General features: G+C 44.2%; 1 protein-coding gene across 1 annotated transcript; it reads right to left on the bottom strand.

Annotated features, from left to right (window-relative positions):
• Window positions 1-39,775: 39,775 nt before the first annotated feature.
• On the bottom strand, window positions 39,776-60,063 carry LOC116966241 (testis-specific gene 10 protein-like). The gene is made up of 9 exons (XM_033012386.1): window positions 59,877-60,063; window positions 57,796-57,899; window positions 55,784-55,897; window positions 49,377-49,515; window positions 49,182-49,238; window positions 47,540-47,655; window positions 46,831-46,948; window positions 39,900-40,005; window positions 39,776-39,794 (listed from the first exon to the last, which is right to left on the bottom strand). Exons 1-9 carry the CDS (start codon window positions 60,061-60,063, stop codon window positions 39,776-39,778), a joined length of 960 nt encoding a protein of 319 aa, XP_032868277.1.
• Window positions 60,064-72,089: the final 12,026 nt, after the last annotated feature.

Genomic DNA, 72,089 nt, shown 5'->3' with positions numbered 1-72,089 from the left:
TTAGTTATTCAAACAGATGCCAGTGCTCAAGGCTGGGGAGCGACTAACTCCATATCCAGCACAGGTGGTACATGGACTAACCTAGAGTCATCATTAATACTTACACTGGGCATTAACTATCTAGAGATGTTGGGCGCCTTTTATGGTTTAAAAGCATGTGTATCTAATATGCAGCACTTGCATGTTCGGTTACAAATTGATAAATACTACGGTGATGGCTTATATTAACCATATGGGTGGCATAAAATCATTATCATGCGACAAATTGGTCAACATGATTTGGCAATGGTGTGTCGAAAGACATATTTGGCTATCAGCTACTTACCTACCAGGTAAACTAAACACCCATGCCATGAGAAAATTAAACGCCTGGGTTGCAAGTTTGAACAGACCTTACCTGGAACTGGGATTGTCCAAACAAACCATCACCACCATGTCGGCATCCCTTCGAACATCCTCCAAGAGGCAGTACTTAACCAGCATCAAAAAAGGGGGAAGTACTGCCAGGAAACAGGGACAACATACGCAACAGCCACAGCCACCAACATACTGGAGTTCCTGGCCTATCTACACCACGATGTAGGGATCAGCTACAGTGCCATCAACACAGCGCAGAGTGCTCTTACTGCTTATCTCAAACCAGCGCCAGGACAACAGGCGATGGGATCCCATCCACTGGTGGTAAAACTGATGAGGGGCATACAATATAAAGCCCTAAGCCCAGGTATACCCATATTTGGGATATCAGTGTGGTCCTGACATATCTCAGGGAATGGCCACCAGCCAGATCCCTCGGCCTCGAGCAAGCTACACTAAAGACGCTCATGTTGATGGCACTTGTATCCGCTCAGAGGGTCCAGTCACTACACCTATTGCGACTGGACAACATGATCACAGCTCCAGACCAGATCTGTCGTTATCCAGCGACTGATCAAACAGAGCAGCCAGGAACACCTAATCCAGTCGTGGCTTACCCACCAGAACCACGGTTATGTGCCATGACCCACCTACTATCCTACATAGACACAACCAAAATATTCGAGGGAGATGAAAAGCCTTGTGGGTCAGTCACAAAAACCTTATGGTCGGGTGACGAGCCAAACCATTGCGAGATGGCTCAAGCAGGTGCTAGAAACTGCTGGGATAAACACTAACATGTACAAATTGTATTCCACCAGGGCAGCATCCATGTCGACGGCTAAAGAATGGACATGCCTATAGACCACATCCTGGCTACAGCAGGATGGTGTGGGGGGGGTGGGGGGGGGGAAGACCGTTCAGAAATTTTATAATAAGAGTAAAAGAGGCAAAACCTGGTTTATTTGCAGTAAAGATTTACGAACTGCAAATATTTAATTTAAGCCCAGGGGAGCAACTTAATTCTTTGTTGTTATTGTTTAAAAATACCATTGTGTTTTTCTACAAATAGACTCATCGGTTGATTACGATAACACTTCCTCCCTCAAGAACTTCGGCAGTGAGTGAAATGAAACTGTTACACGGTTTGAAATCACAGAGCTTTGAAATCTTCACGTAGTCACTCACGTGACTCCGAAGTAAAATAGTAAGATTAAACGAGAACTTACCAGTTTGAAGTTTGATCTGTATTTTATGAGGAGTTACGATGAGGGATTACGTGCCCTCCGCTCCCACCCTCATTATATGGATCAAACTAATAAATAGATGTCTCCTTATCTTTACTATGTTTACTTCAAATAACTGTGTCTATCTGTGATTCCACACCGCTGCTTGGAAGTATAACGCGCCTGCGCACTGAGCGGGTTCTTCACGTAATCCCTCATCGTAACTCCTCATAAAATACAGATCAAACTTCAAACTGGTAAGTTCTCGTTTAATCTTACTATTTTGGCTGCAGCCATCTTCTGCTTCAGTAAAGGGAAGCTGGTCGGTGATTGGCCGCAACGCATCTCGCAGACAATCAATCAATCAACCTGTATTGTCATCTTGCAAAGCAACAATTGTACAGTGCAAAATGAGAAGACGTTTCCCAGGGAATACCGGAGCACCGCACATAAACATTTCACACATAATAACAGTAAAAACAATCCAGTCCCTGTTGAAATAGTATAAATAGTTAAAAGCCGGTAAAACAGCAACATTAAAATACAGTAAAAATAGTCCTTAAAATGTCCAGGGCAGCTGATTTGAGTGGCCAGTGCCAGAGTTATTAAATTGTCAGTCCAAAAAAAGCCGCAGAATCAGGTGGAGTGACAGTTTAGCAGCCTCACAGCCTGTGGCAGGAAGCTGTTTAGCAGTCTGGTTGTCCGGGCTTTGATGCTACGGTATCTCTTGCCTGATGGCAGGAGACCCAGGTGTGTGTGGAGGGGGTGCAGTTTGTCCTTTGCTATGCTCAGTGCTTTTTTCAGGCAGCGGCTCAGGAACAGTTCTTGTACCGAGGGTAGGGAGGCGCCACTGATAGAAACATAGTCAATAGGTGCAGGAGTAGGCCATTCGGCCGTTCGAGCCTGCACCGCCATTCAATATGATCATGGCTGATCATCCAACTCAGTATCCCAGCCCTGCCTTCTCTCCACACCCCCTGTTCCCTTTAGCCACAAGGGCCACATCTAACTCCCTCTTAAATATAGGCAATGAACTGTGGCCTCAACTGTAGCGAGTCTGTACCCACAGACGTTTCCCGCACAGTAACACTAACAGACACATACGAGGGACAATTTAAACTTCTACCAAGCCAATTTACCCAATAACCTGCCAGACTTTGGAGTGTGGGAGGAAACGGAAGATCTCTGAGAAAACTCACGGGTAGAAGGTACAAACTCTGTACACACAGTACCCGGGTCTCTGGTGCTGTGAGGCAGTAACTCTACTGCTGCGCCAACTCGTATGTGAACTTTAAAAGGCAGGTTGCAACTATATAAAACTTTGACCAGACCGTGGTTGGTGTATTGTGTCATCCCTGCCAACATTTGAAAATAAAAAATCTTAGATTTTAAAAATCCGCCTTAGATCCTGGATTTTCAGGGCTTTTTAGTAGTTTTCTGATGTCACAATATATTCAGAGGTGTCAGGTTTTGTCGGAGCATTTCAATATTCTATTACCTGTAAATCAATATTTTGCTGAGGAAATCAGTTTTTTTACGTGGTCCCATTTTGATGAATAAAAATTAATTTTTAAATTTATTAAAGATAAGGATAAAGGTGCAGAAGAGATGTATTAGAATGTTGCCTGGGTTTCAGCAACTAAGTTACAGAGAAAGGTTGAACAAGATAGGTCTTTATTCTTTGGAGCGCAGAAGGTTAAGAGGGGACTTGATAGAGGTCTTTAAAATGATGAGAGGGATAAACAGAGTTGACGTGGACAAGCTTTTCCCATTGAGAGTAGGGAAGATTCAAACAAGAGGACATGATTTGAGAATTAAGGGACAGAAGTTTAGGGGTAACCTGAGGGGAAACTTCTTTACTCAGAAAGTGGTAGCTGTGTGGAATGAGCTTCCAGTGGAAGTGGTGGAGGCAGGTTCGATTTTATCATTTAAAAATAAATTGGATGGGTATATGGACGGGAAAGGAATGGAGGGTTATGGTCTGAGTGCAGGTAGATGGGACAAGGTGAGAGTAAATATATTCAGAGGTGCCAGATTTTGTCCGAGCATTTCAATATTCTAGTACCTGAAAATCAGTGTTTTGCTGAGGAAATCAGTGTTTTTACGTGGGGCCATTTTGCTGAATTAAAATTAATTTTAAAATGTTCTAAAGAATTTAAATGAATACAGCTTCAAAAAAGGTTTGCAAAAAATGTTACCTGAAATGTCTCTTTGCCGAGCACTGTGTGCAAACAGCAGAGAGACGGTGATTTTGGCTGCAGCCATCTTCTGCTTCAGTAAAGGGAAGCTTGTCGGCGATTGGTCGCAACGCATCTCGCAGACAATCAATCAATCAACTTGTATTGTCATCTTGCAAAGCAACAATTGTACAGTGCAAAATGAGAAGATGTTTCCCAGGGAATACCGGAGCATCGCACATAAACATTTCACACATAAATAACAGTAAAAACAATTAAGTCCCTGATAAAACAGTATATATAATTAAAAGCCGGTAAAACACCAACATTAAAATACCGTAAAAACAGTCCTTAAAATGTCCAGGGCAGCTGATTTGAGTGGCCAGTGCCAGAGTTATTAAATTGTCAGTACAAAAAAAAAGCCGCAGAATCAGGTGGAGTGACAGTTTAGCAGACTCACATCCTGTGGCAGGAAGCTGTTTAGTAGTCTGGTTGTCCGGGCTTTAATGCTACGGTATATCTTGCCTGATGGCAGTAGATCCAGGTGTGTGTGGAGGGGGTGCTGTCTGTCCTTTGCTATGCTCTGTGCTTTTTTCAGGCAGAGGCTCTGGAACAGTTCTTGTACCGATGGTAGGGAGACGCCAATGATAGAAACACAGAAAATAGGTGCAGAAGTAGGCCATTCGGTCCTTCGAGCCTGCACCGCCATCCAATATGATCATGGCTGATAATCCAACTCAGTATCCCATCCCTGCCTTCTCTCCATACCCCCTGATCCCTTTAGCCACAAGGGCCACATATAACTCCCTCTTAAATATAGCCAATGAACTGTGGCCTCAACTACCTTCTGTGGCAGAGAATTCCACAGATTAACAACTCTCTGTGTAAAAAATGATGTTCTCATCTCGGTCCTAAAATACTTCCCTTTTATCCTTAAACTATGACCCCCAATTTCTGGACTTCCCCAACATCGGGAATAATCTTCCTGCATCTAGCCTGTCCAACCCTTTAAGAATTTTGTAAGTTTCTATAAGATCCCCCCTCAATCTTCTAAATTCTAGCGAGTACAAGCCGAGTTATCCTGTCTTTCTTCATATGAAAGTCCTTCCATCCCAGGAATCAGTCTGGTGAACCTTGTCTATGGCAAGAATGTCTTTCCTCAGATTAGGAGACCAAAACCGTACGCAATACTCCAGGTGTGGTCTCACCAAGACCCTGTACAACTGCAGTAGAACCTCCCTGCTCTTATACACAAATCATGTTGCCATGAATGCTAACATACCACTGGCTTTCTTCACTGCCTGCTACACCTGCATTCCTACTTTCAATGACTGGTGTACCATGACACCCAGGTCTCGTTGCAACTTCCCTTTTCCTAATCGGCCACCATTCAGATAATAGTCTACTTTCCTGTTTTTGCCACCAAAGTGGATAATTTCACATTTATCCATATTATACTGCATGATCCTCTCTGCTCCCCTCACGACCCTCTTCAGAGCCTTCCTGTCTGAGCAGTTACAGTTGGAGTACCACGTGTTCATGCAGTACGTCAGTACAGACTCCACCGTGCCCCTGTAGAAATTCCTGAGGATGTTGGTGGGGAGTGAGACCTGTTTGAGTTCCTTCAGGTAGTGTAGACAGCGTCTGATTGGCCGCTGAGTGACCAATGCATTATGTGATTGGACACAATGCCCTTGGAGACAGCGGCTGATTGGACGGGAATATTAGGGAAAGCTGGTTGGTGATCGGACGCAACCCCCTTAGAGACAGCGGTCAATTGGCCATTTTCACCCTCATTACAAAATAGTACTGTTCCAATTTTTCACACTTTTAACTTAAAAATCGGATCAAATACGATACAATCGGACTCGTTGACAGGTATTAGTTTAAAACAGGCAAAAGCAGCAAAGTAGACTATTATCTAAATGGTGGCCGATTAGGTAAAGGGAAAATGCAACGAGACCTGGGTGTCATGGTACACCAGTCATTGAAAGTAGGCATGCAGGTGTAGCAGGCTGTGAAGAAAGCGAATGGCATGTTAGCATTCATAGCAAAATGATTTGAGTATAGGAGCAGGGCGGTTCTACTGCAGTTGTACAGGGTCTTGGTGAGACCACACCTGGAGTATTGCGTACAGTTTTGGTCTCCTAATCTGAGGAATGACATTTTTGACATCGAGGGAGTACAGAGAAGGTTCACCAGACTTATTCGTGGGATGTCAGGACTTTCATATGAAGAAAGATTGGATAGACTCGGCTTGTTCTCGCTAGAATTTAGGAGATTGAGCGGGGATCTTATAGAAACTTACAAAATTCTTAAGGGGTTGGACTGGCTAGATTTAGGAAGATTGATCCCGATGTTGGGGAAGTCCAGGACAAGCGGTCACAGTTTGAGGATAGAGGGGAAATCCTTTAGGACCGAGATGAGAAAAACATTTTCCACACAGAGAGTTGTGAATCTCTGGAATTCTCTGCCACAGAAGGTAGTTGAGGCCAGTTCATTGGCTATATTTAAGAGGGAGTTAGATGTGGCCCTTGTGGCTAAATGGATCAGGGGGGATGGAGAGAAGGCAGGTACGGGATACTGAGTTAGAAACACAGAAACATAGAAAATAGGTGTAGGAGTAGGCCATTCGGCCGTTTGAGCCTGCACCGCCATTCGATATGATCATGGCTGATCATCCAACTCAGTATTCCATCCCTGTCTTCTCTCCATACACCCCTGACCCCTTTAGCCACAAGGGCCACATCTAACTCCCTCTTAAATATAGCCAATGAACTGGCCTCAACTGCTTTCTGTGGCAGCGAATGTTTCTCATCTCGGTCCTAAAAGACTTCCCCCTTATCCTTAAACTGTGTGACCCCTTGTTCTGGACTTCCCCAACATCGGGAACAATCTTCCAGCATCTAGCCTGTCCAACCCCTTAAGAATTTTGTAATTTTCTATAAGCTCCACCCTCAATCTTCTAAATTCTAGCGAGTACAAGCCGAGTCTATCCAGTATTTCTTCATAAGAAAGTCCTGCCATCCCAGGAATCAGTCTGGTGAACCTTCTCTGTAGTCCCACTATGGCAACAATGTCATAGAATCAGTCTAATTAGGGTTGTGGCTTCCGTAAACTTGAGAAGCTTGACAGAGGAGCCAGTGGAGGTGCAGTCGTTGGTGTATAGAGAGTTGAGGAGAGGGGAGAGTACGCAGCCTTGCGGTGCTTCTATGCTGAGCGCTTGCTGGTCCGAGATGTGCTTTCCCAGCCTCACATGCTGCTTCCTGTCTGTCAGGAAGCTGGTGATCCACCGACGAGGGGTGCAGGCACAGTCAACTCGGAAAGTTTGGAGTGTAGTTGCTCTGGCACAATGGTGTTGAATGCAGAGCTGAAATAAAAACATTATTATCCTCGCATAGGTCCCCTGTCGGTCTTGGTGCTAGAGGATGAAGTGCAGGCCCATGTTGACTGCATCATCCACAGATCTATTGGCCCGATATGCAAACTGTAGAGGTTCAAGCAGGGGGATCGTGATATTGTTCAGCTTGGCCAGCACAAGATCTCCCCTTACCTTCATACGTTCCATGGAATACAGACCCAGCCTACCCAACCTCTCCCTACAGCTCACTTCCTCTAGTCCAGGCAACATCTCGGAAATATTTTCTGAACCCTTTCAAGTTTGACAATATATTTCTTATAATACGGTGCCCAGAACTGAACACATTATTCTAAATGCGGTCTCGCCATCTGATACAACTGCAACGTGACCTCCCAACTTCTAGACTCACTACTCTGACTGATGAAGGCCAAAGTGCCAAAAGCCTTTTTGATCACCTTATCTACCTGCGACTCGCCCTTCATAGAACCATGCACCTGTACTCCTAGATCCTTCTGGGTTTAAGAAGGAACTGCATCAGATGCTGGAAAATCGAAAGTAGACACAAATGCAGGAGAAACTCAGCGGGTGCAGCAGCATCTATGGTGCGAAGGAGATAGGCAATGTTTCGGGCCGAAACTCTTCTTCAGACTGAATAAGGATCTCGGTCCGAAACGTTGCCTATCTCCTTCGCTCCTTAGATGCTGCTGCATCCGCTGAGTTTCTCCAGCATTTTTGTCTACCTCCTAGATCCCTCTGCTCTACAACACTACCCAGAGGCCGACCATTCACTGTGTAGGCCCTGCCCGTGTTCGATGTCCCAAAACCTCACACTTCTCTGTATTAAATTCCATCAACTATTCCTCCGCCCACCTGGCCAAACGATCCAGATCCTGCTGCAATCTTTCACAAGCATCTTCACTGTCTGAAAAACCACTCACTTTTGTATCATCAACAAACTTGCTAATCTTGCTCTGTATGTTCTCATCCAGATCATTGATGTAGATGACAAACAGTAACGGGCCCAGCACTGAATCCTGAGGCACACCACTAGTCACAAGCATCCAGTCTGAGAAGCAACCTTACACCACCACTCTCTGCTTCCTTCCATGGAGCCAATTTGCTCTCCATTCAGCTGTCTCTCCTTGGATCCCATGCGATCTAACCTTCCAGAGCAGCCTGCCATGCGGCATCTTATCGAACGCGATACTGAAATCAATAGACAACAGGTGCAGGAGTAGAGGCCATTCGTCCCTTTGAGCCAGCACCGCCATTCAATGTGATCATGGCTGATCATCCCCAATCACTACCCCGTTCCTGCCTTCTCCCCATATCCCCTGACTCCGCTATTTTAAGAGTCCTATCTAGCACTCTCTTGAAAACATCCAGAAAACCGGCCTCCACCGCCCTCTGATGCAGAGAATTCTACAGACTCGTAGCCCTCTGTGAGAAAAAGTGTTTCCTCGTCTCTGTTCTAAATGGCCGACCCCTTATTCTTAAACTGTGTGGGTACTGGTTCTGGACTCCCCCAACATCGGGAACATGTTTCCTGCCTCCAGCGTGTCCAAACCCTTAACAATCTTATACGTTTCAATGAGATATCCTCTCATTCTTCTAAACACTAGAGTGTACAAGCCCAATTGCTCTATTCTCTCAGCCTATGATAGTCCCGCCATCCCGGGAATTAACCTGGTGAACCTACGTTGGGCTCCCTCAATATCAAGATTGTCCTTCCTCAAATTAGGGGATCAAAACTGCACACAATACTCCAGGCGTGGTCTCACCAGGGCCCTGTACAAATGTAGAAGGACCTCTTTGCTCCTATACTCAATTACTCTTGTTATGTAGGCCAACAGGCCAGAACTGCTCACGATACTCCAGGTGTGGTCTCCCTAGGGCCATGCACAACTGCAGAAGGACCTCTTTGCTCCTATGTTCGATTCCTCTTGTTATAAAGTTCATGTACACGACATCCACAGCTCTGCTTTCATCAACCTTTTTGCTCACGTCTTCGAAAAAATCAATCAGATTGGTGAGACACGACCTCCAACGTACAAAACCATGCTGACAGTCCATAATCAGCCCTTGCCCTCCCAAATGCCTGTAAATTCACCAAGACAAATTCATTGTATGTGATTACTTGGACAATGAACTCATTCATTCATTCATTCATTCATTCATTCATTCATTCATTCATTCATTCATTCATTCATTCATTCATTCATTCATTCATTCAATCATTCATTCATTCATTCATTCATTCATTCATTCATTCATATCCTATCCCACAGAATACTCTCCAGCAACTTACCAACTACAGATGTTAATCTTACCGGCCTATAGTCCCCCGCATGTTCCTTGCAACCCTTCTTGAAAATAGGCACAGCATTTGGAACCCAGTCCCAACGTGCTTCTTCTGACTGTCCAGGTAGACCCATTGTTTCAGCGTGTTCTTGCCCCCACTGAATTACTTTCCACATACCTGGATTCCATCCTATCCCTCTGATCCAATCCACGACAGCTCACACGCCCTTCGTCAATGTGTTTCCCACGGGCAAGTGGTATATTGCTGATTTCAGAAGAGGAAGGCCGAGGATGGATTAACCTGTCTTCATCCACGGTTCGATGGTGGAGAGAGTCAACAACGTTATGTTCCTTGCCGTGAATATGTCTGAAGATCTGTCGTGGACCCAACAAATTGATTGAATCATAAATAACGTCAACCGACTTGACTGTGTTGGAGTCGAGCAGAAAGGACATCGGTGTGGTGGTGAATGTTCTCCCGATCTTCTACAAGTCTAAGGTATATACCATATTGAAAGGTCGCCACAGGGCCTGGTTCGGCACTTCGAAAGCCCAGGAATGTAGGAGATTAAACAACGTGGTGGCCATCGACCTGCCCTATCCATCATCTATGTGTGTATGTTCTAACAAAGCGAATGGTATGTTAACATCGATAGCAAAAGGATTTGAGTATAAAATCAGGGAGGTTCTACTGCAGTTATACAGGGTCTTGGCGAGACCACACCTGGAGTATTGCGTACAGTTTTGGTCTCCTAATCTGAGGAAAGTCATTCTTGCCATAGAGGGAGTACAGAGAAGGTTCAACCGACTGATTCCTGCGATGGCAGGACTTTCATATGAAGAAAGACTGGATAGACTCGGCTTGTACTCGCTAGAATTTAGAAGATTCAGTGGGGATCTTATGGAAACATACAACATTCTTAAGCGGCTGTACAGGCTAAATGCAGGAAGATTGTTCCCGATGTTGCGGAAGTCCAGGACAAGGGGCCACACAGTTTAAGGATAAGGGGGAAGTATTTTAGGACCGAGATGAGAAAATCATATTTCACACAGAGAGTGGTGAATGTGTGGAATTCTCTGCCACAGAAGGTAGTTGAGGCCACTGTTCATTGACTATATTTAAGAGGGAGTTAGATGTGGCCCTTGTGACTAAAAGGATCAGGGGGTATGGATGGAGAGGAGGCAGGTACACGATACTGAGTTGGAAGATCAGCCATGATTATATTGAATGGCGGTGCAGGCTCGAAGGGACGTATGGCCTCTACTCCTGCACCTATGTTCTATGTTTATATGTTTCTATCTTTCAAGATGTCAGATTAAATGAATGAAGATTCCCGAAATGCACTCGTCAATGGAAACGAATAAACTGAACATTGCGATTTCAGGCGACTGCTCACGATTATCGAGATTGCGGAGAGATGGTGCGGATTCTACCAGGTCTGTAGATTGCTCCCTCCCCCGGCACTAACTGCCCACTAGACAGAACATATAGACTGGATATCATCACCCATGATGACTGGTGCCCGTTCCGTGAGGGAGGCACTTTGTGCGCGGACACAAAAGAGTTAACAGTAGATGTTTGTTCAGTGAGTGTGTGTGATTAACGTCAGTCTACACGGAGCTCGATTGTGTCACCCACCCTCTGGAGATTTCCCAGTTCCCAATATAAACCAGTCCTGTTGTTGCTGGGATATGAGAGTGTCGGTGAGATCATCCCGCCCGTCACCGACAGACATTGGGCAGCAGCTCCATCCACAGAGGGTGAAAACCCATTGGGAATCTGTGGACAATAAAGTGGGATGTTAGATGGATGTTTCGGAATCCGGGAATATTAGAGAGTGAAGTGAATGTCACCGAGTGTAATCGGGGAACAGTGAGAGAGTGCGTGCGGTGTTACATAAATGGATCGGTCTGTGAAAACGGTAGACTGGGAAGTTACCGCCATGGAGAAGGGAGTCTTCAATTACGCCGACTATATTTTTAATCCTTCGATCAGCTTAAGTATTCGAATCTACTTTGCTCTCAGGGTTATACAGCCTGTATTTTATCCCGTGCTAGCCCTTGTTGCTCTTCCAGGTAAGTCCCCGTCCAAATTCCCGCGCATCACCAGGTGAGAAACGGCAGTGACGGGATCCGGTATAAATGGCTGTAGCTCGGACAATCCAAAATGTACGTGTGTCTTGAAGAAATCTTCGACAGAGTAATGGGTAATGTGTTGATGCTGCCTGTCTGTGGGGATCAGCGGTTTATCACTATGAAGTTTCATATGAAGAAAGACTGGTGAGACCACACCTGGATTATTGCGTACAGTTTTGGTCTCCTAATCTGAGGAAAGACATTCTTGCCATAGAGTGAGTACAGAGAAGCTTCACCAGACTGATTCCTGGGAAGTCAGGACTTTCATATGACGCAAGACTGGATAGACTCGGCTTGTACTCGCTAGAATTTAAAAGATTGAGGGGGGATCTTATAGAAACCTACTAAATTCTTAAGGGGTTGGACAGGCTAGATGCAGGAAGATTGTTCCCGATGTTGGGGGAAGTCCAGGACAAGGGGTCACAGTTTAGCGATAAGGGGGAAATCTTTTAGGACAGAGATAAGAAGAAAAAAAAATTCACACACAGAGAGTGGGGAATCTGTGGAATTCTCTTCCTGCCACAGAAGGTAGTTGAGGCCAGTTCATTGGCTATATTTAAGAGGGAGTTAGATGTGGCCCTTGTGGCTAAAGGGATCAGGGGGTATAGAGAGAAGACAGTTACAGGATACTGAGTTGGATGATCAGCCATGATCATAATGAATGGAGGTGCAGGCTCGAAAGGCCGAATGGCCTCTACTGCACCTGTTGTTTATGTGCTTATGTTTCTTTTTTTTTTTTTTTTAATATATTTTTTTATTAAAGGTAATCAATTACAATGCTTCAAACAACTTTATATCAAATTAATTCAATTTGCATTAAGTAAAACACTAGTAATACTTATCTACTATTTTTTTAGAAATAATGATAGAGAAAGAATAGAACAGTTATAAATCATTAAGAGAGTGATTAAATAATAATTTGATTATATATAAGAAAGAAAAGAGAAACGAAAAAATAAATAAATAAATAAATAAAAATTTTGAGTGACCACAATATGTATTATTAATAACACTACTACAAGTGATAGTATCAATAAAGACATATATGTTAATTCCAATATAAAAATGAATTATTCTCACCAAATCCCGCAGGGTGCACGCCGAGCTGTGTTGCCAAGAACAGCTACTTCTCTAAATACTGTATATATGGAGACCATATCTGTTCAAAAGAATTATACTTGTCCAATAGGACAAATCTAATTATTTCCAGATGTAACGTCTCCATCATCTCTGTTGCCCACATTTTGGTTGTGGGGGATAATGTTCCCTTCCAAAATTTCAATATGATTTTTTTCCCAATTATCAAACAGTAATCAAAGAAATTTCTTTGATTTACTGTAAGTGATAGATGTAAATCCGGAATTCCAAATATTATTAGCTTTGGGTTAGGGTCCAATTTAACTTTGATGACTTCAGAAATAACTTTAAAAATTTCTGTCCAGTAATAATTCAATTTAGGACATGTAACGAAACTATGTATTAAATTTGCCTCTGCTTCCTTGCACTTATCACAAATAGCGGAGAGATTCGGAAAAATACTATTTAATTTAGTTTTCGAATAATGTAACCTATATAATACTTTAAATTGTATCAGTATATGTCTGGCGTTTAATGAACACCGGTGTATTCGTTGTAGACTTTCTTCCCAGTTTTCTTTTGTTATAGCCAATCCCATTTCATTTTCCCATGCTTGACGATATATTTCCGTTATTGGATTCTCCTTATCCAAAATGATGTTATATATATAGGCTATTAATTTTTCTGTATTTGGATATAAATTAAACAGTTCGTCTAACAATCCTGCTTCTTTATTTTTATAATCTTGTGTATTGGATTTAATATAATCTCTAATTTGTAAATACCTAAACAAATGTTGTGGAGACAATCCATAAATATCTTGTAACTCCTGGAATAAAAGAAATTTTCCTTTTCTATACAGGTGTTCTATCCTTGTAATTCCTAAATCATCCCATTGTTTAAACCCCCCATCTAATATAGCAGGTTTAAACGATGGATTATTCATAATTGGTAATCTAAATGAGAGATTATCCAAGTGTAGAGTCTTAACTATTTGTTTCCAAATACGTCTATTATTATATATTATTAGGTTGTCTTTATAATATTTTTTTTGTACTTCCGTTGGTGCAAAAATTATCGAACCTACATTGAAAGGTAGACAGTCTTCCTTTTCTATATTTAACCATGTCGGTTCATGATCCATATTTACCCACCAGAAATTCATATTCTTAATCTGAACAGCCCAAAAATAATATAAAAAGTTTGGAAGTGCTAATCCTCCATTTATCTTAGCTTTGCATAGATGTTTTTTATTTATTCTGTGATTTTTATAATCCCAAATAAAACTATTGACAATATTATCAATTTTAAAAAAAAAAGTTTTCGGAAGAAAAAAAGGAATAGCCTGAAACAAATATAACAACTGCGGTAGAAATACCATCTTTATGGCACTTATTCTACCAATCATGGATATAGGAAGTGTTTTCCAATATAAAATATTTTTTCTAAGTTTATCTAATAGTTGAGGATAGTTGGATTTTATTAATGAGTTATGAGTTTTAGTTACGTTAATCCCTAAATATTTAAGTTTGTATGTAACTACTTTTAATGGGTATTGTTGTAATGTATTTAGATTTATTCCTGTTATTGGCATAATCTCGCTTTTATCCCAATTAATCCTATACCCAGAAAATGCACCAAACTTAGTTATAATGTTTAGCAGGTTGGGAATACTAATTTCCGGTTTTGTAATATAAATCAAAACATCATCTGCATATAAAGAAATGTTATTAATTGTTGTATCAGTATTATAGCCATATATTTCAGGTTCAGATCTAATTTTTTCCGCCAATGGTTCTATCACCAATGCGAACAATAAGGGTGATAACGGACATCCCTGTCTGCATCCCCTAGAGAGTTTGAATTTGGCTGATAAAATTTGGTTAGTCAAAATTCTTGCCATAGGATTCGAATATAAAATTCTTACCCATTTACAAAATCTATCCCCCAATTGAAACTTTTCCATTATATTAAATAAATACATCCATTCCACCTGATCAAACGCTTTTTCTGCATTTAGTGATATAACCGCTAGTTCCGTATCTCGTATTCTTTTTGAATATATAATATTAAACAAACGTCTGAGATTATGGGATGAGTAACGTTTTGGGATAAAACCTGTTTGATCATAATGTATTAATTTAGAGATCACTAAACTTAATCTCCTAGATAAGACCTTAGTTAATATTTTTTGGTCTGTATTTAAAAGGGCAATCGCTCTATATGATCCAGGATCTTCCAAATCCTTATCTACTTTAGGGATGAGTGTAATTGTGGATTCATTTAAAGATTCTGGTAATTTTCCTTGGTCATATGCATATCTATACATTATTTGTAATCTTGGGGAAATCAGATCTTGAAATTTTTTATAAAATTCTGCACTCAGGCCATCTGGGCCCGCTGCTTTTCCGTTCTTTAGCGAACTAATTGATTCTATAATATCTTTTACTGTTATTTCATCATTTAACAATTCTCTACCTTCCTGATCTAAGCTATTGATTTGACATTCTTGTAAAAATATTTCCATACTATCTGTTTGTCCTGTTAGTTTTGACGAATAAAGATTTTTATAATATTGTAAAAATCTATCATTAATATCTTTTGGAGTAATTAATATATTTCCATACTCAGATCTAATTCCGTGTATCATCTTCTCATCTTCTAATTTTCTAAGCTGTCGTGCTAGTAATTTTTGTGGCTTATCTCCAAATTCAAAATACACTTGCTTAGTTTGTTGAAAAAGTTTAATCACTTGATTAGAATATATTTTATTTAATCTATATTTTACTGATGCAATTTTATTACTTAACTCTTTGGAAGGCTGTTTTATATTTTCATTATCTAGACGTTTTATCTCATTTTCTAAATTTTGTTCTATTTTTCGATTTTCTTTATTGAGATGTGCTTGTGCGGATATTATTGCGCCACGCATGAATGCCTTAAATGTGTCCCAAAATAGTGATGGAGAAGTTTCAGGATTATCATTAGTTTCAAAAAATAATTTAATCTGATCCATCACATATTTACAACAGTCATTGTCCTTTAATATCTGAGGGTTAAATCTCCAGGTAGTAGTTTTATTAGATATATCTTTTAATTTTATCTTAAATGTTAATGGCGCATGATCCGAGATGATAATATTATGATATTTTGCATCATACGTAAAAGGAAGTAATTTAGAATCTATTAAAAAATAATCTATCCTCGAATAGATTCCATGTACGGGCGAGAAAAAAGAATATTCTCGTCCGGATGGATTATCTAACCTCCAGATGTCTTTAATATTAGATGTATTGATAAAAGCATTTATGAATTTACTTGATTTCGAGGCAGCTTTCCTTTTTGCAGATGATCTATCTAGATAGTTATCTAAAGTACAATTTAAATCACCTCCAATTATTAAATTGTGTTGAGTGGATATAGGAATATTATTAAATATTTTCTTAAAAAATAATGGATTATCAAAATTAGGGGCATATATATTCATTAAAATTACCTTTTTTGAATATAATTCCCCTGTAATTATTACATATCTGCCTTCTTTATCCTCTATAATAGAACTTTGTATGAAAGGTATACCTTTGCGAATAATTATTGCAACTCCTCTAGATTTATGAATAAATGTAGAATGATACACCTTAGAAATCCATTTAGCTGTTAATCTATGTTGAGCATCTTTTTTAAGATGAGTCTCTTGAAGGAAAATGACATCTGTCTTCAATCTGTTCAACTGAGCTAACACCTTTCCCCTTTTAATTGGTTCATTAATTCCTTTTACATTCCAACTGCAGAAGGTTACTCCATCACCCCCAGTCTTCACCTTTATATCATGCATTTTACTATTAGGGCGGCTTTTTTTGGAGTAGCCTTCTTGACTCCCCCAGCTCCCCGTTGCACCCGGACATCAATCCAATGAGAATTTCTATCCACCTTAATCCACATCTATGTCTTCTTAAACTAAATACACAATATCCTTCACATCTACATTCAAATAATATATAATATAAGATCAATAAAAAACAAAAACAATAAGAAATATCAATAATTAAAAAAAAGTAAAGGGTGTTAATAGGGTGCTCAGAAAAAAAAGAAACTACACTTGTATAGTGTGTAGTATGTGAAGGTGAAAGCCACACTAACGTGGCCATTAATCTAAAGACTTCCGTTTTTTTAATTAAAAAAAAAGATGTTGATTATACCAGCTCCTATCTCAAATGCTATATATATTGGGGTGGGGTACTAACTTTATATACTTAGTACTTAGTAATTATTTCTATTATTCATATTACTATTTGCTAATTACTAATATCAATTGTATTTAATACTATAATATGTAATACTATTATCATGGAATAATTAAATATTTTCTAATAATTAATACAGAACTACTACTAAATGCCCATTATTCCACTTCCTTCTAAGTGAGTATTTCATAACCACAGGTCGATGATAAAAGTTCAGTCCTCTCCTTCTCCCTCGGGTTCTTCCCCCGCATCTTCTCTCTCTTCATCTTCTGGCTTCTGCTGTATGCCTCGGGCGAATTTCAATGCTTCAGTATGCTTAACGAAACGATATTCCTTGTCATCATAAGTTACTCTCAGTATTGCTGGGTACATCAAGCCATATCTCAGATTCTTAGTATTCTGTAAATTCCTCAGGATACCTTTTGTTTCTTTAAATAGTGCTCTTTTCTTGGCCACTTCTGCTGGGAAGTCTCTAAAAATACTGATGTTGTCTCCCTCGTATTTCAGGTTTCTCTTTTTTATTATTATCTTCATCATTTCTTCGAAGACATGGTCAAAGGCCACTTTTACAATCATTTGTCTGGGCGATGAACCTATCCCAGGGGTGCTTATGTTTCTATATTCATCCTCACCTCCTTCGTAAAGGGAAGCCCTTTTAATTGCGAGGATGTGACCTCTGGTGCTAGACTCTCCCACTAGTGGAAACATTCTCCGTGAAAACTTGTTTTCTAATTTTGTCCTAATGTCTTTGTTTATTAAATACGCGAGTTGGTTCTGCAACCCGCCCGCCTTGCAGAATTGATGTGTACATTCTGTGTGAGTATGTGTCACCCACCCGCCTGTGTTTATGTCGGCGGTTTCAGCCTATGTTTCTTAGCCTGCTGCTGTAAGCAAGATTGTCTAATGTACCATCAACGCCCTTGCACCGATGCAGATGGCAATAAAGTCCCTGAACTCCTTCCTTCGCTCGCTCATACCTACTCTGCTGTATAATCTTTGATTCACTCACAGTGAAGCAAAGAGCTAAACTCCCATGGTGAAGTGTGTGAGAAATGGTCAGACCCAGAACAGGATTGTGCATTTGATTTGCCCCTCACCTCGATGAATCCGCCGAGTTTGCTTTGTCCGCTGGCTGTGTGTGTGTGTAATGTCTCTTTTTACTTCCCTCCCTCCTCACAGTGAACGCGCTGACCATTGTGGTCCTGTCCCGGGGAAAGTGCGGTCTCTCCACTGGTGTCACTCGCTACCTGATGGCCATGGCAGCGGCCGATTTACTGGTCATTATTGTCGACCTGATAATGAGGCATATTCCCATTGCTTACTCTGGTGCATTTGGGTTCCTGCGTCATGTCCCAGTGTGTAATATCCACGCCTTCTTCCTTTACGCCGCCACCGACTGTTCTGTCTGGTTCACCGTCACCTTCACCTTTGATCGATTTGTTGCCATTTGTTGCCAGAAGCTGAAAACTAACTATTGCACCGAGAGAAGAGCGGCTGTGGTTCTGGGGACAGTGACCGTGCTGAGCTGTTTAAAGAACATCTTCTGGTATTTTATGTTGAGCCGTTGGTACAGGCTATTTAATGACCCCTGGTTTTGTTATGGAAGATCCGGTGTTCTTGGCTCACTGGCCTGGGGATTCGGGGAGTTTCTCCAGTATCTCATCACCCCCGTTATGCCATTTGTCCTCATTGTTGTGTTCAACACTTTGACCATCAGATACGTGTTAGTGGCGAGCAGAGCCCGCAGGAGACTCCGGGGTCCCAGCCGTGGGGAGAGTGGCAGGGACCCGGAGATGGAGAGCCGCAGGAAATCCCTCATTTTACTGCTGGTCATCTCGGGGAATTTCATCGTGTTGTGGGCGGTCTCTGCGGTATATGTTGTGTGGTACAGACTGGTTTATTTAATTCCTAGCTGGGTCTATCCAGACCTATTAATTCCCGAACTAGCCTACATGTTGCAGATGCTGAGCTGCTGCACAAACACGGCTCTTTACGCCCTCGCCCAGACTAAGTTCAGGCAGCAGTTCAAGCAATTGGTGAAATCGCCCGTTTCTCTGATTGCAAAATGCACTCAGCGTCGCGGGGTTTAGGAATCCGTTCCCGCTGCATCCCATCTGCTCCCCCCACCCCACCCCTCCCCCCTCTCTCCCCAACACACTGAGGATCCTCAGTGACTTGGTCCATAGATGATTCTTGTGACCCTGGTGACCTCCGATTCCGCCACGAAGATCCACCCACCGTAGATCCACCCACCTGCCCCCCACCGAAACTCCGGCAGTTTCTGGACCCACCCACCCACACCCTCCCACGAGAACCACCACCGCCCCCATTACCACACTATCACCAAAATCACCGCCCCCATTGGACACTTAGAAACATAGACAATAGGTGCAGTAATAGAGGCCATTCAGCCCTTCGAGCCTGCACCATTCGCCATTCAATATGATCATGGCTGATCATCCAACTCAGTATCATGTACCTGCCTTCTCTCCATCCATACCCTCCTGATCCCTTTAGCCACAAGGGCCACATCTAACTCCCTCTTAAATATAGCCAATGACCTGGCCTCAACTACCTTCTGTGGCACAGAATTCCACAGATTCACCACTCTGTGTGAAAAATGTTTTTCTCATCTCGGTCCTAAAAGACTTCCCTCTTATCCTTAAACTGCGACCCCTAGTTCTGGACTTCCCCAACATTGGGAATAATCTTCCTGTCCAACAACTTAAGAATTTTGCAAGTTTCTATAAGATCCCCCCTCAATCTTCTAAATTCTAGCGAGTACAAGCCGTGTGACCCCACCACTCGCCACTTCTTCCCATCTCCCCCCAAATCTGCCTTCCGCAAAGACCGCTCCCTCCATAACTCCCTGGTCAATTCTTCCCTTCCCTCTCGTACCACCCCCTCCCCGGGAACTTTCTCTTGCAACCGCAAGAGATGCAACACTTGTCCCTTTACCTCCCCCCTCGACCGTTCAAGGACACAAGCAGTCGTTCCAGGTGTGACAGAGGTTCACCTGCAGCTCCTCCAACCTCATCTATTGCATCCGCTGCTCTATATGTTAGCAGATCTATATCGGTGAGACCAAGCGGAGGTAGGGCGATTGTTTCGCCAAACACCTCCGCTCGGTACGCAATAACCAACCTGACCTCCCGGTGGCTCAGCACTTCAACTCCTCCTCCCACTCCGTCGCCGACCTCTATGTCCTGGGTCTCCTCCATGGCCACAGCGAGCAACACCGGAAATTGGAGGAACAGCACCCCATATTCCGCTTGGGGAGTCTGCATCCTGGGGGCAGGACTTTTATATGACGAAAGACTGGATAGACTAGAATGTAGAAGACTGAGGGGGGGGGGGGGTTCTTATAGCAACTTACAACATTCTTAAGGGGGAAAGTGTGGGGGAGGGTGTGGGGGGAGGGGGTGTGTGGGCGGGAGGGGGAGAGTGTGGGGGGGGGGGAAGTGTGGGGGGGAGAGTGGGGGGGGGGGGCTAGATGCATGAAATTGTTCCCGATGTTGGGAACCCCCCCCCCCACACTCTCCGCCCCACAACCCCACACTCTCCCCCCCACACTCTCCCCCCCACACTCTCCCCCCCACACTCTCTCCCCCACACTCTCCCCCCACACTCTCCCCCCACACGCTCACCCCCCCTACACTCTCCCCCCCCACACTCTCCCCCCCACACTTTCCCCCCACACTCCCACCCCCACACTCTCCCCCCCACACTCTCCCTACCACACTCTCCCCACACACTCTCCCCCCCACACTCACCCCCCCCCACACTCTCCCCCTCCACACTCTCTCCCACACACTTTACCCCCCACACTCCCCCCCCCACACTCTCCCCCCACACTCTCTCTCCCCCACACTCTCCCCCCACACTCTCCCCCCCCCACACTCTCCCCCCACACTCTCCACCCCCACACTCTCACCCCACACTCTCCCCCCACACTCTCCCCCACACTCTCCCCCCACACTCTTACCCCCACACTTCCCCCCTCACTCTCCCCCACTCTGCCCCCACACTCCCCCCCACACTTGTACCTCACACGCTCCCACCCACACTCCTCATCTCACCTTTCACCGCACTCTCCCCCTCCCCCATACTCTCCGTACCTCTCACTCCACACTCTCCCCCCTCACACTTCCCCCCACACTTTACCCCCCGGATTCTTCCCCCACACTCTCCCACCACTCTCCCCGCCACACTCTCCCCTTACCCCACACACTAACCCCATCCCACACTCTCCTCCTCCCCCGCACACTGTACACCCACACTATACCCCTCTCCGCACACTCTCACCCCCCCTCTCTCCCCCTCACTAACCCCCCACACTCCCCCCACCCCCCACACTCTCCTCCTCCCGCCCACACGGTACTCCCACATTATACCCCTCTCCCCACACTCTCCCCCCATACACTCTACCCCCACATTCTCCGCCTCCCCTCACACTCTTTTCCTCGCTCCCACACTCTACCCCTCCCCCACACTCTCCCTCCCCCCACACTCTCCCCCCACACTCTCGCCCCACACTCTACTCACACACTCTCCCCATCCCCCTCACACGCTCCCTCTCACCCCCACACACTCCGCCTCACACTCCACCCACACACTCCCCTTCCCCCACACACTGCCTTTCCCCCACACACTCACTCCCACTCGCTTTCCCTTCCCTCCACACACTCCCTCACACACTCTCCTTCCCCCCCCCCCACACTCTCCGCCTCCCCCCACACTCTTTCCCTCCCTCCCTCCCACCCTCTTCGTCTCCCCCCACACTCTCCCCATCCCCCCCACAAACTTCACCTCACACTCACCACACACTCTCCCCTCCCCCACACACCCCCAGACCCCCACACAAACTCCCCTTCCCCCCACACACTCCCCTCTCCCCCCACACACTCCCCTTCCCCCCACACACTACCCTCCCCCACACGCATCCCCTTCCCCCCACACACTCCCCCCACACACTCCCCTTCCCCCCACACACTCCCCCCACACACTCCCCCCACACACTCCGCTCCCCCCCCCACACACTCCCCACCCCCACACACTCCCCTTCCACCCCACACACTCCCCCCACACACTCACCTTCGCCCACACACTCCGCTTCCCCCCACACACTCACCTTCCCCCCACACACTCCCAGCCCCCCACACACACCCGCCTCACACTCCCCTTCCCCCTCACACACTCCCCTTCCCCCCACACACTCCCCCCATACACTCCCAATCCCTCACACAGTCCTTCTCCCACACACTACCCTTCCTCCCCACACACTCCCCTTCCCACACACACTCCCCTTCCCCCACACACTCCCCATAGCCTCACACACTCCCCGTCCCCCCAACACACTCCCCTTCCCCCACACACTCCCCTTCCCCCCACACACTCCACTACCAACCACACACTCCACTTCCCCCGCACACACTCCCACAGAGATGGAGAGAGGGAGTGTGAGAGGGAGAGAGAGATCGAGGGAAGGAGGGAAGGGGAGAGGGAGGGAGAGAGGGAGGCAGAGAGGGAGAGAGAGCGGGAGCGAGAGAGGGTAGGAGAGAGGGAGAGAGAGAGGTAGGGAGAGAGGAAGAGAGAGAGGGAAGGGAGAGAAGGAGAGAGGGAGGGGGTGACGTGGCAAGAGAGAGAGGGAGGAAGAGAATAAACGAGATAGGGAGGGGTATAGTGAGGGAGAGAGGGAGGGAGAGAGAGGGAAGGAGAGAGGGAGAAAGGGAGGGAGAGAGGGAGCGAGAGAGAGAGGGAGCGAGGAAGAGAGGGAAGTAGAGAGGGAGAAAGGGAGGGAGAGAGAGGGAATGAGAGAGGGAGGGAGAAAGGGAGGGCTAGAGGGAGGGAGAGAGGGAGGGAGAGAGGGATGGAGGGAGGGAGAGAGGGAAGGAAAGAGAGAGGGAAGGAGAGAGGGAGGGAGAGAGGGAGGGAGAGAGGGAAGGAGAGAGAGGGAGGGAAGGAGGGAGAGAGGGAGGAAAGGAGAGTAGGACGGAGAGAGGGAGGGAGAGGGGGAGAAAGAGAGCGAAGGAGGAGGGAGGGAGAGAGGGAGGGAGAGAGGGAGGGAGAGATGGAGGGAGGGGCTTATATAGGGAAGGGGAGAGGGAGGGAAGGAGGGATATAGGGAGGAAGATAGAGAGGAGAAGAGAGAGGGAGAAAGAGAAGGAGAGGGAGAGGGAGGAAAGGAGGGAGAGAGGGAGGGGGAGAGGGAGAGCGATAGGGAGGGAGAGCGGGAGGGAGAAGGAGAGGGACAGGTGGGAGAGGGACGGAGAGAGGGAGGTAGGGAGGGAGAGATGAAGGGAGGGAGGGAGGGAGAGAGGGAATGAGAGAGGGAGGGAGAGAGGGAGGGAGAGAGCGATGGAGGGAGGGGAGGGGGAGAAAGGGAGCGAAGGAGGAGGGAGGAATAGAGGGAGAGAGGTAGAAAGAGGGAGGGAGAGGGAGGGAGAGAGGGAGGAAGATAGAGAGGGGAAGAGAGAGGGAGAAAGGGAAGGAGAGGGAGATGAAGGAAAGGAGGGGGAGAGGGAGGGGAGAGAGAGAGAGAGAGGGAGGGGGGGGGCGGGAGGGAGGGAGAAGGAAGGGGGAGAGGGACGGAGAGAGGGAGTGAGGGAGTGAGATAGGGAGGGAGAGAGAGAAAGAGAGAGGGAGGTAGACAGTTAGGGAGAGAGGGAAGGAGAGAGAGAGAGAGAGGGAAGGAGGGAGAGAGGGAGGGAGAGAGAGGGAAGGAGAGAGGGAGGGAGAGAGGGGGGAGGGAAGGAGTGAGAGATGGAGGGAGGGAGAGAGGGAGGGAGAGAGGGAAGGAGAGAGGGAGGTAGAGAGGGAGGGAGAGAGCGATGGAGGGAGGGAAGGAGGGAGAGAGGGAGGGAGGAGGGAGAGTAGGACCGAGAAAGGGAGGGAGAGGGGGAGAAAGGGAGCGAAGGAGGAGGGAGGGAGAGAGGGAGGGAGAGAGGTAGGAAGAGGGAGGGAGAGAGGGAGGGAGAGAGGGACATATATAGCACTCTGACCCAAAATGTAGGGGAGAGAGAAGAAAAAGACAATACACACAGAATAAGAGAGGGTGGGTTTCTTAAATGTGTATATTTTAATGCTAGGAGCATTGTAAGAAATGTGGATGAACTTAGAGCCTGGATTGACACCTGGAAGTATGATGTTGTGGCGTTCAGTGAAACATGGTTGCAGGAGGGCTGTGAAAAATTGCTCAGCCTTTGCTAGGCTTCGCTTGGAAATCCCCGTGTTCTGGTGCAACTGGCTCATGCTTCTCATACGTGGGACCACATATGCAACATAACAACATCCTGTCCAGTGATGGGGTCCTTTTAGTCGTTCCCAAGCTGCCTCGCCAGCCGGCGGCATTCCTGATAACCATGGGTAGGCCCAGGATCTACATACAAAATATGTGCCATTAACTGGTCGGGGTGGGCCGATAATGGTGGCTGCCTGAGTTGACATACAAGTACTGTTTCCCAAGAATACACCTGTGCCTTGGTGGTGGCAAAAACAGGTAGTATTAACTGGCCTGTGCGGACCTTTTACTATCTGTAGTCGGGGTATATCTGCTGCATTTGTCACGTTCAATTTCCAATCTCCTTTGAAGGGAGGGGTGTACCATCCTTCAAAATCATTGTATTTCGGGCCTCCATAGGTGATGTTTATTGTTTCGTTTTTGGTATTTGTTATCCGTATGATTTTTAGGCATGACGATTTTTTTGCAGAGTTACTAAAGCACCTCATCGCTAGTCTCTCGGTAAGGTTTAATGGAATGGGGACCAGGGGAAATCCTTCCTTACTGCTAGTCGGAACACCGGTGCATACCCAACATTCAGTCCCATGTGCCCGTACGGCAAACTCATGGCTCATAGCCAGATAGGTATTAGTCCATGTTACCCTGGCCATGGTTAGGATCGTCAGTAGAGCGAACATCACTCGTGCCATCCTTGTTTCCAATCTTTTTGCAGTCGGAGAGATGTATCCAACGTGGATGGTTTTCAACCTTCACTGCTGTTGGTGTTGTCAGCAGCACCTGGTATGGTCCGTTCCAACGGGGGTCGAGTTTCTTGCGGTTCCAATTTCTGATAAGTACGTAGTCCCCTGATTGGACTATTTCGCACTGGTCAGCATCAGGTAGCGGCCTCTGGGACTCCTTTACCTGTAAATGCAATGCTGACAGAATATGGGTGAGTCGTTGAACATAGGTAATTATTTCATCGTTTAATGCGTGTAAATCTAAGGTTCCTTCATGAGTAATGCTTGCTCCCCAGGGGGTTCGTAGAGGTTTACCGTAGATGATTTCTGCTGGGGATAGCTTTGTAACACTGTGGGGAGTTACCCTCATTTCAAATAATGCTAAGGGTAATACTTTAATCCATGTCTGTCCCATTTCTCCCATCAGCTTGGTAATTTTGTTTTTTAACGCCCCATTGGCTCTTTCCACCATCCCAGATGCCTGTGGGTGGTGTACACAGTGAAATAGCTGTCGGATATTAAAATGTGCACATATTTCCTTATTAATAGTGGCAATAAAATGGGGACCATTGTCCGAGCTTATGACAGTAGGTAGGCCAAACCTGGGAATAACTTCTCTTAACAACAATGTTACCGTAGTTTCAGCAGTATTATTAGTGGTTGGTAGAGCTTCAATCCACCTGCTAAATAAATCTAAAATAACTAAGCAATATTTATAACACTGAGCCCTTGGCATTTCAATAAAATCAATCTGTATGCATTCAAACGGTCGTGATGGCATTGGCGTCACCCCTGAGGGTATTTTAATTGGTTTGCCTGCATTACTTCGTTGGCAAATTTTACATTCAGAGGCCTGCTTCAGTGCCTCTTGCCGGATTTTTGGGTGCCACCACGCCTCTTTTGGCATCCTTATCATTCCCTCCTTACCAGCATGGGTAAGTGAGTGAATATATGTTAGTAAAACAGGTAAAAATGCATCAGATACACAAACTTGCCCAAGCGGGGTGAGCCAAAGACCTGTGGTGGAGTCAATGGCACAGCCCTCTTGTTTCCATAGTTGTTTTTGGTTATCAGAGGCGTCCCTCTGTAATGTACATACCTCCCTCATATCTGGCAGGACCGTTCTATTTGCTAGTATCTGTTTACCAGATGTCACCACGCATTTGGATGTACAGGCTGCTTGCTTGGATACACTATCGGCAAATTCATTACCTTTTGCTATAGGGTCCCCTGCACCAGTGTGTGCAGTACATTTAATAATGGCCAGCTGATCTGGTAGCATCAACGCCGTAAGCAAATTACGCACAAAAAGGGCATTCTTAATGGGTGTTCCTGCCGAGGTCAGGAATCCTCTGTGTTGCCAGAGAGCGCCAAAGTCATGAGCAACGCCGAACGCGTATCGGGAATCTGTATAGATTTTATTTGTTTGTCCGTTGCTAATATGCAGGCTCGAGTTAGGGCAAATAATTCTGCCTGTTGCGCTGATAACGGAATCTGAAACCTTCCTTCTTCCAAAATCATCTGTGACCCGTTTACTACTGCATAGCCGGAAGCCCGCTGTCCTGTTTCAGGGATAACCATAGAGGAGCCATCGACAAACCATGACGGTATGTTGCCTTCCAATGGGATATCAGACAATCCTTCCCGTGTTTTTGTTAATAAGTCATTGGCCATCTCACAATTGTGGGGCGGCTCTGTGCAAGGCTCAGGTGGCTCCGTCAAAAAGGCAGATGGATTTATTGTAGAACAATGCTGAAAGGTCAAATTTGGATTATTCAACAATGTCAGTTCATAGCGGCCCAGGCGTGCCTGGGTGAGATATTTCGTTTGGCTTGCATTCATTAATGCGGCGACACAATGAGTTGTAAATACGATTACTGATTGATGTAAAGTTATGTTTGCAGCAGCTGAGATAGCGGCATGTATACCAGGCAAAATCTGGGTGCAAGGGGGGTAGCCGCGTGCTACTGCATCCAGGCGAACTGAGAAGTAAGCTACTGGTCGTTTAACATCCCCATGTTGTTGCGTCAGTACGGCTGATACACAGTCTTGAATTATTGTTACATATAGTTGAAATGATCGGTCATACAGTGGTCTTCCAATGGCTGGGGCGGAGGCTAATGCATCTTTTAAGGCTATAAAGGCGTCAGTCTGTTTTTCATCGATGGAAAAATGTCGTTCGGCATTTGCAGACGCCAGTGGTGATAGATGCTTCGTATAAAGTACAACATTGTGAATCCACTGACGGCAAAAGTTCACTAACCCCAAGAAGGCTCTCATCTGTTTGGGGGTTTCTGGTTTTGGGTATCGAACAATAGGGTCCACTCTTGCTGGAGTAAGTGCTCTTTCAGTGGCACTGATCATAATTCCAAGAAATTTAACCTCCTTCTTGCCCTCTTTAACTTTCCTCTCAGGGATCACATACCCCCAAGCATGTAAGGCTTCTAATAACTTTGCAGTGTCAATAATGTTGCAGGCCTCATCAGAGCTGGCCAGAAGTAAATCATCAACATACTGAATTACAATTTTGTGGGAGCCTTGTGGGAGGGTTAATGTTTTTAACTGGTCTGCTAGTACTTGGGAAAACAGAGTGGGCGAATGTACAAAACCTTGTGGCAGGCGTGTCCATGTATATTGTTGTCCTTCGTATGTAAACGCGAAAAGGTATTGGCAATCGGGATGCAGTGGGACTGAAAAGAATGCATGTTGTAGGTCAATAACTGTGAAGATTGTCGCAGAGGAGGGAACCTGGCTCAGGATAGTTGCGGGGTTCGGTACGATGGCGTGCATAGGCGTAACGATCTCATTAATTGCACGGAGGTCTTGTACTAGCCTCCACTCTGAGCGTCCAGGCTTGGGTACCGGGAAGATCGGGGTGTTACATGGTGAGTGACACTGCACCAATATACCCTGGTGTAAAAGAGACTGCACCAGCTGTTGTATTCCTGCCACTGCATCTGGTTTTAAAGGATATTGGGGAACTGCAGGGAGGCGGACATCCGGCTTAAGCGTGATCATTACAGGTACACAATAAGTCATTCCTACCTCATGCGGTGATGTCGCCCAAATCTGATGTTTGTCCATGTCCTTTGCTGTTGGCTGATGGCGGCTGATAACTCCTTCAATGATCTGGTTCTCTTGCCAATATTCCAACGTTCCCTGAGAAAATATTGCTCACCCAGTATGTTACTTGCTTGGTTGCATAACTCGTAGGTGAGGTACCCCAGCCCTTTTGCTGAGTGGTCTGCCTTCATTGAGGTGGTTACATGAGGTGCCACTAGAGAAGCATTCTGTTTCCATAACCCTTCCTCCACTTGCACGATCAAGGCAGTGCCAGGTTCGCCTGACACTGTTCCTATCAAGCGGACCCTAGTCACTTCCCCCATCAGTGAACTAAAATAATCTTCCATTTCGGGATTGCAACCCGTAGGATCATAACATAAGGTCACATGGGGATCGGGTGTATTTCCAAAGACTGGTGCTGACAAAAGATCAATAGCCCACCATTGAGGTGTTGGGAAGTGTGTGTGCATCATCTTCTGGGTCTGGAGGTGTATTCCCTCGTCAGTGCAGAAAATTCCCGCTTTTAATCCTATCAATAGGTATCTGCCTGCGAGGTTGCAGCCAAGAAATGGTGTAACGGAAAAAGGGAGGGTACATTGTTCCTGTCCATAGGTTACAGTCAGAGGCTGAGTTAGTGGGTAGCACCGTATTTTCCCGTCCAATCCTGATAACCGCGTTACATGGTCTGACATGGGAACTCCAAGAGATGCCGCAAGCTCCTGATTCAGGGTTGCTCCTGTATCAGTCAAAAACGGAACTCTGGTGTCCCCCAGCATCATGTTTACTACGGGTTCTTCATCGGGGTTGGCGATTAATGGGAATAGCTGCTGGACAGGGAAGTGGGTGGGTCATTGGGAAAACGGGTTGTTGGTAGAGTACGGAGCCAGTCTTCCCCGTACTTCCCCGGAGACACCAGAGGGACATTCCCTTTTCCAATGTCCTCTTCCCCCACACCGAAAACAGCCTCCTCCAGTTCCCCTCTCACCACGTGAACTTCCCTGCCCTGGGTGGTTTTGATTTTGTCTTCCCTGGAATTCTCCCCATCGTGGTCTATCCCATTGTGGTCTGGGTGGAAAACCCCTTCCTCTACCAGGGCGCATCCCGTTACCAGGTCTCATAGCCAGAGCCTGGTAGGATTCCTCAGCTGCCGGATCCCACATATACCATTCAGTTTTTATTCTGGGTGCACTGGTGGCAGCCGTGTTTCCAGCACCGTCAGCCCAAAAGGCAGCTACTGCACGTCTCATCTGGGTTATGTCGTTGTCTGACCAGTTTAAGTCTGTTTTAATCATTGACTGTACTTTAAGAGGGAGACAACTCATTAACATAGCATTAAAAGCTGGGGACCTATTGCCCGCAATGTATACAGAGTCTCCTGCAAAGGTCCCATAGATACTAGTGAAACGATCCAGATACGACTGGGGGTATTCCTTTGGCCCGGGCTTACAATCGAGGACCATCGACATGTTAATTGGCTTCTTCAAACATTCAAACAGATTGGTCATCATAAAATCTACACAAACTGACTCGTCTGCATGTGCCTGCACGGCTTTTAGTGCCTGCCAAGTCTGATGTGTCATAACATCCTTCCACTTCTGTCGTTCGGCCGCTGACAAAAGTGACAAGGTCATGGACCAAATATCACGGTCTGTAGCCTGATAATATTCTACCGTACTGCGGAGGTATTCTACAAATTCCTTCGGGGTCTTATGGCGGTCTGGGGCTTTATCCCGTATCATACATTGCTCGTGTGGTCTCCATGGTGCGTATATTTGCATGGTATCGGCCTGATGGGCGTCACCCGCCCTAGGGTTTGGCACCGCTCTCATAGGAAGGTTCTGTGCAGTCCTAGGGTTTGTTTTTACTCGCTCCCCAACTGATACCACCGTGTTAATCGCTTCATCTTGGATACTGTCCGTCAGCTCACTCATGTCTTCCTTCAGTATTTCACCGTAGCTTTGTAAGGTCGGAACTTCGGGGTATATGGATATTACTGACGGAGCTGCCAAAGGTAAGGATGCCATTGCTACTGGCAGGACGTAGGGAGGTGGACGTCTCCCAGGATTATCTAACTCCTCATCTTCACTACCAAACAGGGTCGTCGTGCCAGACATGAAGTCTCCTCCAGAGGATTTACCAGTACTGGGTTTATTTTTACTAACGATCACCTGTTTATCACCTCCCTCCTGTCTCTTAATTATTTTCTCTTGTTCCTCCGCCCACTGGCATTCTAGTTGCAATACTTTCATGGTGCCATCCTTATTTCGTAACGCTATCCCTTGTCTACACGCAGTATCCAACCAACTTCGATCTCTACTCTCCTCATGCTTCTTCTCTGCTTCTGCTTTCCACGTTTTAATTCCCTCCTTCCATTTCTTTCCTGCCTTCCTTTCCCATATCAACATCTCTGCTTTTTTAATTGTCTCGACATTCCATGTGCCCCCTACTGGCCAGGCTTCATCCCCCAACCGTTTGGTCAACTTGTAACTTAACATTCTAAATTTCTCATTATACTTAGGATTCAAATAACACATATGTTGGACGGGGGTTCCCCCCTCACTGTAATCCAAAGCATTCCCCATAGATAGATAGAGACAAAGAGAGAGAGAAAAAAAAAAGAAAGAAAGCAGACCGCTTAATTCCGAAACGTGCAAAATATATCAACCAGGCCGACTCGCGACTCGAGACCCCCAGTTTCTCAATTTGGCTGACTGTTTAACTTTGTAATATACAACGCCACTTATTTCTCAATCCGACAACTCTCCGGATGCTTCAATAAGCCAGACGCACACCTCACCTCCCGTATCTCGACGCGACAAAACACGGATGTCTCAACGAGGCCGATGAGCCCTTAATAGAGAGAGAAGAGAAAAAAAAGAAAACAAAGAGAGATAGACAGAGAGAGAGAGAGAGAAAGAGAAACCACTCACGTCCTTCTTAACAATATACACAAGCCCTTCTTAAAAAATACATGCACAATTCTGTCTTAAAAATACTTACACAATCCCTGCTTAAAAAAAAAACCTATAAAGCCCAACTGGTCTTACCTTGGTCTGTATCTAAGAACCTCGGCAGGGAACCTGGATCAACCTCTGATGAAGGATCACAGACGTTCCCGGGAGTTTCTAGGGAGTCGGTCGTACAAGGGGGCCGATAGAGCTCAGTTATCTCCCTTCCAATCCCGGCAACCTCTGCAACCTCTTGCACAGTCAGCCGTTGACGTGGTCCTAGCGAGGCCTGCCAAAAAAACGCCAATGAAAAAGTTACTTTTATAACTACTAAACCAGGTTCGCTTCTTAATAAACAGACACCACACAACTGTTTGGTAGACCAGTTCAAAACTTTACTTAACATTTGCCGATGGAAGGGAGCGAGAATTCCAGCTAAGTGACCAATATAGACACTCGACTGTCCTCGGTCCCCTTCTCTGAACAACAGAATTACATCGCATTATACAGTGTTTCTTTGTCACATTAGCACATTCCACAGGCATTAGTCATGGTCAGAGGTACAGGAAAAGGCATCACATCAAAGGCCTTTTGTTTACAGGGTACAAGATATACTAAAAACATTGGCCATTTGTTTTAGGTCATTTTATCTTCAAAGAGACCACCCTAGCTCATTCGCTGCTTCCTCTCTGTCACTTGGTCCCTCATAAACATAGACCATTTGTTTTAGGTCATTTTATCTTTCCACTTCCCTGGATCCTCTCTTGTCACGTTGCCCCTCCTAAACATTGGTCATTTGGTTTACGGCATCTTACTTCAAAGATGTGACTAGCTGTTTCTCTCTTCCTTTATCGCCTCCTCCCCCATAAACATTGGTCATTTGGTTTATGGCATCTTACTTCAAAGATGTGACTAGCTGTTTCTTTCTCTGTCACTTCCTCACTTGGGAGACAATGTTATGGTATTTATTATCCCACACACTGCAACCTAAGGCAAGCCTAATTTGACACTAAATATAAGCTGTAAGCTAGCCCAGACACCTATTTTAATTTATTCTTATTTTTGTAACTTTATTCGGCTTCATCACATGTAGGTAAAATTGTGTTGAAGTGTGAAAAAGTTCTGAATGTTATGAGAAGTCTGGTTGGGTGTGAGTGGGGGGCCAACAGGGAGACAATGCTGCTAATTTATCAGGCCATGATCAGATCTTCTCTTGACTATGGGTGTTTTGTGTTTGGGTCTGCGTCTAAAACTGTTCTGGCTAGGCTAGATTGTTGCAGGCAAAGGCTTTGAGGCTTTGCTGTGGAGCCTTCAGGACTTCCCCAGTCCCTGCCCTGATTGTTGAATTGGGAGAAATGCCCTTATGGTTAAGGCACATTAAGCTAGGGTTACATTACTGGGCCAAACTTTGTGGGTGTAATGATACCTCCCCAGCAAGGTGTTTGTTGCAAGAGGTTGATGATGGTAACAAATATAACACATTTGTTGTCATTATAAATCAGTGGGCTAGGAAGCTGGGTTTGGAACAAGGGGGTATTATAGAGCATACAATAAGGCTACCCGTGCCCTATTGGGTTCTTCCTGAACTGTTTATTGAGCTTGTTTTTCTTCAGGAAAAAGATAAGCGCGAGGTGACTCCAAGAATAGTGGAATATCTTAATTCAATCAGTGAGAGCACTTTGATTGTTTTTACAGATGGATCTAAAGATCCAGTTAGTGGGAGAGCTGGGTTTGGAGTGTATGTGGAGCAGCTTGGGTTGAAGATTGGCCGGCGCATTTCTGATGGAAGCTCTGTTCTCACGACTGAATTAATGGCAATTCAATGGGCTCTATGGTGGATTGAGGAAGCCAGTTTTAGAGAAGTCATTATCTGTTCTGATTCTGCAGCTGCTCTTGAAACTTTAAGAGTCGGGAAGTCTAAAGCTCGTCCTGACATTCTAAATGAAATGTGTTTTCTAGAATTGGGTTTGCGTGTAACATCACTTTTTGCTGGATTCCCGGGCATGCTGGGGTGAGGGGGAATGAGCAGGTGGACCTCATAGCAAAGGAGAGTTTAAGAAGAGAAATAGATATCCATGTATTATTGGGGAGAGTGGAACTGAGATAAATAATTAAAGAGGGCTTAACAAAAGAATGGCAGAGAGGATGGGAAATGGAAGTCAGGGGTAGACACTACCTTTCTATACAATCTGAAGTTAGGAAAATATGTTTCTGTACATCTCTGTCCCGTGGGGACTCAGTTAAACTGTGTAGATTGAGGTTGGGACACTGTGGGTTAAATTACTATTTGTGCATTGTAGCGAAACATAGTGTGAATGTGGCAGTAATGAGACAGTTAAGCATGTTTTCCTAGAATGTAAAAAGTACAGGGTAGAAAGAAAATTATTGTTTATTAGACTGACAGGACTTGGAGTTGAGGCTTTTTCTGTTTCATCTTTGTTTGGACAGTGAGAATCATCAACTGATATCCAGGGCTGTTGTTCAATTCCTGCAAGTTACAAGACTATGTAAGAATTTAGTTCAAACTTTGACCTGTGGAGGGCAGTAATATGCTTAGCAGCGTCTACACTGCCGGAATCCTATAAGAAGAAGTAGAAGATGGCGCTGAAGACGGAGTGCACGATGTGTTGAATAATTCTACAGAACTGGTAAGTGTTTGTTACATCCACAGCGGCAATTGTGTTTCAGCAAAATCTGCAATTGTGAATGTGTGTGTGTGTGTGTGTGTGTGTGTGTGTGTGTGTGTGTGTGTGTGTGTGTGTGTGTGTGTGTGTGTGTGTGTGTGTGTGTGTGTGTGGGTGTGTATGTGTGTGTGTGAATATGTTTGTGAATATATATGTGTGTGAATATATATGAATGTGTGTGAATATATATGTGTGTGTGAATATATATGTGTGTGTGAATATATATGTGTGTGTGAATATATATGTTTGTGTGAATATATATATGTGTGTGAATATATATGTGTGTGTGTGAATATATATGTGTGTGTGTGAATATATATATGTGTGTGTGAATATATATGAATGTGTGTGTGAATATATTTGTATGTGTGCGTGAATGTGTGTGTATATATGTGTTGCTGCACGTACGGTCATAAGGTCATAGGACTTGACGCACGGAGCCGCTCAATCCATCTGGAAGACATCCGTCACTTCCAGTATATGTTAATAATGCAAGAAACGCGGACTTTCCTATCTGTTAAACACCGCCAAAATGTTGAATTTGTGCTCTGAATAAAATTGTGGAAGTTGGGGTAGGTGTGAGAGACATGTACCCAACATTAGAATTCCAAACGTGAAATGAAATGAAGGTAAAGAGAAGCGAGAATTGAAGGGACAACAGCAGCTAAAGTGCTTGGTAAACATTGGCTGTGCAGATATCCTAATTGAAAATATTGGAATTATCGTGTTTGCTCACTGCATTTCATCAACAGTAAGGCATTATTCGTGTTTTTTCTTGATTCCTTTGGTATCTAAAAATTCTCAGAAGTGATAAATCTGGCTGTAAATTTTTATTCAGATGCGTTTTCATTTTGTGCGTAAATACCTACTTGAGAACCATGGGCGATATAAAAAAATATATTAAAAAAAATACAGCCAGATTTATCACTTCTGAAACTTTTTAGATGCCAAAGGAATCAAGAAAAAACACAAATAATGCTTTAGTGTTGATGAAATGTAGTGAGCAAACGGCCAATGTTCGCTAAGCACTGTCTGTTGTCCCTTCAGCTCTCACTTTTATCTACCGTCATTTTCCCTCACTTTTGGAATTCTGAAGTAGGCTAAATGTCTCACATGCTCATCCCGATTTCTATCATTATTTGCAGCGCAAAAATTGAGATTTTCGGCGGGTTTTAACGGACCCGCTACGTTCAGATTCAGATTCAACTTTAATTGTCGTTGTGAGTGTACAGTACATAGACAACAAAATGCGGTTAGCATCTCCCTGGAAGATGGAGTTGGAAACAATGGTAAGTGCCTACCTGCAGTACATCCATTTGGTGTAGCGTAGCAACAGAACGGGTCATGGGTCGTGACCCGACTGCCGTGAAACCTCCCTGTGTGTGTGTGTATGTGTGTGTGAATATGTGTGAATGTGTGTGTGTGTGTGTGCGCGCGCGTGTGTGTGTGTGTGTGTGTGTGTGTGTGTGTGTGCGTGTGTGTTTGTGTGTGTGTGTGTGTGTGTGTGTGTGTGTGTGTGAATATATGTGTATGTGTGTGACTGTGTGCGTGTGAATATGTGTGTGTGTGAATATGTATGTGTGAATGTGTGTGTGTGAATATGTGTGCGTGTGTGTGTGAATATGTGCGTGTGCGTATATGTGTATGTGTGTGTGAATATGTATGTGTGTGTACATGTGTGTGTCTGAATATGTGTGTGTCTGAATGTGTATGTACATGTGTGTGTCTGAATATGCGTGTGTGTGAATATGTGCGTGTGTGTATATGTGGGTGTGAATATGTGTGTGTGTATATGTGTGAGTGAATATGTGTGTGTGTGTGTGTGAATATGTGCGTGTGTGTATATGTATGTGTGTGAATATGTGTGTGTGTACATGTGTGTGTCTGATTATATGTGTGAGTGAATCTGTGTGTGTGTGTGTGTGTGTGTGTGTGTGTGTGTGTGTGTGTGTGTGTGTGTGTGTGTGTGTGTGTGTGTGTGTGTGTGTGTGTGTGTGAATATGAGTGTGTGTGTGAGTGTGTGTGCATATGTGTGTGAGTGCATGTGAATATCTATGTGTGTGAAATAATATTGTATTTCGTATTTCAGAGCTTATTTGTTATGTTTAATAGCGTGATGGCTGTCAGGAAAAAGCTGTTCCTCAATGTAGATGCTACAGTTTTCAGTTTACAAAAGTCGGACGTGACTCCAGATGTCGGGCATCAGTCAGTCCACAAGCTGCGAGAGTCAGTTCAAATGCCATGAGATAACCCAAGGCAGTGAGTGAGTCCACAGGTCATGAGTAAATCGCTCACTGCCCCCTCTCCTCCACTGACATCCCCCACCTCAAGATGCCGCCCTCCGCCATGCTATAGGATGCACCCCCTACTGAAGCCGTCCACATCCCCTGCATGAGGACACCCACCCCCTTCTCATCAGTTCACGACAACCCCCGCCTGAAACTGCCCTTGGCTGCACGGCATTTACCACCCATAGGGCAGCGTCTTGAGGTGGTGGATGAGTGGGTATGTGTGTGTGATTGAGTCTGTGTGTGCGTGTGTGTGAGTGAGTCAGTGTGTGTGTGTGTGTGTGTGTGTGTGTGGGTGTGTGTGTGTGTGTGTGTGTGTGTGTGTGTGTGTGTGTGTGTGTGTGTGTGTGTGTGTGTGTGTGTGTGTGTGTGTGTGTGTGTGTGTGTGTGTGTGTGTGTGTGTGTATGAGTATGTGTGTATGAGTCTATGTGTGTGTGGGTCTTTGTGTGAATGTGTGTGTCATTGAGTTTGTGTGTGCGTGAATTAGTCTGTTTGGGAATATGTGTATGAGAATGTGTGTGTGTGTGTGAATATGTGTGTGTGAATGTGTGTGAATATGTGTGTGTGAATGTGTGTGTGAATATGTCCGTGTGTGTGTGAATATGTGTGTGTGTACGTGTGTGTATGAATATATGTGTGTGAGTGCGTGTGAATATATATGTGTGTGTGTGTGTGTGAAATAATATAGTATTTCGTAGTTCAGAGCTTATATGTTAAGTTTAATAGCGTGATGGCTGTCAGGAAGAAGCTGTTTCTCAATGTAGATGTTACCGTTTTCGGTTTACAAAAGCCGGACGTGACTCCAGAAGTCAGGCATCAGTCAGTCCACAAGCCGTGAGAGTCAGTCAGTCTAAAGGACATGAGTTAATCCCAAGGCAGTGAGTGAGTCCACAGGTCATGAGTAAATCGCTCACTGCCCCATCTCCCCCACTGACATGCACCACTTCCGCTTGGCTATGGGATGCACCCCGACTGAAGCTGCCCTCATCCCCTGCATGAGCCCCCCCCCCCATTTCTCATCAGCTCACGAGAACCCCCACCTGAAGCTGTGCCCCTCCCTTGGCTGCACAATGTTTACCACCCCCTTCTCCACCCTGACAGCCTCTACCTCAAAAAAATGTGTTGCACAAAATCTTCAGTGTTCATTAACAACTGAAATTGTCTTTAGGCTGCTTTATCAACATCATGTCAGGAAATGTTAGAGGTCAAGGTGATGTGCCTATTGCTGTAGTATCCTCTAGGATAGCAGCTACATTTCTGCCTGGTGGAAGAACTACACATTCTCGATTCAAGATACCCATCCAAGTGGCCGAGGATACATTGTGCAACATCGAGAAGAACGCTAAGACGGCACATTTCACGAGGCAAGTGAAAGTCATTGTTTGGGATGAATGTCCAATGGTTAGGAGAGAATGCTTTGAAGTTGTGGACAGAACTCTTCCAGATGTCTTCAGCAACACCAAGCATGTTGGTGCCCCCCCCCCCACCTGCCAGTACAGGCCTCAGTGACCGAGCTGCCAGCCCAAAAATCAATTCCGCCCACAAACTCCATACTAGCCCTCTGGAAACCAGTACCTTCGGCCCAACATACTAGCTCAACAGAAATATGAAGGGAAATGTCAAAGGTTTCCTGAAGGGTGGAACATCGCCCAAGAATGTTGTCATTAATAGCGTGGTTCGTTGAATGATGACTTCTGAGATAAATTCTCAGATTTCCCTTCTTAAAATTTGACCGCTGACTTTCTCTATATTAAAATTGTCACTTTTTATCAACAGGAAATAGTCATCAAGAGGCAGTGAGCAGCAGAACATAACAAGACGCAACAGGACACAACAAGTAAAAACTTAAAAATTTCTCATCTTTAAAATTTAAATTGTTCTTATATTTTAAGCGTCATTCACATTTTAAACTTTAATAAAACCTTATTGCACTTTTAATGCTGTGTGTTCTTCATCACAATATAACCTAATAGGCAGGAATGGCTGCTCTGTGGGAGAGCCATTAAATGAAAAAATAAATAAATACACAGATATTTAGTCATCATATGCATCCTGAGGAACAAGTCCTACCAATGAGCAATGACATGACTTCATCTTTAGTACCTTGAGATTTAATATCCTGCTCAATGTATTAATTGATGCAAGGGCTTGTTTCCGTGCATGTCATTAGTAAATGACAGTGCTCTTTTAAAAAGTCCCTTCTAAGATTTGTGCTTAAAAAACGTTGATTTCCACCTTGAGATCATGTTTGCCTTACATGAAGTTTCCCAATATCCTCCAGACATCTGTCTCTGTCCGTCTGTACTGCCAGCGACTTTTTCTCAAAAGATTTTGCCCGAGAAGCAAGTTCCTTGTTCTCGTTAATAACATCCAAAAGTCTTTGCTTCATCACTGACAATCCCACCAAATATTCTTCAGGTTACTCCTGCCCTATTCCATCAGCACGTTCAGACATTTTCACTCCCGCCTTTACTTGAGCCAGATTTTCAAATTCAGTTTCTTCAAGGGTTTTCGGCCTTCATTACTTTGTTTTAGATTAGTTTGTTTAAGGGATCTTTAAGGGACTTTGTTTAAGCGGTCCTTGTACAACTATCCATTGCTCTTTGAAGATGGATTTCTCATTCTCAATATGCTTAATTTGCTGTTGTTGCTTTTGCAACAACTCCTTCAACTGATTATCCTACAAAGACAGGATCTGGTTTAGCACCTCCCTGTACTGAACCAACTGTGCGTTTAGCAGCGCGTTGTCAGAATTAAGGTCATCAATCTGAAGCTATTGGGAGATATGCTGCCAATGTGATCATCAGTGCACTGGCGGCAGGTCAACCATCAACAGAGTAGTTGTTGACATCGGAAGCATTGGAGAAGTTAAACAGCTTAACTATTGCTCAGTTTACATCTTCACTTGCTGTACTTTGGCCAGAAGGTATAAAACACGAGAATGTTCTTCTGTTTGTGACTTAAAGTTTTATTCCCTCATAAATAATAATATCCTAAATATTAATAGAAACGTTTACTTCCTTGCACATAAATTCACAATACAGTTGTACCACGGAACAACAAAGTTGCTGTATTAACAACCCTTTAAATTTCCCAAATGTAGTTACTTGGTATAAAGCTAAAATGAATTCACGAACGCTCTACCAATTTGCTTTGATGTATTTTAAATACTTCCCTTGAAAAATATTAATCCATAAATGATCGGTAGTAACAGAGACGGAGATACTGTGCACACTGGATGGAACCCAATGATTATGAACACCAAACATAAAAATTGGGAGTTAAAATTAATCAGGTTGTCACAACGCCAGAAGCCGTCCTTTTGCCCATTATGTCTAAAACTGATCTTTATGGTGAACTATTCAAATGTTAATATATATAAAGGGGTAAATTCGGTAAAATTACAAATATTGGTGTACTTTCCAGATTTGTCAGTGATTTCCAAAATATGTCCCTATTGTTTGTCATTTCACTTTTAATATTAGAAATTGAACATGTGCATGATATAATGCTTTCTGATTGTATGAGGCCAGCCATCTCAGTCCAACGTATAATGGCACTGACAATTGAGTTGAAGGCTTTTTCCATTTTAGCAAACCTCAGTATATATTTACCTTCGCAAAACTAATGAAGACTTTACACTTTCGAGATGCAGCAGGGAAACAGGCCCTTCGGCCCAATGAGTCCAGGCCGACCAGCGATCACCCCAGACACTATCCTGCACACTAGGGACAATTTACAATTTTTACCAAAGCCAATTAACCTGCAAACCTGTACGCCTTTGGAGTGTTGGAGGAATCAGTGGCACCCGGAGAAAACCCACGTGGTCATGGAGAGAACGTACAAACTCGGTACAGACAGCACCCATGGCCAGGATCGAACCCGGGTGTCTGGTGTTGTAAGGCAGCAACTCTACCACTGTGCACTGTGCTGCCCCCCCAAAGAAAAATATTTTATTCAACCTTGGCAAAGCTTAAAATTAATAACAGCGTAAAATGTCGAGTGAACTCAAGCATTAAATTTCCACAGATATATAAAATCAAAGTTTAAACTGAAAGTGTCAGACTGAGCACATACCATAAGGTTTTGGCCAGCTGCGGTCTGCTTTGTCCATCCTTGAACCTGTCCTGTCTCTGAAGATCCCCCACTTCCTCCTCCAGTTCCGGCAGTTCTGAGATTAAATCTGGATCAGAGCAGTCAAGAAAGAACCAGACATACTCAATCAGTTTTGTGCCACAGGAAGACACGTCATTCAGAAAGACAACATGAACACAGACACAATATGGACTGATTGGACCCTGGTGACCATCGCTACCTTGTGGCTTCCCCAAGTTTAGGTGTTAGTTTCTGACTGGGCTAAAACACCTTGCAGCTGGCTGGCTGGCTTTAAATTTTAAAAGCTTGCAGTAACAAAGCTAAATTAACATCACTGGTATCCCAGAGACAACTAATACCAATACTGGTTTACATATAGATATAATTTCAGTATTTTATCAAGAGAGGCAGATTTTTCATTTAACCTGCAAATCCATTGTGTGTGAAGCCTGTGTCGTGGCCATTTGGACAAAAAGTTAAGTGTTCTACATTTGCAATTACCAATGTAAATATAGGGGAAAAAATACATCCTTTCGCATTGAAAAGTTATAAGGAAGTTTGGTTCATTTTACTTACATCAGGTAATGGATGGAATACACTATGGGTTAAAACAGTGTTCCCTTTCTTTACTAAATAGTCCAAAGAGTTGTACAGCACAGAAACATGCCCTTTTCCATCCAATGTGTCTGTGCCGACTATCATGCCATCTATATTAACTCCATTGCCTATGTTAAATAAACCTCCTAGTCTTTCAGTGAAACTTGCGTATTCATAAAAACTCACTCTAAAGTATGTAATTGGAAATTTAGCTGCATGTTTACGACCCGGAGCGCGGCCTTACATCACCCGGCGCGGCTTTAATGGCCGCGGGACACTTACCATCGCGCGCCGGGGGGCTTTGACTCTGATATCGGGAGGAGAACGAGGAGTGCAGGGGAGAGATAAGACTTTGCCTCCCATCACAGTAAGGAGGAGATTCACTGTGATGGATGTTTGTGTAAATTGTGTTGTGTCTTGGTTCTTTTTTCTTGTGTGTATGACTGCCAGAAACCAAATTTCGTTTGAACCTCGAGGTTCAAATGATAACAAATAAATTGTATTGTATTGTATTGTATTGTAAGTTTAATGTAGAGCTAAATGTTATAAAATGATTAGAGTACTGAATTAACTAAAGAATTCAATGATAGTATATTTTAGTTGGGGTTTATAACAATTTTGGAAAATGAGCAGTAACTTTAACTGGAATGTACTAATCATTTTTGTGCATTACTAGGGCATTCATTTCATCAGGTCCCACATGGTAGGCGAGTGCAGAAGATTTGGGCACATGCAATGCAAGGTGGGCTAGCCAGTTGGATCTAAATAGAAGGCAGTGATGGAAGGATGTTTATCTGATGGGGTTATTGTGGTATCACAGGGATCACAGCTGAGATTTCCGTTGTTTGGTGATAACAGCTTGGATCACAATGTAGGATATAAGCTTGCAGATGACATGAAATTTGGTGGTTTATGTAGAGCGAGAAGATTTGTCCAAGGTTACAGTCGGATATAGATGAGATGGAAAGTTGGCCGGAGCACAGGCAGATAGAATTTGGGAAATAAAAATGGTTGTAGGACTTAGGTCAGGGCACTGATGAATATTGATGAATAGAGACTTAGAGGTCCGTCCAAAGTTCTCAAAATTTAGCAAGGCAACAGATTGATGAAGAAAGCATATGGCATGTTTGCCGTGGTAGGTGTGGGTATAGAATATAATAGTTGGGATGTTTTATTGCAACTTTACAAAACACGAGTTAGGCCACACTTCTACAGTCTGATCAGCGATAGATTTGGAGAACATGGAGAGAAAATTCACAAGGATGTTGCCTGGATTGGAGAACTTTAGTTATGGGGAGAAACTGGATGGATGGGGCTCTTTTTCCCTGGAGTGAGAAAGTTAAGGAGTGACTGATAGAAGTATGTAAGATTATGTGAGGCAGGGTAGAGAGCCAAAATCGTTTTTCCATGGTAGAGTTACAAAACAAGAGAACATAAGTTTAAGGTAAGAAGAGGGAGTTGTAAAGGCGATCTGAGGGAAAGTTTATTTCTCTCCCCCGAGAGGGCTTTGTGTCTGGAACTTGCTGCCAAAGGAGGCAGAATGAAATGCAATTACAACATTTTTAAACTAATGTTAGACAAACACGTAATAGAAAAGCATAGAAGGAGACATATATAATGCAGGCAAATGAGATAAGTGTAGATGGGAAACAAAAATCAGCATGGACCTGGTGAGATTAAAGGCCCATTCCTGTGCTGCATAACTCACATTCTAATTACATCATCATACTAGGCAAAATATTTTGAACAATCTGTTGTCATCATAAACTAATTACGGAAACAATTCAGCATTGCTGTAAGTAATTATAAGAGCCATGCGAGGCTTAAGAACCAAGGACTAAAGCGACTCACAAATAAAAGAAAGCTTGTCGCAGCTAACAAGCAACATTTGTTCTGAACAAATGGATGGAACAAGGGGAGACAATTCAGCCCAAACAAATTTTCAGGGTACAGAATTCCAGAGATTCACCACCTTTCGCAATGGGAAATTCGTACATATTTCAGTGTCTCTTTATCTTGTATCTAGGGTCCCAACCCAAAACATCCCCTATTCTTTTTCCCCAGAGATGCTGACCTGACCCGCTGAGTTACTCCAGTATTTTGTGTCTATCCACATGTTCAAGACTCAGGCACAAATGGGAACATGTCAACTTCTTCACAGTCACGCTCCATTGAGATGTTTAACATTTTGAATAATATCACCCCTAATTCCTCCAAACACCAAAGAACACATTCAACTCCCTTGCTGCTTACGACCGGACAACACTCTCGTTGGTCGAATTCGCCACGCATTGTGCGATATGTTTAATCAGCATTTACATATTTTAATTAGAACTAAATAAGCATCAGATCAAAATTAAGATGTCCAATGAAATACAGAAATATTTTAATTAAAATTATTTTAAAGTGGATTGTATTATGAAATATTTATGCAAGAAATCATCCAAATCTTTAATTTAGGGGCCATCAGATTATGGATAGCAGAAGTAACCAGTTTGCAAATCCAGGAAATTTCATCCATTCAAGTAGATTTCGCTGGATTGTTGTGGACAAGGCTGCAAAGCACCATAGTTTGTATCAGTAATCAAAACCCTGGGACAACTTCATGATTTCCAAAGTCGTCCAAAATCCAAAGTTCCCACGTTCATAATATAATAACTAAACACATTTAAACATTACAATAACCTCAAAATCTGAGGGATTCATATCAACACAACTATCTTCATAAATATTCTGTCTACAATTAATCTACCTTGGGGAAACCAAACGGAAAAAATGTCACTGGCTTATAGACACAAACAGGCAAGACACACAACAGTCATTAGCTTGTCAATGGCAAGATAATATTTTACTTCAACGAGGGACACGAATACTTGGGCGTAAAAATAAACCGAATATCAGTTCTGGGGAGGGTGGGATGTAAACTATATGCTAATGCATTTGCCAATTAACTTATTAGCAAATATTAAAAGTGAAATGATTGTGGCAAATTAATTTTCCCGTCTATTTTGTGATTTGGAGTTTTGTGATTTGCAAAGGATTTTCAAAATGTAATTTGACACAACATACAAAGCACCAAAGAACGTTTAAATACAGTAATTTATGGCCTCATGCAAAGAAGGCCAAACATTCACTATTGTGCAATGGTAAAGGTTGCATAGGAAGGTAGGAATGATCAATGGCAAATCATATTCCACAGTAATTGCGCATCGACACTTCTGAGCAGGGTATTTTCTGTGAATAACAATTAAGTCACAGCACAATTTAGCTGAGTGAAGTGCCGTTGTCTCGACTGAAATATGGACAACAAACAGATCCCCAAATAGAGGTGCACTCGACTTTCAAGTCATCAAGATCAAATCAAGTCATTCACTTCTTAAATATTTTAAATTAAAACAAAGTAAACTGTATGATTCGTTCCAAGTGAGAACCAGAGAGCACCACAACTTACCTTCTCTTTTTTCCTCAACTTGATTCATCCTTAAATCCATGACAGACCACTCATCGTTGTCATGGCTCGGTGTTGACTTAGAAACCGTTTATCGCCACTTCATCAGTTCCTCTGCAGATTTAGAGTCACTTATCTACAGACACATTACACACAAAGCAACATCATCCACTCATCTAACTGGCCAATTAGATGCTTGATGCCATAAGAAACAGAAGTGCTTCGGCATGATACAAGAGTAATGATTCTCTATGTTTGCCTCCCGGACATATTTGATTAACAAAATAGCAAGCTGATTTGAAGTTTAGAGTTATTCGGCAAGACGACCAGAGGTGTGATAAGCATTAAAAACGTAACTTCAAGGTGAAAAATATAGTTTGAAAAAGTTTATCATTTTTTATTCTCTGCTGGAAATGATTTGATGATTTCAGTGATATTCAGATATAAGTAAAATTATTGTAATTGTCTTTTAGATAAATTGACCTATGGGCAATGAAGCACAGACTTGTTCCTTTTAATGTAGACCTTCAAGACATATTGTTACGTCATTAGAATTGCAAGTTGTAGAATTGGATAATTGGAAACTTTTATCACGTTAAAAAATCAGCCCTTGAGCCTTATTCATTCTATCACGTGATCATGGCTGATTTGATCTTTGATCTAAACATTTACCTAATCCCCATAACCCTCAATTTTCCCGCAGTGTAAAATTCTAGCTGGCTAACCCTTGAATATACTGAATGGTTCTCCACCCACAGCTCCGGAGGGTAAAGAACTCAAAAGATTCTCAACCCTCAGAGAAGAAATGGCAAGTACTTTGGATCCATCTTCACTGAGGAGGATACAAACAATCTTCCTGATGTACTATTGGCCAGAGGATCTGTGGTGACCGAGAAACTGAAGGAAATCCACATTAGGCAGGAAATGATGTTGGCTGGATCCCCAGGGCCTGATGATCTGCATCCCAGGTTACTTAAGAAAGTGGCTCTAGAAATCAGGACGCATGGTGATAATTTTCCAATGTTTTATAGATTCAGGATCAGTTCCTGTGGATTGGAGGGTAGCTAATGTTATCCCACTTTTTGAGAAAGGCGGGAGAGACAAAACAGGGAATTATACACCAGTTAGCCTGACATCGGTGGTGGGGAAGATGCTGGAGCCAATTATAAAAGATGAAATAGCGGCACGTTTGGATAGCAGTAACAGGATCGGCCCAAGTTAGCTTGGATTTACGAAGGGTTTCATGCTCGACTAATCTGTAATTTTTTGAGGCTGTAACTAGGAAAATGGACAAGTGAGAGCCAGTGGATGTAGTGTACCTGGACTTTCAGAAAGCATTTCATATAGGTCCCACATGAGGGAGTAGTGGGCAAAATTAGGGCACATGGTATTAGGGCTAGAGTGCTGACATGGATAGAAAATTGGTTGGCAGACAGGTAACAAAGAGTAGGGATTACCGAATGGCCCACTCCTGCACCTATTGTCTATTGTCTATTGCAGCTTTGAAGCCAATCCTTTTCCTGAGGCTATGCCCTTTAGGTCTAGTTTAAAGGACGTTATTTTTGGAAGGAGATGAGGGAAAATTTCTTTACCCAGAGGGTGGTGAATCTGTGGAATTATTTGCCACAGATGGCGGTGGAGGCCAAGTTAGTGGATATTTTTAAGGCATAGATAGATTCTTGATTAGTACAGGCGCCTGAGATTATGAGGGGAAGGTAGGAAAATGGGGTTAAGAGGGAGTAATTGATCAGCCATGATTTAAAGGTGGGTTAGACTTGATGGGCCGAATGACCTAATTCTACTATTCCTTATGGCCGTATAATATGAATAGGTAAAATTCCCCAACCATATTAAAAAGTCAGGAAATACTCTGTTGGGTCCCCACCCACACCAGCTAATTCAGTAGACTTTCTCCATGTCCAAGGTGTGTGGTAATGCATACAGAAACCATCTGGTGTGGAAGCAAATAACACCCGTCAGATGCAAGCATCAAGCCAAACAGTAAGGATGATGATAGAAAAAGAGCAAAACAAAAATTTACTTAAATTACCCATTAAAAAAAATAATCTGAATAGGCAACATAAAATTATTTGTAAAATGCAATGTAATATTAATTAGCAGGATACTAGAGACTCTTGAATCTGTGCAGAATGCGCACACTTGGAATTAAGATTGTACGTGGGGGAATTAAATGCATCACAAATTCTCTCAACCTGGGAAGTTGCTCCCTTGGTAACTTGTTCTAAACCTACTTGCGCGTACTGGTATTGATCTTCATATTATTCTAATATTGTTTGAAGCTTCTCTGTAAGAAAACACGTATCACCATTTCAATAAAGAGAACGAGGAAGGGTCCCTGACCTGAAACATCACCCATTCTTTCTCTATACAGATGCTGCCTGTCCCGCTGACTTATTCCAGATTTATGTGTCTATTTTCGGTTTAAACCAGCAACTGCAGTTCCTTCTTACACAAGAGAATGAAGGACCTCTAACCAAATAACACTTCCAGTCTCTCTCTCCCCGTCTCTCCCCCACCCTAGTCCACTTGCTAATTTCACCATTTATAATCCTTCATTATCACCTCATCCCCAGCCAACAATGGACCATTGTCAGCTCCACCAGCCACCCCCCCCCCTCCCCCCCAGTCATCGATGCAGGCTCTGCTTTGTTCTGTACCTCCCCATACCTCTAATTTCCCCCTCCCTGACTCTCAGTCTGATGAAGGGTCTTGATCCAAAACATCACCTATTCTTTTCTTCAGAGATTGCTCCCTGACCTGCTGACTCGAGCATTGTGTATCTCTCTTCGGTGTAAACCAGCATCCCCAGTTCCTTCTTACCCAATTAAAGTCATCCTATACACACACCATTTTGTGCCTCGACGCATTGTGGCCAGTTCACATTTAGGTGTAACTGGTCGTCCTCCCCTTCATAGTCAATCGCCACATCTTTGTGCTCCAGCAGCAGCTTCTGAGCAGAAACAAGCTGGGTAGAAATAAATTTAGTGTCAATTAAAGCCAAGGGATTTCTGGTGGTCTGTGAAATAGCCACCATTCAAATTCTAGATTCAATATTTTGCTTTATGACTCTGCAGGCAAGTAAGACTGGTGTAGATGGGGCATGTTGGTCAGTGTGGGCAATTTGGGCTGGAGGGCCTGTTTCTGAGCAGCATGACTCTCGAAATAATTTTAGCATGCATTATACTTTTAATGTGCCACTGCCGACAGCTCCATTCTACCACAACTATTTTATGATTGAATTTTCCTGCAGGCTCACATCTATCCCATGTCACTTACTCTTCAGTAAGGGGTTCTACACGGAATGGAGTGAGCAGTGAAATGTAGGGAAGCACTCCTTCATACAGTTCAGACCAGATTAAAAATATACAATGTACATAACTAGCTATGTAAAAAAAATGTTTTAATTGTTTCCTATAATGCTTCAACAACTCACGGTATATCATACCATCAATTTTCCTTTTTTGAAAAGATGAAGTAATTTCATTCCAGGTAAATGACAAACAGATCAATATTCATTTAATCGTCACCAGGTGCAAGGGACTTATATTTGGGGTACCTGTACATTGTCCAGCTCCTCTTGGATCTGCTGGATTTTAGACTGGAACGAAGCTTCAATTGACAAGGACCTGTCCTCCAATCTTTCCGCCTCTTGGTTCAGAAGCCTCACTTGTTCTTGAAGAAAGTGAAAGGAAAAAACACCCATAATGATCTGATATTTGTTGCAAAAAAAGAAATACCTCCACAGTTTGCAATTTTTTCCACTGCAGTTAATGGCAATCAGTGAAAATCATATGTTCTACTAATTACCGGCATTTCAAATCATAAAATATCCTTGAAATGCTACAATCCATTAAGCTTGAAGATTGCTCAGGCAAAATGGTAATTCCATTTACATATTTATCCAATGATAAATTCCTTAACTATCACTAGTAAGAAAAGATTAGAAGCTTGAATAAAGCTCCACAGAAAATGTGTCTCCTCAACATTTTGGAAATTAAGGTATAAAGTTACTTAATCCCAAAACAAACAAAATGATCATTCTCCACTGGCTCCATTAAAACCCTTATTTATTTTAAATTACTCCAAATGAATATCCTCTTCTGCTGCTGAATATAGTCTCTCTACCTTGTCCCTGGTTTCACCCTCTCTTCCATAAACTGTCATGCAAACACAGCTCAAGTCTCTCAGAGATAAGACATTCATGGAGTTAATGAAGTGTCATGGTTGCTCTGTGGTGTTCTCATTAAAAGATATTTGAAATTAAAATACTTTGATGTACCATTTCCGGCAAGGGCATTGTGAATGGTAAAATGTCTTCAAATGATGTTGTTTAGAGATACAGCGTGGAAACAGGCCCTTCGAACCACTGTGTCTGTGGCAACCAATGATCCTCGCACACTAACACTATCCTACACACACTAGGGATGATTTACCATTAACCCAAGTCAATTAACCTACACACCTGTACGTCTTTGGAGTGTGAGGATACCGAAGCACCTGGACGAAAACCCACATGGAGAACATACAAATTCCGTACAGACAAACACCACAGTCAGGATCAAACCCAGGTCTCTGGCGCTGAAAGGCAGCAACTCCACCGCTGCGCCACCAGGCCGCCCTTCACGATGTCATGTTTTAACTATCGGCATCCTCTCTAAATTAAAATTCAGTGATAGCGATGTTTAAAGGGTTCAAGAAGAGAATGTTTTGAAAAGCATCTGTACGAATCTGTCCAAATGACTACTGTGTGTTCCTGTCAGCCATTTGGCAGACTCTCACAAATGCTTCTCAAATAATTATTTTCTTGAATCCTTTAAACAACACTATCTTCTGATTAAGGAATCTGACCAGAATACCTGAATGGAAAAAACTTAGATTACACGCTAATTTTCCTGATCACTGAATGTACCAACCCATTTACCAACCAATGAAGTATATTTTTAAGTGTGATCAGTGATAAAATATGGGAATTACAGCAACCAATTTGCATACACAAAATCTCACGAGGTTACATGGACGAGATAATTACATGGCAAAACAAAAATGAAGTAATGTTTTGTTATAAAATCCACTCCATTCCTCTAATGCTAGAATATTTTAGGGCAAACCTACTCCCTACCACGAGACGACAGATGTACAAATCTGCGGTGGGACCATTTATGGCCAAAAATATTAACAGGTCAACTTTGAGTAATTACCTTCCAGTTCGTTAATCTTCCATTCGGTGAACTTATTTAAAGAACCAGTTGCCTGTTCTGCAAGGGGTGCACAGAACTTGGCGTGAGGTCCTAAAAGTTGGAGATCTTTGTGAAGTTGTAAACAGCACTGATCTTTCTGTGATGTTTCTTGTGCATGTTTCTCCCTGATTTTACGGAGCTGAGTGCTGTGTTTACCTTTGAGATTTGTTAAATCAGCCTTGTGACTTTCTTTCAAATCTCGGACCTTGATATGGGTGGCGTAGTCTTCAGCCAGAAGCTTGTTGTCGAGATTTTCATTCTCGTCCTCAAGCTTCCTCAAATCTTCAACCAACTCCTAAATAAATTAAAAAGTAGCCAAATTAAACTAAAAAGACTTTCGGGAGCCTGTTCCACTTAGGCGGTTTGTCAGGCGTCTGTCAAGTTGCCGGCAGTCACCTGAAAAATCGGCAACTGGAACGGCGACTGTCAGAGTGGAACACACACACACACACACACACATCGCTTCCTTCACCAGCCCATTATGCAGGCGAGAGACATGGCAAACGGGGGAGGCACTGTCTGAGTGAAATTCACATGATGCAAAGCCAAGGTGATAGACTCACACTGCGATGAACAGGAAGGTTGGCGCTGTAATTAAGAAGGCTAAAGCACAGATTTACCATCCACTGACTAAAGAACCTCCCCCTCATCTCCTTCCCAAAGGAACATCCTTTAATTCTGAGGCTATGACCTCTAGTCCTAGACTCTCCCACTAGTGGATGGGAAAATGAAGAACGATATAGTCAATAGTGACACTGTTGCATTATAATCAAGAGTTCATGTGTTGTAGGCATCTTAAATATCAGATCTTCTGATCTTGGTCACGGCTGAAAAAAATTGGTGGCACAGATCAGCAATGCCAACAACCTGTCATAACCAGAATGACAATGCTGCAAGGCTCCACATAAACTGTGATTTTACTTCGGAGTCACGTGAGTGACTACGTGAAGAAGCCCGCTTGAACGCGTGCGTGGCATTACGCTACACGCATTGCGAAACGTCAGACGCGATGGAAGGACGTTCCCCCGCGGCGGCAATTTGAAAAGCCGCTATTGCAGGTAAGGTTTCTTACTCTGCCGTCTTTTTGCCCACTACAGGGAGAAAGGCAAAAAGTCAACGAGGGCTGCGACGAAGCTGGTCAGGGAGGACCGCGAAGCAGCGGACAGCCAGCAAAGCAGCCGTCGGCACTAGATCACCCGTAGTGGGATCAGCTGTGCCCTGTGTAGCCGCCGCGCCGGCCAAATCAACGCTGCCGGGCGGCAGGCAAAACACAAAACAAACAGAGTCGTGGACTGGGAGGAGTCCGACTCTGATACACCACGGGAGGCCAGCGACCGAGAGCGCTGGACCCGTATGGAACGGTGTTTGGAGCATCTGCTCCAGCGTGACCAGCTCCGGGATTTGGAGTCGGGCCACTGTGGGCCCTATATCAAACCCACAGCAGCACCTTTTCAAGGGCAGGACGATGTATCCAACTTATTAGAGGGGAGCACCTCGAGTCAGTTCTGGGCTGACTTGGAAGAGGGGACCGCGGAAGAATACACCAGTGTGCATGGGGTGCAGGAGAAAGAACATCCGGTAGGCGGCGCGACTCTCGTCTGCAGCGGCCTCTGCAGTCCGTCTGTGTTTTTATTATTTTATGTCTATGTTTTTATGTAGTTTTTGTTATTTTTGTTGGGGTATGTGTGTGTGGGGGGTGGGGGTGGTGTGGGGGGGGGGGGGTTGGGGGTAACTTTTAAATCTCTCCCTGCACGGGAGACCCGACCTTGTCTTTGTCGAGTCTCCATTGTCGTTGGGGCTGCAACGAGGAGCGGCCTCCAACAGGAAGACCGGGGGCTCTGGTGCCGACTACTCACCTCACCGTCGCGGAGCTGGCCGAGTCCAGAGCGGGTGGAGCTGTGGTGGACGCTGCTGCGACCCGACCCCCGGAGATTCGGTGGCTGCAACTGCGGGTTTGGCGGACGGTAACACCGGGAGCCCGCGGGTCCCTGGAGGGAGACCGCTTTTCGGGGCTTCCGCAGCGGCGACTTCTCGCGCCCGAGTTGCGGGGTTGAAGAGCTCCTGGAGCGCGGCCTTACAGCACCGCCCCGCGCGGCTTGGAATGGCGGCGGGTCTCTGCGAGCGTACGCTGGGGGCTCTGACACCAAGACCCGGTGTGCGACCTTGCATCACCCGGCGTGGCTTTAATGGCCACGGGACAATCGCCATCGCCCGCCGGGGGCTTTGACTTTGACTCTTACATCGGGAGGGGGGGGGGGGAGAGTGCAGTGGAGAGAGAAGTTTTTTTGGCCTTCCATCACAGCAATGTGATGGATGTTTATGTAAATTATGTTGTGTCTTGGGGCTATTTGTTCGTAATGTATGGCTGCAGAAACGGCATTTCGTTTGGACCTCAAGGGGTCCAAATGACAATAAATTGAATTGTATAACATTTGCTGGATATGGTGGCAAGCTTCATGCAGCCAGACCAAACAGGGGCAAACCTGGAGCCTAAGCTTGCAACAAGCATTGACTACATGTCACTGAACCAGCTACAGGAACAGACTGTGCTGGATACAACAGGGAGACATTTAACACCAGGAAACTGCATTTCCCTGAATGTGGCAATTATAAACAGCTGCATCTGGAAGCACATCGGGCCACGGGCAGAAGCATTGATGTGAAGCTTCAAAAAGTCCTGAAGTTACTAACTTCAGGAATAACCGATTTTGCCCGTACGGTGGACACCACGGCCATGTCCCAAGACCAACAGGACACGCAGGCACTTCTATGCAACACTCAGCACGAATTAAATAGCATTAGAAAAAGTGCCATACAGCCAACGCTAAATCCAAAATTCACGGGGCTGTGTAAGCCTGGCGCCACCAAACCGTCCTTCTCCTGTTCGGAGGCAACTTGTCAAAGCAGGTAAAGGAGCTGGACGAAGAAGCCAAAACTTTGGGGTTAATTAAAGGATCAACCTACCCTGCTAAAACCCACCATAGCCTACGACAACACCCCTACGCACCCACTGGCAGAACTGGTGAATGTTCGAGGGCTCGGCACTCTAAACATGAGTCTTTATAGGCCATGGCCCAGGCCGACCCTCCTGGAAGGTGCTGGGAACCCCAATAACACCAGCAACCAACCCGAAGAGCCAACCACCAGCACAGCAACGGAAGAACTTCAGGAAGAAGTAGTCCTGCCACTGGTAACAATGGAGGTAGGTGGGTCTGGTTCCCCAAATAATATGGGAAGCATGGAGGTTGGGGGAAGACGTGTCCAATATATTTACTAAAACCAAAAAAGATGGTGGTTGTCGCATCATCATAGATCTGACAAAATTGAATACATTTGTACAATATATTCACTTCAAAATGGAAACCTTTGTTACTGCTAAACAACTAATTTCCAAAGGGTACTTCATGGCTAGCATCGATTTAAAAGATGCATACTATTCAGTACCCATACGAGGTGACCACAGACGTTACTTAAAATTTAACTGGATGGGACAAAGCTGGCAATATAAAGCGCTGCCAAATGAACTAACATCAGCCCAGGCTGTTCACAAAAAAATTTAAACCAGCCCTAGCGTTTCTACGCAAACGCAAACATATGGTTATGGCATATTTGGATGACATACTCATTGTGGGCATAACTTTGGAATTGGCCATACTAACTGTAACAGCCACAAAACAGTTGTTTGAAAAACTGGGATTGATCATCCATCCAATTAAATCTAAACTAACACCGTCCACTACTATGGACTACTTGGGATTCACCATTGATTCAGTTCACAAGACGGTGACACTTTCCCAAGGGAAAGGCCAGAGAAATAATAGAGGTTTTTAGCAACCTCATTGACATCACAAATCCATCCATCAGATTGGTAGCCAAAGTAATTGGTAAAATGGTGGCTGCTTTCCCAGCCACACAATTTGGACCTTTACATTACCAAAACTTACAGAGAGCTAAAATTCAAGCTCTAAAAATCAATGCAGGTCACTTTAACAGACCTATGAGACTACCAATCCACGCCAAAACGGAGCTAAAATGGTGGATCGATAACATCCGGCTTTGTTCCAACCCTATCATTGTCAGTAACCCTTCGATGGTACTACAAACGGATGCCAGTGCACTAGGGTGGGGAGCCACCAATACCATCACCAGCTGTGGAGATAGATGGACAGTGCAGGAGGCATCCTTCTTACTGACACTGGGTATAAATTACTTGGAAATGTTGGGTGCATTTCATGGACTTAACTCATATTGTACAGAAACACACCACCAGCATGTTAGATTACAGATAGACAATACCACTGTGGTAGCATACATCAACCACATGGGCGGCAACAAACCGATATCATGTGACAATCTCGCTAATTAAATTTGGCAATGGTGCATCCAGAGAAATATTTGGATATCAGCCACTTACCTACCAGGGAGACTAAATTTAGTGGCAGACACCAGGTCACGCAAATTTAATGAAAACACCGAATGGATGTTAAACAAAACAGTGTTTGCTGAAATCACAGCAACATACGTGAAACCGGATATCGATCTTGTCGCATTCAGACTAAACAACCAGATATCTAACTATGTTTCATGGGAACCAGACCCTGGGGCAACGGCAACGGATGCATTTTCGTTGCATTGGGGGGGAAATGGTTTATTTACGCATTCCCTCCCTTCTGCCTCATCAGTCGGGTAAGAAGGAAAATACAACAAGACTCTGCGTCTGGTATTTTGGGAGTACCCGATTGGCCTACTCAACCATGGTTCCCAGTGGTGCAAAACATGGTATTCGAACCATGTATTACAATCCCACACAGACCAGATCTACTACTACATCCCGTGACGGGGTAGCCATCCAAGCCATAAAAGCTTGAACCTGTTAATTTGTAGAGTTTAAAGACACCGCTTCTACAACTGGGACTCACGGACCGAACAGCAAACATCATCTCGGCGGCCCAAAGAGAGTCAACCAAGAAGCAATATCTGGTCTACATCAGAAAGTGGGAAACGTACTGCCATAAGAACAAAATCACCAACAGAAATATCAACATCCCATCTGTTCTGGTATATCTGGCAGGCCTCCACTATGATGAGGGGCTCAGCTACAGTGCCATCAACAGCGCCAATAGTGCCCTGTCGACATAGCTATGGCAAGGGACAGAGCGTTACACGGTAGGGACTCACCCTCTGGTAACCAAGCTCATGAGGGGAATATTTAACACAAACCCCCCAAAAACCAGGTACTCCCATATATGGGATGTAAGCATTGTCCTGAAAGCACTCAGGAACTGGTCACCAGCATCTACCCTGTCCCTATACAGACTAACGTTTTAAAAACAGTCCTGGTATGGCACTGGTCACGGCACAGAGGGTTCAGTCACTGCACAGACTGAACAACATGACCTCCTCACCTGACGATATTACGTTCCATATTTACGAACTAGTAAAACAGAACAGACAGGGGTCAGCAGGCCTCAATATCCAATTTAGGTCATACCCCGCAGATGACCGCCTCTGTATAGTTAAACATCTATCACTATACATGGTGAAAACTAAAAACCTGAGAGGCAATGAGAAGGGACTGCTGATCAGCCATAAGAAACCTCACAAAAAAGTGACGGTCCAGACGATCTCGAGATGGCTGAAAAAGGTACTGACGCAGGCTGGGGTGGATACTAATGTGTTCAAATCTCATTCCACCAGGGCCGCAGCTACATCAGCGGCAGTACGACTGGATGTGCCCATGAACCAAGTCCTCGAAGCAGCAGGATGGTCAGGGGAAAGAACTTTCCAGTTATTTTATAACAAACCAGTAAGGGAGACTGGAACATTTGCAGAAAGAATTTTAAATTCTGTAAATTAATTAAAACCCCATAAATAGGGTTATATTTGTGTTAATACATTTTATGATTTCAATAACGGATCATGTGCAATTATGTTAACACTATTCCTCCCACAGTCAAGGCAGACGTGTGCATGGACGTTTCGACGGCATGAAATCACAGAGCTTTGAAATCTTCACGTAGTCACTCACGTGACTCCGAAGTAAAATAGTAAGATTAAACGAGAACTTACCAGTTTGAAGTTTGATCTGTATTTTATGAGGAGTTACGATGAGGGATTACGTGCCCTCCGCTCCCACCCAGATCATATACTTAACTGGTACCTCTTCTCTAATCTTACTATGTTTAGTCATTACCGTTATCTGTGATCTCACACCGCTGCTTTGAAGAATACACGCATGCGTCCTAGCGGGCTTCTTCACGTAATCCCTCATCGTAACTCCTCATAAAATACAGATCAAACTTCAAACTGGTAAATTCTCGTTTAATCTTACTATTCTGCACTATAACATATCATAAAAGGGTTAATGAACTGATTTAGAATAAAGGAATGGGGAGATTCATATAAAAGAAAATCTTCTAATTGTTTCATATTTACAGATATATTTCCAAGAGGCTCCCTGCTATTTTTATTTCACTGCCAGTTACAACATAATCCCTTAGCTGGTTGCAGAGATATTTCCCTGTAATAGAGATTCACACAGCAGCAAACAATGATTTCCTTACCGCTATCTCCCGATTCTTCTCATCGAGCTTTCTCTGCAGTACGTCCACATGTTGTGTTGTTTCCAGCAGTGCCTCGTCCTTTTCACGGAGTTTCTCCTTCAAGTCTTCCAGCACCTAAGGAAATTAACAAGAGATTAATACCTCTAAACAGTGATAAAAACTGGGAAACATAGAATGGAAATCACACACGCAACATTTGTAATTCAAGTGCACCAATAGTCAGGTCTTCAATTCCGCCTTGGTATTAAGAGATTAAAATTAAAATTATCATTAATGAAATCACGGGATGAAATCATTCATTTGCATTCAATGGTTTTAATGGCCCTTTATTGTCACGTGTACTGAGGTACAGTGAAATTTGATTTACCACACAGTCATACCAAAAAAGCAACAAGATACAAAACGACATAAAGATTAAATATAAGCAGCCACCACAGCGCCGTGTGAGAATCCCTAGGGCACACAGGATAAGCGGAGACCCACAGCCAACAGTTCAATGTCCGTGCCACACACACGCTCCTTCATCGACCGCTGTACTCTCTCTGCAGTCCCTGTCCGCCCAAAGTCAGAAAGCCGTCCACACTCGCACCAGACTCCAGGATTACCGCACTCACGGCAATCCCCCCGACTCCCCACCAGGGCAGGCAGCTCGTCCATCGTGTTTTTCGGCGACACATATTCCCCACTGTGTTGGAAGGCAAATAACATTTACCATCTTCCTCCTTTTCTCCCACGGTCGGGCCGATCGAAACTCCCGCAGTCGGCGATCAAAGCTCCTGCAGCTGGAGGTCCCGACGTTGATCCCTAACAAAGCTAACTCCAGCTCCACTGGCACTGAATGTCTGCAAGGCAGCAACTCTACCGCTGTGCCAGCGTGCCACCCAACACAGTGCCTCCTCACCCAACCTCACAAAATTTGTCAGAAACTTGTATTCTTTAATAGTTTACTCGATACATGTGACAATTAACTAAACTAAATCCCATCTGCATCTTCTCCTGTACAATTTCATCTTTGCTATTATATACTAACAGGAAGCACTCCTCGACAATTTGAGCAATTTTCTGTCACCATTCGTTTGGCAAGGGAAGACTGAAAACATTTAGTCAGAACCTCAGCTGTTCTGACTGGGAAACATTTCTGCCGGACCTGCTGAAATGTCCACCTTCGGAGATGCCAACTTCACTAAATTAATGCAGTGGTCCAGACATGGCTGCAATTGCACTACAAATTTAGCAAACCTCACAGCCTGTATTTGGAATCAAGCCCCAAAAGTATTCAGTGGCAAAACAAACTCTGGCATGGTCAAGATCCGAAGAATCATTACTGGATTTAAACAGAAAACAATGACTTCCTCCGAGTGTCTAAAATTTGTTTGCAGCCAATGTTGCTTATAAAGGACCTTTATTGTTCAATTAACATTGGAATGTCGTAAACCGTGTAACTAATTTGAAAATAGCAAATATGTGATAATGTACTAATGTGGTGGATTAACTACTTGAAGGGTGTTACTTTTGGGGTAAAGACTGGAAAAGTCACCCTGGAAAACACATTTCTTTATCTAAAATATGCCAAAATGAAATAGTTCACATCCACCTGAGAGACCAAACACGATTTAATTCAACATTTCATTTGAAAGTTGGCACTTCAGGTGCAGCATTCTCTCAGTATTGTACTGGAAGCATCAGGCGAGAATTTCTGCTTAAATCATTTGGGTAGGCCTTTAAATAACATTTTGTAGCCTATTTTGAAGTACATCCTTCTTAACCAAGTGTTTCAATTTCCTTGAAAAGATCCGACATATGACGTGAAACGGTTCAACAATAGTCTTTGCTTTAGAAAATAAGAGGCATTGTTAATTGTTATTGTTAAAAAGAAAACTTGCAATATTTTGGACTGAATTTTCAGGCTTTAAAGTGAAATCCAACTGCAGAAATGCAAACACAAAGTACACAGATCACTGTAATAGCTCACTCAGTGAGGGTAACAAATATTCAACTGGAATTGATGTTACCTTAAGCTGTTCATCTCTCACGTGTAGCTGGGTCTCTTTGTCCTGAATGTCGTTTTGCAGCTGCACTACCAGTTGTTCATACTGAGCCAGCTGCTCAGTTAAATCTGCCACCAAATACTTACCTGTCGAACTCTGGCAGCACAGTGCCTGCAGAATAATTGGTCACTATTAATAACTACATCATTGTGAATCAGACTTCAGAGAAAACAGTAGTGAATTATTCAGTGACTTGAGCAGTGCATTAATGAGGAATGCATGGAAGCCAATGCATGTTTTAAAATTGCAAGGCCACTGCTGCAAAATTCAGTCACTCTGGAGACCCTACGTAATTGGCCTCGTGTATTTTAACATGCTCAAAGGCTTTCCCACAATGAATTCTCATATTGAGGGGGTGGGGGGGGGGGGTGGGGGGGGAATAGGATAGACAAACACAATGTGTTGGATTAACTCAGCAGGTCAGGTGGTATCTCTGGAATAAAAGGATGGTTGATGTTTCGGGTCAGGACCCATTTTCAAATTTGTCGTGGTCTTTTCTTGCTTCCAGATCGACCCCCTACAATCAGTCTAAAGAAGGGTCCAAACCTGAAACTTCACCCATCCTTTTTCATCCAAGACACTTTGGCCCAACCAGCAATCCCTGTGCATTAACACTATCCTACCCACAAGGGACACTTTACAATTATACCTAACCAATTAACCTACAAACCAGTGCGTATCTGGAGTGTGGGCGGACACCCGAGATGCCGGAGAAAATCTACGCAGGTCACGGGGAGAAGGTACAAACTCTGTCCAGACAAGCACCTGTGTCAGGATTGAACCCGGTTCCCTGACACTTTAAGTAGGTATGTTGCAAAGCCTACCTGAAGCGTCGCTGAAAATCTGTCGCTGCGGGTGTGCGCGATTTTGGCGCCGTTTAGAGGGGGGCGGGTTTAAGACGTGATTTTCTCTAGGCTGTTCAAATCGAAGATGTTCAGCCTTGTTAATTATTAACGAAAAATCGCTGGAAGTCCCGTCGCAAAAGCTATTATTAGTTTTAAAGGCCTTGGATAATAGTTATAGGAGTTTAAAAATCAATCTCTAAACCCGCGACCACCGACAGCCGTCAGGTTCCCATAGAGCAAACCACAGAAGGTATGTAGCTTATTTTTACATTAAAAATGGCTTCTTAAGATCCCTTTATACAAAGTTTAATATTGCGAGGAGCTCATTTTGGGCCCATTATATCCCGCAGTATTTTTCTTGGCATTTGAGGTACAAATCTACCGCAATGTGAACGTTCTAAACCAGCGCGTTCACAGGATCCCACTAGAAAGCTGATTTAAAATGGACTTTAATTTACAGCAATTGAACACTACATTCCTTCCATTTGGCCTATAAATTAATGTAAATGAGATTTAAAAATCATGTTTTATTGTGAATTATTTATGAATATTATTTGCACACTTAGGCTATTTAAAAATGTTAATCATTTATTAAGAAATGGATAGATGTTTAGATCTAGTAATTGAAGTTTGAAATTAGCTACACTTGGGTAACTAACTAATTATATGCTTTAATTTCAGGTCATCCAAGTAAGATTATTTTATAGTTGTTTCAGAATGGTTCAATCTATGATAACTGATAATTTCATTCAGTTCTCTTAATTTTTAAGAAAGTTATGGGCTTTTGACTGTCCACGATCACAGCTTTTTTGTTACGTCCATAGAAAATCAACAGGGAACAAGATGCTAATTTCCGAGTATGGAAATGGCCATAACTTTTTAAATACATGCGATATGAAAGTGAATTAGGTGTCAAATTAAACTTCGTTTTATGCTTTATCTGATGGGATAAATTACAGACTTGATTTTTTAAATCTCAAAATTTTGTAACATTGCTACTGTAAGGCAGCAACTCTACTGTTGCACCACCATTACTCTAGCAGTGTGTCCATTTTTGATATAAACCAGCATCTGCATTTCTTTGTATCTGGGATGCAAGTGTGATTTGCTAGTAATACTGGGAAAAGGGGAAGTGTCCTGGAGAGCTGCAGACGCGAGGTGGGAGTGACCCTAGGAGCCGCGCGGGCCCAATCCACCCACCGAACAACGGCGCCACCGACCGGAACGTGCATCGGTTGGCTAGACTCGCCTCACAGGCCTCCCAGGGTATCGAGGTGAAGCCGGATGGCGAGGTCTGCCTGGGCTGAGGGAGCCTCAGCAGCGGCGGTGATGGAAGCCTCAACAGCAACGGGAGCTTTGACGGTGGCGGGAGCCTCAGCGGCAACATGATCCTCAGCGACAATGGGGCCTCACGATCGACCCGCAATCAGCGTTCAATGATAGTGGGGGAGGGGGGGGGGGGGTTAGGGGAAGACAATGGTGACCAGGCGTGGGGGGACTGCCGTGAATAACAATGGGGATCCGGCGATGGGGGACTGCCATGTGGGATGGTGGTAGAACAATGTGGGTCCCGGTGTGGGGGAAATACTCTACTTTTATAATTCTCTACCCAGGGGATAAGCCTGCGTTTGTTGGTTTGTTCGTTCCGTTTAAGGCGTTGTGCACACGGCAGCCAGCCAACAGTCGCATTTCTTTTTCTTTTTCTTTTCACTTTTAATTTCAAGTTTTCGTGCACCTTGTGTGTTGTGACTGTTGGCAAACCAATTTCCCTCCGGGGATGAAGAAAGTTTTATTGTATCGTATCGTAAGTGAAAACCAAGGATCAAATCAGGCCTCTTGTGAGGGCCAATAGCTCTCTGATGACTGTGGGTGAGTAGTGATACGTTGGAGCAGATGAGTTTAGAATTGGTGGTCAATGCTGCCCACAAGGTAAGGTGTTATGATGAGCAGCTGACATCTAGTACCAAGAGCTTGGGTCCTGTTCAGCCGAATCCCCTTTATATTGGAACAAACAGGATGCCCATCTTTTCCAGGGTTGCGTTTACATTAGTGGCCCACCATTGCTCATCACTGTAAAGGACAGGAAGAAAATCACGAATGTCATAAATGTCCCACGTTTACTTAGAGGAGGATGTATTTTTTCAAGTAGTGAACCAGTCACATTACACAAATCAACATTTCTCTGCTTCAATATGCACAACCCATCTAATAAAAATTAGTCATGCCAACAACAAATAATAAAACATGTGAAATTCAATTTTAAACGGCTAACATTTATCAGAGGCAAAATATAACAGACAAATTAAGTGAAGCAAAGGAAAAGCATTTTCATGAAATATTTTTGCAATTGAAATCATAAGCAAGTGATTGTAGTCCACACATTATTTTATACAAGGAAAAACTAAATTCCCAAATATACCATGAATACAAATACAAATTTTGTAAATGCCAATAATGCAACAACAGGAAATTACAAATATACTTACCCCTGCCGATGCAAGAGGCTTTTCATTTCCACAAATGCACCTCCACATGCTCTTATTTTAATGTGGCTGCAAAATAACCAAAATAATAATTAAATAGAATTGGTACAGAGCAGAGATTAGTTTAATCGGGCATCATCCGTGGCACGGACATAGTGGGCCAAAGGTCCTGTTCCTGTGCTGTACTGTTCTATGGTCTATGCTCTTGAGTTTACGTTTAGTTTGTTGTCACGTGTACCGAGGTACAGTGTAAAGCTTTTGTTGCATGCTGACCAGGCCGCTGAAGGACAATACACGTTTGCAATCGACACATTTACAGCGCAAGGTAAACCCAGCAAAGTCTGATCAAGGATAGTCCAAGGGTCATCAAAGAGGTAGATAATAGTTCAGTACTAATGATGCGAATGATGAGATTAGCAGATGGCAGAGGGGTCCAATTGAAGAAAGTGACACACAATGCAAAGCAGATCAGTGGCAGATAATAAAGAGACATTAAAGTGAATGCAGAGGAGGAATTTCTTTAATCAGAGGGTGGTGAATCTGTCTAATTCATTGCCACTGAAGGATGTGGAGGCCAAGTCAATGGATATTTTATGGCGGAGATTGATAGATTCTTGATTAGTGCGGGTGTCAGACATTATGGGGGAGAAGGCAACAAGTATGAAGGCAGCTGGGCTCTAAAATTGAGGTAGTTCCAATGTGTTAAATGATCATACATCTAAATTCCTTACAGCCAATAAGCAGAGCAGGATTAAGGGCTCAAAATGCCCCAATAATGCTCAATATTGGGGAGTTGCTATAATGAACAAATTAGGATCCAATTGCAAATGTGCCTTACAGCACCTTCTATCAGCTGTTATTTAATTCTACAAGTATGGCCAAAGTTATATATAGATTTCCTTTGTGATATTGGACTTAACTGTATTCCATCCCATTTCCATTTCCATGTGCAAGGACACAAACAAATTGCTTTTTCCATGAGCACTTTCCATTTTTCAGCATTCGAATAATTTTGAATTATTGTCACTGCTAGGATACAGGAAAACAAACCAGCTGATTTGGACATGACAAAGTTCCCTCAATAACCAGATCAAATATTCTGGTGAAGTTGGTTCCTGTTTAAGTATTAGGCATCAAAATCCCCGTTATTATCAAATAGTGCCACTGAACGTAAAACGACAGATTAGGCCTCTAGTTCATCCAGAATTGGCACATGGGACCAGTGTAGCATTTCCTTATCACTGGATTGGCAATTCTCGCAGGTTATGTGACTATAAACTGACTCAAAAGCAAATCCTGCTCTATTCTCAAAGTAACTAAAACTCAAAACAAAGAAAACAATGGAATCTGCACATAAAATGAGCAGCACAATGGCGCAGCCGGTAGAGCTACTACCTCACAGCACCAGAGACCTTGGTTCGATACGGACATTGGGTACTGTGGGGTTTGAGTGCCTGTGTGGGTTTCCTCCGGGTGTTGCAGTTTCCTCCCACATCCCAAACACATGCAGCTTTTTAGGTTACCGTAAATGGCCTCCATAAATTGCCACTAATAGGCTGTGGGCCGAGCATCACAAATGTGTCTAGAAATGGGATTTCGTGACCCAAGTCACCAAGCTACATGAAATTTTCACATATTGTGTAAAAATATTTATATAAATCACTCCTGAATCTCGATATGAAGAAGACTTGCACATTTTTATTTAATTAGAGAAAAAACGGAAAAATGTCGGGTATTTTTTACTCCAATCAAAGCACATTTAACATTGAGTTGTCTGCCAGTTGGCCAATCACGCACTTTGTTTCAGGCTAGCACACAAAATGGGGGGGGGGGGGGAGGCTGTACATAGTGCCGTCTGTAGCGGCCGTTTCAGACCCCGACAACGGGAGAAAAAAACGGAGGGATATCTGACCATTTCTTACTGCAATGGAAGCCTATAAATAGCGATCGATATCCCTGCGTTTTTGTCCCGTTGTCGGGGGTCTGAAATGACCGCTATAGACGGCACTATGTACAGCCTCCCCCTCTCCCCGCGGAGATGATCAGCGGCTCCGCGTTCGCGAATCGGCCGCTTATTAATTGAGACCACGGCTTCACTTTACCGCGAGTACCTAGGCCCCGCGGTCGGAGCACTTTTTTCCCGGTAAGTTTTCGCAGGCAGCTCCGAGATTAGCTGTTAAAGACTTATTACTCTGCAACAGGCTGGTATTAATGACAATGTTTAATTTACTGTGTTTTGGATACATATAGTTTAGGCCCTCAATTTCATGAATGAATGAAGTAAGTGAATGAATGAATGAATTTGTTCACATTATAAAAGGGTCCAATTAAATTAATTAAACTCCATACAGATAGATTTTCATAAATTCAGACTTTAGATTTTACCTTTTAGTTAGAGTTGGTCCCTGGCTGTCTAAATCTTTGTGTTCCAGGACCTCAGCAGGGACTTTGCTTTCAAGGCTTTCTTGCACTTTAATCCACTTCGCAGCACTTTCTTCAGCCTTTTTTATGCTTTTCCTACTAAATACAATGAACCTGCTGCAAGTTTCCACGACATTTATTCCACAGAACAACACATCGGAATCTCCAGTAAAACAGGCATCTGTGAAGCCCCCTCAGCCATTTTGTGTGCTAGCCTGAAACAAAGCGTGTGATTGGTCAACTGGCAGACAACTCAATGTTAAATGTGCTTTGATTGGACTAAAAAATACCCGACATTTTCCAGTTTTTCTCTAATTTAATAAAAATGTGCAAGTCTTCTTCATATCGAGTTTCAGGTGTGATTTATATAAATATTTTTACACAATATGTGAACATTTCATGTAGTTTGGTGACTTGGGTCACGAAACTGCCGAATAAAGCTCCTCGGCCCACAGCCTATTAGCCATGACCAAATAAACCGTTAAATAACAATTTAATAGACGTTATGACATAATTTAACAGACAATACATTATTCTGGTCTATTTATCTGTCTTCGTGGTGTAGAAATGAGGAGCTGGCGGAGCTAGTTTAGAAAAACAAAGTTACAAAGTGTTGGAGTAACTCTTTGGATCCAGCATCGTTCCTGGAGAACATGCCAGCTGACGTTCCGTTCGGGATCCCCCTGTTTAGACTGATGACAGGGGGTGAGGGGAAAGCTAATACATGGGAGGAGCAAAACGTGCCAGGTTATGGGGACTAGATTAAATATTACCTACAAATTATGAATACAATGCTCATTCAGTTGGGTTGTCAGTCACAGAAGCGGAACATGAGTCGTTGTTCCACCAATTTGCTGTGGCCTCATTCGGGCAATAGATCATGGGAAAGGGACGGTGTTAATGTGCTTAGCAACCGGAGAACCATAAGGACTCTGAGGATTGAGCGCATGTTTTCGGCGAAAACGTCACCCATTCGACGCTTGGTCTTGCCCAACACTAGAGGGCAAAACTGTCATATGAGGGGAATATGTTGAATGGAGATGTGCGAGGGCAGATTTTTACTCAGCTAATGGTGGGAGCGTGGAACGCTTTGTCAGGGGTGGTGGAGGAGGCAGACACGACAGTAGAAGTGATTTTGAGATAGACACCTAGAACTGCAAGGTATAGATTAGATTAGATTAGATTAAACTTTATTAATCCACTTATTCAGGGGAAATTCTGATGTCCTTGCAGCACACTAATAAAAATACAACATAGCATTCAAAAAGAAGTTCAACACAAAAACATCCCCCCAGTGATTCCCACTGTGGGGGAAGGCACAAGGTCCAGTCCCCATCCTCTTGTCCACCCAAAGTCGGGCCTATTGAGGCCTCCACAGTCGCCGCCACGGCGCCCGATGTTCTCGCCGGGTGATGGTGCTCCGGCGTCGGGAGAACCCCCAGCGGCTTGGGGTGCCAGGAACGGCCGCCTTCCCACCGGAGACCGCGGCTTCCAAGCCAACAGACCGCGCCGGACGGAGCTCCGCACACTGGCGATCTCAGCAAGAGATCCCAGGCTCCGGGATGTAACGTTCAGCGTCGCAGCGTCGCAACTGGCCGCTCCACAGAATCGCGGCTCCACGATGTTCTCATCTGCGGTCCCAGCATACTGGAGTTCCAGCGCGGCGACCCAGGAAAGGCACCGCCCGCTCCGCAATAGCGCTCCAGCGCTGCGCCGCCGCCAAAGCCGACGTTCTGGCCAGGTCCCCTCAGGGAAACGTCGCTCCAGGACCCGCTGGTAGGCCGCAAGGACAGGTCGAAGTCGCTACTCGGAGGAAGGCAACCCCTCCGACCAGGTAGGGACTTGAAAAGCAGTTTCCCCCTTCCCCCCCACCACCCCCCACACATAAAAAGATTAGGCCCCCTGACTACACACTCAACGTACCAAAAATAATAAAAAAGAAGGGGAAAAAAACGGACAGCTGCAGGACAGGCAGCCGTTCAGGACAGCGCCTCCTCCGGTATATAGGCTATGGATCATTGTAGACAGATGAGCTCCGTTTAACGTGTCACCATCTACGGTGCAACTATTGTGGGCCGAAGCGCCCACTCCCGTGCTGCACTATTTAATCATCAATATGCATGTGGGGCCCGATAGTCCACATGTTTTGTAGCTGTAGTTAGTGTTTGCCCTTAAATGACACTTACTGACCATAGTCATTGTCACACAGCATGGAAACAATCTCTGATTCCCGATTCTGTCCGGGGGAAGGGAAACAAGAGCAGGATTACAAGAAATAGGGGGGATGCGGGCCACGAGTAATGCATGACAGCAGGTAGAAACGATGTTTACTAAAGAAATAAGACATCTAGAATGTTCTAGAGTGGGAAGCCTCATCTTCCGAGTAGATGCGGGGAGGCGGAGATATTGAGAGTCCGTATAGCGTCTTTGCAGGAGGCAAGATGTGAGCAATTGTTGTCCAGATAACTTGGGGACTCGGTAGGTTTGTGGTAGATACCAGCCGTTTTTCTGTTCCCTGTGATAGAGACAGAGAGATCAAGAAAGTGAAGAGCGGTGTCAGAGATAAGCCAGATGAATTTGTGGTCTAGGTGGAAGATGTGAATTTACTGAAATCAACGAGCTCATCGGTACAAAAACAAGTGTTGCAAGTGTACGCTTGCAACAAATGCTGTTGGACATAACAGATACAATGGCAGGCATATCTGGAACCCATGCGAGTCGTCATTGCCACATCTATTACTTGGAAACAATGTGAATAGTGTCCAAAGAGAAATTGTTCAGGGTCTGGACAAGTTGCAGCGGGCGGAGGAGAGTGATAGGAGAGCGAGATTATTTGCGTCTCGGTTCGAGGTAGAATCGGAATACATTCCTGGTGGAAGATAGGTGCGTAAATGGGTCGGATGTGAATGAATGGGTGAACGGATCAATGAATGAATTCATGTTTATTGGACAAGTATGTACACATACAAGAAATCTGCCCTGGTGCTCCGCGCGCAAGAACGACACGACATAGAGTGACACTTAAGAATGACACATCAATCATTAAACATTAATAATAAAACATTATAATTTAAACATGTGAACGAAATGAACGAAATACCCGCGAAAAATAAGGCCACGGACTTTTATTTATTGAGCTGAGCTACTACTCGTGAAAAGAAAGCGTTTTTTTATGTGGCGGTTTTGACAGTCCGGAGTCGCCTTCCAGAGGGAAGTGCTTCAAAGAGGCTGTGGCTAGTATGAGAGGGGTCAGAGCTGATCTTACAAGGTAATAGGTTCCTAGACATTGACCGTTATTAAAGCGTTGTATGAGGGTGTGTGAGGTTTCTAGTCTGTACATGAAATGAACTGGAGAAGGGGAATAAGATATGTGGAGAAGGTATGCGGCGATAAGTACAGTGTGTGCAGTAACAGGTAGAGACAATAGGTTGTTTCCTATAGTTTGTGAATTTTTGTGAATAACCATATAACCATATAACAATTACAGCACGGAAACAGGCCATCTCGACCCTTCTAGTCCGTGCCGAATACGTATTCTCCCCTAGTCCCATATACCTGCGCTCAGACCATAACCCTCCATTCCTTTCCCATCCATATAACTATCCAATTTATTTTTAAATGATAAAAACGAACCTGCCTCCACCACCTTCACTGGAAGCTCATTCCATACAGCCACCACTCTCTGAGTAAAGAAGTTCCCCCTCATGTTACCCCTAAACTTCTGTCCCTTAATTCTCAAGTCATGTCCCCTTGTTTGAATCTTCCCTACTCTCAGTGGGAAAAGCTTATCCACGTCAACTCTGTCTATCCCTCTCATCATTTTAAAGACCTATATCAAGTCCCCCCTTAACCTTCTGCGCTCCAAAGAATAAAGCCCTATCTTGTTCAACCTTTCTCTGTAACTTAGTTGCTGAAACCCAGGCAACATTCTAGTAAATCTCCTCTGTACTCTCTCTATTTTGTTGACATCCTTCCTATAATTAGGCGACCAAAATTGTACCCCATACTCCAGAATTGGCCTCACCAATGCCTTGTACAATTTTCACATTATATCCCAACTTCTATACTCAATGCTCTGATTTATAAAGGCCAGCACACCAAAAGCTTTCTTTGCCACCCTATCTACATGAGATTCCACTTTCAGGGAACTGAGCACAGTTATTCCCAGATCCCTCTGTTCACCTGCATTCTTCAATTCCCTACCATTTACCATGTACGTCCTATTTTGATTTGTCCTGCCAAGATGTAGCACCTCACACTTATCAGCATTAAACTCCATCTGCCATCTTTCAGCCCACTCTTCCAACTGGCATAAATCTCTCTGTAGACTTTGACAATCTACTTCATTATCCACAACCCCACCTATCTTAGTATCGTCTGCATACTTACTAATCCAATTTACCACACCATCATCCAGATCATTGATGTACATGACAAACAACAGTGGACCCAACACAGATCCCTGTGGCACCCTACTAGTCACTGGCGTCCAACCTGACAAACAACCATCCACCATTACTCTCTGGCATCTCCCATTTAGCCACTGTTGAATCCATCTTGCTACTCCACCATTAATACCCAACCATTGAACCTTCTTAACCAACCTTCCATGAGGAACCTTGTCAAAGGCCATACTGAAGTCCATATATACAACATCCACTGCTTTACCCTCATTAATTTCCCGAGTAACCTCTCAAAAAATTCAAGAAGATTAGTCAAACATGACCTTCCAGGCACAAATCCATGTTGACTGTTCCTAATCAGACACTGTTTATCCAGATGTTTATATATATTATCTCTAAGTATCCTTTCCATTAATTTGCCCACCACTGACGTCAAACTAACAGGTCTATAATTGCTAGGTTGACTCTTAGACACCTTTTTAAACAATGGAACAACATGCGCAGGACGCCAATCCTTCGGTACTATTCCCGTTTCTAATGACATTTGAAATATTTCTGTCATAGCCCCTGCTATTTCTACACTAACTTCCCTCAATGTCCTAGGGAATATCCTGTCCGGACCTGGAGACTTATCCACTTTTATATTTCTCAAAGTGTCAGTACTTCCTCTTCTTTGAATCTCATAGTTTCCATAGCTACTCTATTTGTTTCCCTTACCTCACATAATTCAATATCCTTTTCCTTGGTGAATACCGAAGAAAAGAAATTGTTCAATATCTCCGCCAACTCTTTTGGCTCTGCAGATAGCTGTCCACTCTGACTCTCTAATGGACCAATTTTATCCCTCGTTATCCTTTTGCTATTAATATAGCTGTAGAAACCCTTTGGCTTTACTTTCACCTTACTTGCCAAAGCAACCTCATATCTTCTTTTAGCTTTTCTAATTTCTTTCTTAAGACACTTTTTACATTCTTTATACTCATCAAGCACCTCATTTACTCCATGCTGCCTATAATTATTGTAGATCTCCCTCTTTTTCCGAACCAAGTGTCCAATTTCCCTTGAAAACCATGGCTCTTTCCAATTTTTACTATTTCCTTTCAACCGAACAGGGACATAAAGATTCTGTACTCTTAAAATTTCACCTTTAAATGTACTCCATTTCTCTTCCACATCTTTCCCATAAAACAAAATGTCCCAATTTACTCCTTTTAAATCCTTTCGCATCTCCTCAAAGTTAGCCTTTCTCCAATCAAAAATCTCAACCCTAGGTCCGGTTCTGACCCTCTCCATAATTATATTGAAACGAATGGTATTGTGATCACTGGTCCCGAACTGTTCCCCAACGCATACCTCTGCCACCTGACCCGTCTCATTTCCTAACAGGAGGTCCAGCACCGCCCTTTCTCTAGTAGGTACTTCCATGTATTGCTGCAAAAAACTATCCTGCACACATTTTACAAACTCCAACCCATCCAGCCCATTTACAGAATGTGTTTCCCAGTCCATGTGTGGAAAATTGAAATCTCCCACAATCACTACCTTGTGCTTACTACTAATATCTGCAATCTCCTTACATATTTGCTCTTCCAATTCTCGCTCCCCATTTGGCGGTCTATAATACACCCGTATAAGTGTTGCTACCCCTTTCCCATTTCTCAGTTCCACCCAAATAGCCTCCCTAGACGAGCCCTCTAATCTATCCTGCCAAAGCACTGCTGTAATATCTTCCCTGATAAGCAATGCAACACCTCCACCTCTTGCCCCTCCAATTCTATCACACCTGAAGCAACGAAATCCTGTAATATTTAGTTTCCAATCACAGCCCACCTGCAACCATGTTTCACTGATCGCCACAACATCATACTTCCAGGTGTCAATCCACGCTCTGAGTTCATCCACCTTTCTTACAATGCTCCTAGCATTAAAATATACACATTTAAGAAACCCACCCTCTCTTATTCTCTGTTTATTGTCTTTTTCTTCTCTCTCCCCTACATTTTGGGTCAGAGTGCTACCATTCTCTGCCTCCTGCCTCACACACTGACTGCTAGCTTTCCCAATTTGAGTCCCTCCCCCCAACCATACTAGTTTAAAGTCTCCCCAGTAGCCTTTGCAAATCTCCCCGCCAGGATATGGGTCCCCCTCGAGTTCAAGTGCATCCCGTCCTTTCTGTACAGGTCACACCTTCCCCAAAAGAGGTCCCAATGATCCAGAAACTTGAATCCATACCCACTGCACCAGTCCCTCATCCATTCATTTATCCTCCACCTCGCTCCATTCCTACTCTCACTGTCGCGTGGCACAGGCAGTAATCCTGAGATTGTTACCTTTGCAGTCCTTCTCCTTAACTCTCTACCTAACTCCCTAAATACTTCTTTCAGGACCTCTTCTCTTTTTTTACCTATGCCGTTGGTACCTATATGTACCACAACCTCAGGCTCCTCTCCCTCCCATTTCAGGATTTCATGGACACGTTCAGACACATCCCTGACCCTGGCACCAGGGAGGCAAACTACCATCCGGGTCTCCTGTCTGCGTCCACCGAATCGCCTATCCGACCCCCTGACTATAGAGTCCCCTATTACAATTGCCCTCCTCTTCTTTTCCTTACCCTTCTGAGCAACAAGACCGGTCTTTATGGCAGAGGCCCGGCCGCTGTCGCTGCCCCCAGGTAGGCTGTCTCCCCCACCTTTACTCAAACATGAGTACTTATTTTCAAGGTGTACAGCCACCGGGGTACTCACCAGTCCCTGCCTCTGCCCGTTGCCCTTCCTAACTGTGACCCAGTTTTCTGTCTCCCGCGGTCTTGAAGTGACCACCTCCCTGTAACTCCTTTCTATGACCTCCTCGGTCTCCCTGAGCAGACAGAGGTCATCAAGTTTCTGTTCCAGATTCCTAACACGGTCCCTTAGGAGCCCCATCTCGACGCACCTGGCGCAGATGTGGACGTCTGGAGGGCACTCAGACTCCATGACCTCCCACATCTGACATCCAGAACAGTAAACTGCCCTGGTCCTCATTATCCCCCTTTATCCGAATACAATAAAGCCTTACCCGGGATACAAGCCAATCAGCTGCTTCCTCTAGTCCGTTCGACCAATCAGAGGCTTCCACCAGACTCCTTCTCTGGAAGTGAGATCTGCGAATGGAACGTTGCAGATGTTGACAAGCCTCCCCCTGTAACGGCTCCCGGGCCTCTGTTGAGACAAGCCCCGCGATGGGTTTTTTACTCACCACACGAAGGTCGCTCCTCCCCCTGTAACGGCTCCTAGGCCTCTGTTGACACAAGCCCCGCGATGGGTTTTTTAACTCACCACACGGAGGTCGCTCCTCCCCCTGTAACGGCTCCTGGGCCTCTGTTGAGACAAGCCCCGCGATGTGTTTTTTAACTCACCACACGGAGGTCGCTCCTCCCTCTGTAACGGCTCCTGGGCCTCTGTTGAGACATGCCCCGCGATGGGTTTTTTAACTCACCACACGAAGGTCGCTCCTCCCTCTGTACCGGCTCCTGGGCTTCTGTTGAGAAAAGCCCCACGATGGGTTTTTTAACTCACCACACGAAGGTCGCTCCTCCCTCTGCAACGGCTCCTGGGCCTCTGTTGAGACAAGCCCCGCGATGAGTTTTTTAACTCACCACACGAAGGTCGCTCCTCCCTCTGTAACGGCTCCTGGAATAGAGAGATGAGCGCTGTGCGGAGCTCGAGAATGTTGGAGGCTGTTGATGGAAGATCGCTAAAGGTGTTGAGATTAGAAACCGTCTGGTTTCTAGGTGGTGGCCAGGTGGTCGTCTCTGGGTTTCAATTCAATTAAATTCAACTTTATTGTCATTACACAGATACAAGTATGGGTACAACGAAATGCAGTTTAGCGTCAGTCCGTAGTAATAATGCAATATAGAAATAAAAATACAGAATAAGCAAACAATGTGGACGGAGAGACGGGAGTAATCTATCGGCGGGACTCCGAGTTCAGCAATGTGATAGTGTTGTTGTAGAAGCTGTTCCTCATCCTACTAGTACGAGACCTGAGGCTCCTGTACCGCCTCCCTGATGGGAGGAGGGCAAACAGTCCATGATTGGGGTGGGAGGGGTCTTTGATGATCT

This window comes from Amblyraja radiata, chromosome 36 (assembly GCF_010909765.2).
Source record: "Amblyraja radiata isolate CabotCenter1 chromosome 36, sAmbRad1.1.pri, whole genome shotgun sequence".
Classification (NCBI taxonomy): Eukaryota; Metazoa; Chordata; class Chondrichthyes; order Rajiformes; family Rajidae; genus Amblyraja; species Amblyraja radiata.
Note: the sequence above shows the minus strand (reverse complement) of the source record. Positions and strands in the feature narration are given on the sequence as shown.

What these genes read in the sequence shown, in the direction of transcription:
- LOC116966241 (XM_033012386.1), bottom strand. Translation starts at nt 60,063, where the DNA reads ATGTTGCCGCTGAGGCTCCCGCCACCGTCAAAGCTCCCGTTGCTGTTG. An exon ending in TGAGAGATGAACAGCTTAAG is followed by an intron (nt 55,898 to 57,795) that starts GTAACATCAATT and finishes TAATTTCCTTAG; the next exon opens with GTGCTGGAAGACTTGAAGGA. An exon ending in AGGAGCTGGACAATGTACAG is followed by an intron (nt 46,949 to 47,539) that starts GTACCCCAAATA and finishes ATTTCTACCCAG; the next exon opens with CTTGTTTCTGCTCAGAAGCT.